Source organism: Simochromis diagramma, unplaced genomic scaffold, assembly GCF_900408965.1.
Source record: "Simochromis diagramma unplaced genomic scaffold, fSimDia1.1 OVJJ01000446.1, whole genome shotgun sequence".
Lineage (NCBI taxonomy): Eukaryota > Metazoa > Chordata > Actinopteri > Cichliformes > Cichlidae > Simochromis > Simochromis diagramma.
The window spans coordinates 517361-587628 of NW_024386822.1; the positions used below are offsets into that span (position 1 = coordinate 517361).

Genomic DNA, 70268 nt, shown 5'->3' on the forward strand with positions numbered 1-70268 from the left:
GAGAAAGGCGACATCTCACTGATCCTGATCCGTCGGCGGGTCGAGCTTTGTGTTTATGTCTTTGTGCACAATCCGTGTTCCTGCTCTCATTTACTGTCTTAGCTGTTTGGTGGTTGTTGAAATTTTGTGAGGTTTAACCAGAGATTCTGGCATTTCGGGCAAAATAAATTTAAATTAAAAAATCGATTCAGGATTTTAATTAATCAATTTCACGTTATCCAAGCCAGAATCGATTTTAATCGATAAATCGATTATAAAAACCCACCCCTAACTAGAAGGTTGCTGAGTAGACATCTGTGTAGTGGTTTGTTTGAAATCTACCACTTTTTCCTTCAGTTTCCTTGTCAAGAATTAACTTCCTGTTCAACTGAAACGCCTTGGTTTTTCAGTAGTGTGTGTGAGAGCGTTTCAGTAGTGTGTGTGAGAGCTAACATTTCAGTAGTGTGTGTGAGAGCGTTTCAGTAGTGTGTGTGAGAGATAAAATTTCAGTAGTGTGTGTGAGAGCGTTTCAGTAGTGTGTGTGAGAGATAAAATTTCAGTAGTGTGTGTGAGAGCGTTTCAGTAGTGTGTGTGAGAGCGTTTCAGTAGTGTGTGTGAGAGCTAACATTTCAGTAGTGTGTGTGAGAGCGTTTCAGTAGTGTGTGTGAGAGCGTTTCAGTAGTGTGTGTGAGAGCGTTTCAGTAGTGTGTGTGAGAGCGTTTCAGTAGTGTGTGTGAGAGCGTTTCGGTAGTGTGTGTGAGAGCGTTTCGGTAGTGTGTGTGAGAGTGTTTCGGTAGTGTGTGTGAGAGCGTTTCAGTAGTGTGTGTGAGAGCGTTTCAGTAGTGTGTGTGAGAGTGTTTCAGTAGTGTGTGTGAGAGCTAACATTTCAGTAGTGTGTGTGAGAGTGTTTCAGTAGTGTGTGTGAGAGTGTTTCAGTAGTGTGTGTGAGAGCTAACATTTCAGTAGTGTGTGTGAGAGTGTTTCAGTAGTGTGTGTGAGAGCGTTTCAGTAGTGTGTGTGAGAGCGTTTCAGTAGTGTGTGTGAGAGCGTTTCAGTAGTGTGTGTGAGAGTGTTTCAGTAGTGTGTGTGAGAGCTAACATTTCAGTAGTGTGTGTGAGAGCGTTTCAGTAGTGTGTGTGAGAGCTAACATTTCAGTAGTGTGTGTGAGAGTGTTTCAGTAGTGTGTGTGAGAGCGTTTCAGTAGTGTGTGTGAGAGCGTTTCAGTAGTGTGTGTGAGAGTGTTTCAGTAGTGTGTGTGAGAGTGTTTCAGTAGTAATGTCCCTTACGGCACCTCATACAAATAACACAACTTGCTGAGTGCTGCAGTCTGTCCACAAAGTTTAAAATCCTTCTGCCTACATGGTTTGTAAAAAAACATACAGGCGCTGTGGAGAGCATCCTCACACAGAACATGACATCGTGGTTTGGGAACAGCTGTGTGAAGGACCAAAAAGCTCTCCAGAGAGTGATCCGTACAGCAGAATGCTGCTGCAGGATTGCTCTCCCCCCGCTTCAGGACACCTACACCAGGAGATGCCGGACTAGAGCAGCGCAGATACTGAAGGACCCGTCCCATCCTGGCAACAAACTGTTCCAACTTCTGCAATCTGGTAGAAGGTTCCGCATCTTCCGGGCAAGGACAGAGAGACTCAAGAGGAGCTTCTATCCCCAAGCCACACCCGCCCTCTCACATCATCTATAATTGACTGAGACAGGACTCTTCCAGACACTCTAAACCCAGGCACAATGTACATTTCAATTCCTTTAATTTTAAATATGTTTATATTGTCTATCCTGTAAAATAGTCAGATGTCTATTCATATTAATGTACAGAATTCACCTGCTTGCTGCTACTACTGCACATTCACCCAATGTATATGCTACATATATATATATGATGTTCTTCCTCTACCCCCCCCCCCCCCCCCCCCCATTTTTGCACATGTCGAGGAGCGTGTCAGGCTACATTTCACTGTGTGTTATACTTGTATAACTATGCATGTGACAAATAAAGAACCTTGAACCTTGAACCTTGAAAACAGAAATGAGTCCAGAAACCAATAAGCAACAGTTGTTACTTCCACCCTTTATATACAGGCTTTGTAAGGAAAATTAAAAAATATTTTGCAGCTGATTGGATGTTGCCTGCATCACACCTCACACCAGATTCAAATCTGTGACCTTTTTAAAAAAAGGTTCCTGTGACGATGCTTCTGTGTAAACTGGCCTTTTCATGGGGTCCAACAACTCAGACTAAATGTCTTCATTTATATCAGTCAGAGACCCTATGCCAGTGATGAAAGCAGCACGCTGTAGTGACGTCATCACAAGCTTCATTCCCTCACAGGCCCCGGAACACCTCAGGTAGCTGCACACCTGACCCCCTGCTGACCCCAGCAGCACAAATCAGCTCATCATCTTCTCGGGTTTCCGAACAAGTCCGATTGTGGTTGTATGAAGTTACAGACTGCGCTCGGTAGATGGCAGTGATGCATGGGACCAACGGAGCACTGTGTGACAAACTTATATTTTACAGACACAAGTTCAACTTAGACAACACGTCACGTGTAAAGGCTAAAAGCAAAAAAGGATGGCGCGCATTTCTAAAGCTGTCCCTCACTCAGTTTTTTATCTTTTAAAAAGTTCTAACTTCTAGCTTTACTTCACGTTATTTTGAAAAAGTCTCCGGAAGTTGTGCGGTCGTCACTCCCATCGCTCTCCATCCATCCATCCGTGCGCCCGTCCTCCCGCCGGTGTCACTCCGCCGCTGCGCTCAGCTCGTAGGTCGGTGGGAATCCTCAGGTGAAGATGGAGATGAAGGCCGTGTCCCGACTCTGCTGGTGGCTCTGCTGGTACTTGGCGGGTCTGGGTGCTGTGACTCGGGCTCTGAAGCTGGAGGAGCTGTTTGAGTTTGGAGAAGCAGCCGGAGACCTGCAGCTGCCACCCGGCTCCGACTCCACGGCCGAGCTGCCTCTGAAAGAGTCACTGGTGTACTTGGAGGAAAAATACGACACAGTTTATGTGAGTGTCATATCTAGAGGATGATGATGATGTGTTAAAGTTTCTTCGTAAAAAGAGGAGTACGCAGAAAAAAAATCCAGAATCAGCTTTTTGTCACCTTTCAAAGCATCAAAAACCAAAGTGAAGTGAAGCTGGTAAAGACAGAGTCTCAGTGGGAGAAATCATTTCTGATTTATTAGAGTTTCTAAGGACAAAGCTGAGGGCTGAAGTAAAGTCGCTGTGAGGTTTTGTGTCCTGTAGGATCTGCTCATGGTCAGGTTCAGTGCGCTGCGTGCGCATGTTGAACGCTGAAGTTTAGCGCAACATTTCTGGGAACTGCTTTCAGAGGTGTGTGGTCAGAGAGGTGAGGATGTCCTCCATCTTTATAACCCTCCGTTTTTTCTTGGCGCTGATCACATGTTTAAGTGACTTTTTCAGTAAAGTCTCACAGCTCCTCATCCTTTCGTTCAGCTCCAGGACACTCAGCTCTGTCTTTCACTCACTCTTCATGATTCAAACTTAGTTCACTTTGTAAATGCAGCTCTGCCTTCGTTTCAGGCTCCTCGCACCTACCTGAGGAGTGAATTTCTTTCTCAGTGCAGTCGTTGTCTGTTTGTCACCTGATGAGCTTTTTTATTGGCGCTATACCTTTGTCCATCCTCCTGCTGCTTTCTGACTTTCGTTGTTTGATTTGTGGGTTTGTGTGACATGTGTGAACAGACAGGTGTGCGATTGGATTGGCTCAGTCTGACACAGGTGCTCGACTCTTTGTGAATATGTGAATTTAAATGTGAGCTGTTACTGACACAGTTAAAGTCCGGAGCAAAGCCAGGCTGCTCCCAGCTCGCTCGTGTCCAAAGCTCCAGTGTTTGATCAAAGATTATTTCACTCTATAACAGGTAAAATTAACTGTGACAGAAACTATAGTATTATAGTAACAAAGTAAGTATTAAATATTTAATACCAATTATTATCATTAGCTCAGTGCAGAGTACATACACGTCATAGACTGTGTCAGCCTCAATATCGTTTGTGGCTTTTTTGGGGGGCGGGGCAAAATAGCTCAGAAAGCAGGATGGTCAGAGTTGCTGACTGTAGCTTACTGTAAACATGTTACTGCAGTCGTCTCCACAGAGAGACGTCCAGTCAGAGTGTGGACGACACACAGAGCTCGGTCACACACTTTTAGACTGATGTGCTCAGATTTGCACACCTGCTGAACGCTCTCCTCACGCATCCATGTCCACTGCTCTTCTGTCCCACAACTGTTTGCTTTCCATCCCCCTGTTAAAACAAAAAGACCACACACATCTCCCTGGCTCAACAGGAAGTTGACGAGACACAGTCAAGGTCCAGCTCCAGCAAACTCCTGTCTTTTCACATTATTGCAGACACAGAGCTGTTACTGGGGGAAGAACGAGTTATTTGCATATAGGACAGGAAATGTATGAATGTTGGTTTCCTGTTGAACCCACAGGTAAAGCTAACAGTCAAAGAGCTTTAAGGAGCTGTGGTTTGAGCCCCGGCCACGCCGGTCTGCACATCAGTGTGTCACTGGGTGAGATAGTGAACCCTGATGTGTTCATCATTACGTCGAGTCCGAGTGGGTAGGTGGGTGGGTGACATGAGGCTCGAGTGGAAAAGCTTCAAGGTGCTGGTGGAGATTGAAAGTCGGGGTGTGCTTTCCAAACTATATTCCTTTTTTAAATGTGCTGTGTTAGGACGTGTTTTCTCACTTCCAGAGAAAAGTCTCTGATTTTGTGGTTGTTCCATTTTCATGCAGATGATAGAATATCAAGCAAAGGTTGTGTGTTAATGTCTCCTCATTTAAACATTATGAATTTGTATTAACAGAGTTTCAGAGTGAAAGCATGAAACTAAAAGCTGCTCTCAGCCTCTGCTGCTGGGTTTCGCTCAGTGTGAAGATCTAATAGTAAGTGTGTAGTCGGCCCCCACCAGCTCTTTTTCAAGCATCTCCATCTATCCATCACCAGTCCCACCCCGTAGCGCGTCAGAGCGAGTAATATCCTGCTGCTTTGTGCTTCACCAGTGTTTATGAGTCCTTTACATTTAATATGATGTCCGGGTTGAAAACCACAAGATGCAGTCTCCTGGCTCAGCTCCAGGGTTTGCTGCTGAGGAGGTTATCTGGGTTGTAGTTTGATCCTTGACAGTAAATGGAGGCTCTTTGGAGAGCCGGCACATCTGGAACATGGAAGAATGACACATTTGTCCTCCCAAACCAGATGTCACGTCTCAGTGTGTTTCCTCCCTGTGTTGTTCTCACACTGATAATGATGATCTCAGGGGTCAGACATGTGTGATGTCAGCAACGTCCTGGCAAGTTTGCCCGGGGTACTGCTACAGCTCCTTAAACAGTACATGCAGTACTGCATGTTGAGCCAGGCTTTTAACAGCTCCACACAGTGTCATCCAACATATCGTGTTTTTCAGACCATAAGGCGCACTGTTGATGAATGGGTCTGTTTTCATACATAAGGCACACCGGATTATAAGGCGCATTAAGCGAAACAAAATCGGATAAAACTTTACTCAACTCATTCTTCCTCCACTTCTGTACCATTGATTCATTAATGCTGAATCCTCTCGCAGCTGCTCTGTTCCCATGTTGTTGCAGTATATTAATGACTAACCTCGTATTGTAAATGGACTGGTTCTTATATAGCGCTTTTTTACACAACTTGTGCATTCACCCATTCGCACATTTTTCTAAGTGCTTTATAGCTAACATTCACACACACATACTCCGATGGATGCATCGGAGAGCAATTTGGGGTTAGTATCTTGCCCAAGGATATTTGGCATGCAGACTAGGGGAAGCCAGGAATCGAACCACCAACCTTCCGATCAGTAGATGACCTGCTCTACCACCTGAGCTGCAGCCACCGTATTGTGGCTGAATAATCTCAGTTGTTCTCCTGACTGAAGTTTGGTCCGTTTACAGCATCCTGCCATGCGATTGTATTTGTCTCTAACCATCGGGAACCTTCACGTTAACTTTTATCGAGTGGAAGAAAGTTAGCGTTCATCCTCCAGCTTCACTGTGTTTATGCTAACATAGCTGTGTCGCTAGCGATCACGTAGCACATCATTATATACCAGCTAGCCCAACTTCAGTAACCCTACAAACGTCACTGCTGTTTAGTTTCCTGTCTTCATTTATGTTGGAAGTGATAGCAGAGCTGTACGTTTGAATTTGTTCAGAAATCTCTCAGTCTGAACATGCTATATCATGCTTAGGTGGAAGCTAGCGAGAAGGAAAAACAATCCCAGCGTTTTATTTTTCCTCTTTGCTGGCACCACGTACGAAACCCCGGGAGACGACCACACATGAACACATCATTACACACAAGCATGGATGCTGACAGCGGCATTGGACAGTTAGCTAGGTTACATCGTAGGCTCTACAAAGGCTGCAGCAGCTGGGTCATGTGTTTTGGCCCAACATTGACCGCTTGTTACGATGATGAGACCCAGGCAGCTGCCGGTTTAATCCCTTGCTCGCCTTGTCTTTATGTAACAAATGGTTTATTAGTGAGATGCAAATTATAAATGCAGCATTTTATCAGTGACAGTTTGAAGAGCCATTTTCACCCTTGATTTTCCATCGCTGGGCTTTGCCTCAGTGTAACACACATCGAAAACAGTCTTGTCCTGTGGTTCGGGTGATGCAGATGTCTTGGTATAGCCTGGAAGAGGCGGTGTGCTCACTACAGGTAGCATTTTGTGTATACTGATACAATATGGCATATGATTTTAGCTAATACACTAATGATTACATACATACATACACTCATCATGTGCGTGATTGTCAGTTTCTTTGAACTGTTCGTTTTCTACGGTGGAGTGATTGTACAGCATCATTAATTACTTTGAAATGCTTGAGTTGGATTAAAATTTGGAGTTTCGCTAATCCAAACCAGGTCAAAAGTGTATATACGGCTCAAATAGATGCATACACCCCCACTAATATTGGGTTAAACATCTCTTAGCACGTTGCACATGTAGCCATCAACAAGCTTCTGCATATTTCAGCCCGGATATGTGATGAGTCTTCTGGGCAGAAGACCCGAGTTTGGGGGCGACCAGAGGGACATTCCAGAACCTTAATGCTAGCTTGCTTTATCCATTGCAAAAACAGTGTTGTGTGCTTGGGATCATTGTTCTGTTGGAACTCCCGACTGTGTCCAAGTTTCAGTTGTCTAACTGTTGATTTGAGGTGAAGTTGGTGAATTTGAAGATAGTGCTCCTTCATTATTCTGTTACTGCACAGTGTACCAGTGGCAGCAAACCAGTCCCAGAGCACAGTGCTACCACCAACATGCTTGACACTGGCAAGTCCATGACATGCTTTTAAATAGCATAGTGTTAAAGTCAGGAGAGGTGTCTTCTCAAAGTTCACTAGTAGATTCAGGACACACATCAGGACGTTACTAGCTGTGAGGCTTTCTATTCTACCCGGGCTGTAGATCATCTGGGCACATGTCAGGCCCCATAAGTACTTTTGCACCAGCATCACCAGTGTCCAGTAAAAACACTACCTCCACCATCATCCTGTACACTACACGTAAGAAAGGGAAACTGCATAAAATATCTCAATTCTCAATGTTTTTGTGAGCAGAATTTTAATATTCTGATAAAGAGGCCTTACAAGTACCTATGAAGCGCCTTGAGGCGACTTTTGTTGTGATTTGGCGCTATATAAATAAAATTGAATTGAACAAATGATAATCTTTAAATAAAAAATTACCAGTATTTTCCTTAATGCTCCACTAGTAGAAATGAAATCAGAATTATTAAGAGAGTTGCTGTCCAGGCGCTGTGCTTTTAAAAACATTAAATCGTGTACTGCTCATATTAAAGTGGGCATGAAAAAACTACATGTATGAAGCCCCCGCGGAAAAACTGATGCAGGTCTAACACCTAAAAAATTGCTTTTAGTTACAGTGTTTACATCAGAATAAAGTCAGGAATATGACATCAGTGGGTTGGTTGGTTGCTGCTAACACTAAGTCCTGTTAGCTAACCAGTGAGCATGAAGCACATTTCATTGAACTGGACACACAGCTGTTGGTAGAGTTTCTCATCAGCCGTGTTCCTTTGCAGTGTGTTGCTGTCTGCTCTGTGATGAAGGTGGAGCTGCTTCAGCTCTGCAGTGTCAGATACCGGCTGGGAGAGCAGCCATTCGAGCCGCTCGTGCATTTCTCTGAAGGAAGCCTGTCTCTGGGAGGAGGGTGTGATGGGGGAGGGTGGGGAAAAGCTCCCCTGAAGACATGACTTTGCTGAGACCCTCTTTACAGAGGCACTCGAGCAATGTGGCTTTCCTCTTTGTCTCATGTTTCCTCTCCTCTTCCTGTCTCATCTCAAGGTTGCAGATATGTTTTCAACATTTTTGATGCTGGCTGCTTGTAAAGATATCAGACGTGCCTGCTCAGTATATGTTTTGTCTCTGCTGTGCTTTGATGATTATGTGACCTTCAAAGCTAAGAATGTCTTTGCTCACAAACACACGTTTAGGTTCGACTCAGCTCCAGTTATCTCAATCCCAGAGGTCACAAAGCAGTAGAGAAATGGATAGTTTTCATTCTTAGTTTTTGGATTGTTTCTGCATAAAGATGCAGAAAAATTACCTGCAGCCCAAAATGTTCCAGTTAAAATAAATCACTCTTTACTGGGAATGTGACAGTACGAGACCATGTCACTGCCATGAGTAAACTCCACACTGACAGGTCAGAAGGGGGAGTCGAACTTGGGACCTTTATCTGTGCAGATGATCAGTTAGCTGTTTGACAGCTACTCTTTTATGATTTATGGAAATATAAGGACGTTGGTGATGGGCCTATGATTAGCTAAGACGGCCGGGTGATGGCTTTTTAAGTAATCATTTAACTATTTAAGGGCCTGTGTTTCGGTAGCAATCATATTTAATATTGAAGCATTAATCAATGGTGTGTTACTTTCAGAGTATAGAGAGCACAGGTAGGATTTATTATAGTTGGGGACATATTTGCTGTACACCTCTGAGATTTCTACAAATTTAGTGTCAGCTTTAGCTCAAACGTTAAAGATGAAAGCAGGACATGAAGATGACATTAGGGGTGTGAGTGAGTGTGTGTGTGTGTGTGTGTGTGTGTGTGGTACACATGGAGGTATGATGAGCGACTCGTACAATTTATTTCTGGTGCAGTGAGTGTGTAAAAACAGACAAGGTCAGTGTGTTTTTGAGGGATTTTTACTGTCAGCTTGTTGATTAAACATTAAAATAATCCATAACATCAGAAACAAGACTAATACCATGAATGAAAATCATCATGATTTAGTTTCATTTAATATAATTACCCAAAGGTTCAGCAGTCTTTTCCCTCTCATGTCTGATAAAGTTCTGGATTGCTTAGTTTTGCTGCTGAGTGTTTCCCATGATGCACTCAGTGCTTCTTCTGTTCAGACAGCTCTCTGCACTAAGTGAGGCTCTTGTCTGGCTCTTCCACAGTCTGCCTTCGTCCTCCACTCATACCCAACCAGTTATAGCCGCCCCTCTCTGAGCCTGGCTCTGCCGGAGGTTTCTTCCTCTCCACTGTCGCCATGTGTTTGCTCATAGGGAGTCATATGATTGTTGGGTTTTCTCTGTATTACTGTAGGGTCTTTACCTCACAGTATAAAGCGCCCTGAGGCGACTGTTGTTGTGATTTGGTGCTGTATAAATTAAACTGAATTGAACTGAATTAGTTTGCTTTTGGGTCACACATCATCAGCTGTGAGCATCTCAGAATCAGAATACTTTATCAGTGCCAAGGAAATGATGTGGTCAAAGTTCCTCCCGGACAGTAAGAACAGTAACTAACACTGAAACAGGCTGCATGCTGGCTGACACATGAAAGATGCATGTTTGTAAAGCCTTTGATAAACAGCTGACAGATCTGGTTTGTCTCATTGTTGTATGCAACGGTGAATGTAAACCTGTGTCGTGGCACAGCTACGGTGAAATTCTGCTTTACTTTGTTAAAAATGCTAAAGGTGACGGTGGTTTAGTGACTGATCATCAGGTTTGGGAAAGAATCTGAATCTGTGACACTGAACAGATGATGAACGGCCTGTGAGACACGAGGTTGGGAAGGTTTAACTGTGAGAATGAGATAAAATCACAGAGCAACAGGACAACTTTATATGAAGCGTGCAGTGTGTACTGGATGTTTGACAAATGAATATTACCAAATAACTTAGAGCACAAACTGCTTTGCATACCTCTCTCTGTCTATGTCTTGTCATATAATATGCAGAAGGCATATGATGCGTATTAAAGCTCAGTCACAGCGGGGCATCTCTAGGTTTATCTCCTGTTGTAGAAATCCTGCGTCAGTCACCACCATTGCTCATATTTTGAAACCTAAACAAATGAATGATTGTCTCATTATCTGAACTGAAGAAGTTGATTATTATGACATATTTTTGCTATTTTGTCTGCATTTACTGCCTTGTCCTTGAAAGGAGACTGCACTCAGTTCATGGTGGTGTGGCTTCACACGGTCACGATTCGAGTCAGGGTAAAGCTGGGCTAAAGCTGGGCTAATGCTGGGCTTACACTCTGCGATTTTTGGCCCATTTTGAGCCGATTTTTCAGTCGTGCGACCGTTTTGTTGATCGGCCCGATTTTGGCCTTCGTTGTGCGTCGTTCATCGTGTAGTATACGTGGGGTAACGAGAAGCGATTAACACCTCACGACAAGCTCCAGATCATCAATCGCTTGGTCGTGAGGACCGTCTTGAGGGTGTCACCGCAGCTTCTCACACTGCGCACGCGCAAACACATAAAGGTCGGTGAAAAAGACGGAGCAGCAGTGCAGCGTGTGATCCGGACACAAGCGATGGAGGCACAACTTGTAGAGAGCTCATCCGAGCCTTTTTGATGTGGCCTCACAAAATCATCACGACCACAACAACCGTGAATAGTTGGATCTACACTGCTGCTCAATCACAGCTGCCTGATCATGTTTTTCATTAATAATTTAGCAAAGCTGATGGTGGTGGTGTGTGTGTGTGAGCGAGCGACAGATTTTCTGTTATAAGCTTCATGTTATGGACGCACAGTGTGACTCAGGTCGCATCAGAGCATCGGGCGTATAGTGTGTGACCTGCATCGTGACCTATGAACTTCTCACCCCTGCGAGTCAATCGTACAGTTTGAGCAGGAGCTGAATAACGCGACTGAAAAAATCGCCCAGTGTCTGCCCAGCTTAAAGAGATCTTTCTTTTCTGAGTGAATTATTTGTGTGGAATTCCTGGAGCTGACAGAGCGCAGAATAGCAGTAAGAGAACTTTGTGCACTCTGCTTACAGTTGGTGCTGAATAAGCAAATCATTTATTTAAATAATAAGTTATCATTCTTAGAATAACTGTAGCGCAGGGTTTGTTTGTCCTAGCTTTGAGAAACTTATGATAATGACGGAGCATCAACAGTCCTCACTTTATCTCACGTCAGTTACTGCCTCATGAAATTTAATCAGACAGTACTGGACCACATTTATAGTTCAGACCTCAGGATTGTGGGAAATGTCCAGATTGGTCATCAGTAAAAACATTTAACCTTGAAATAAAATGATACATTCTCACAATTACTAAAATCTGAGGTGCATAAATGCACTGTGTGATTTCACATGAAATATGAGGTGTCTGTTCATTAACCAAAGAACCTGATCCTCCTGTTTCAGATCAACACCAATGGGTTTGTGGCTGTTGCCGAGCCTCCCGCTGAGGAGAAATACCTGGGGAAGATGCCCAGTGAGTTTAAAATGATTGCAGTCCTTCTGGGAGACCTGGACAACAGTGACGGACAAGGCAAGGTGTACTTCAGGCACGACAGCACCCCCAATATCCTGGGTCGAGCCGCTGACCACATCAGGCAGGGTTTCCCAGATGGTAAGGTAGAGAAGCCCACCAACACCTTCATTGTTACCTGGGAGAACATGGCTGCCCAGGGGACATCTGGACGAGGAGACCAACTGGACACTAAGGTGAGGATTTCAATTTCTCTCAATTAGATAGTATGTATTTATTTTTTATATATATTATATACTTTTATTTACTAATTTATTCTGAGTGTATTTTCCTTAGTGCAGAAAAACGGATTATTTTTTAGTTCTACGGCATAAACACTCATTCTACCCTGTCTCCGTCTAAGTCAGTTTTATTAGCGCCAAATCACAACAACAGTCGCCTCAGGGTGCTTTATATTGTAAGGTAGACCCTACAGTAATACATACAGAGAAAACCCAACAATCATGTGACCCCCTATGAGCAGCACTTTGGTGACAGTGGGAAGGAAAAACTCCCTTTTAACAGGAAGAAACCTCCATGCTCAGGGAGGGGCGGGGCCATGATGGGAGAGACAGGACATGGTGTGGAATATCAGTGATGATTAAATGTAGAGTGGTGTATAAACACACAGTGAGCAAAAACACACACAAACCCACCCAGAATGAAAAATAAGCAGTGGTGTGGATATAAACATGTTATCTTGCACTTTCAGAGAATCACCTTCCAGCTGGTTGTAGCCTACACAGCATCATCTGCCTGGGCCATCCTGTTGTACCCCAGGAACGGCCTGCAGTTTCTCTACACATCAATAGGAGGAGAAAGAAAGCTGCTCGAGTCTTGCTTCAACGAAGGCCTGGTGGGCTGGTTCTGGAAAAAACAGGGGCTGTACTTCAACATTACCTCTGATGACGAGGCCTCCATCAGCCAACTTACCAAGTATGACCGCTGCTGATGTTTTTGCTATAGTGGAACTGAAAATATGAAGTCTGTGTTTGTACGTGGTGCTGTGATAAAGTGTTCGCTCCCTTCCTGGTGTATTTGTCACTTTAATGTTTCAGAACAAACAAGTTTTAATGTTTGACACAGAAAACCTGAGTAAATCCGAAGTCCTGTTAAAGAAGCTGTCCAAACCTACTGTGTGTGAAAAAGGAATCATGGCTGTGGCGCCTTAATCAAATGTCTGAAACATCGTTAGTCCCACTCTTTGCAGGATTGTTTGACTTGAGGCACAATGGAGGGTTTCTCAGCATGGTCTTAAGGTCATAGCACAGGAAGTCCAGACGTTCATCAGGCCTCTTCAAAACCTTCATTTTGAGGTTTTTTGTTTGGAGCCATTCACGGGTGGACTTGCTGCTGTGTTTTGCATCATTGTTGCGAAACCCAAATGTGCTCGAGCTTCGGTAAACGATGATCGGATGTTTTCCGTCAGGACTTTCTGGCAGAGAGCAGAATTCATCAATGACAGCAGGTCCTGAAGCAGCCCCAGACCAACCATATAAACAGGACATCTGCACAATGACTGAAACCAGCACCACTGAAGGAACAATGTGCTGAGAGTGACGTGAACAGAATCCATTTGACTGATGACTGAGCGTGCATCCACACAAGACAGGAAACGCCTTTTCACAGAGCTGTAGACTTTATTTAAGCAAAATCAAAGTTCCAGTAGTCCTTGTAATTAAGTTCTGAAATACACTTACTTTATTTTACTTTACTGATTTGTATAGCACTCTTCACAGGATAAAGTGCTTCACAATAATATAAAACAGTACAGTCAAACATACAGCACAAATCTGATTAAAAGCCAGTCTCAATAAATGAGTCTAAAGATGATGTTTAAAAGAATAAATACAATCCAGGCAACGTCGAGATGGAGGGAGAGCGTTCCACAACCTGGGGCCGCCGCTCTAAAAGATCACCTCTGGTTTTAAAACGTGTTCGGGGAACTACCAGCAGCCTTAGATTAGACGATCTCAGGCTGCGAGAGGGAGCGTGGCGTTCTACGAGCTCAGAAATATGGGCAGGAGCGTCATGATTCAGAGCTTTAAAAGTCAGTACCAAGATTTTAAAATGAATTCTGAGATGTACTGGAAGCCAGTGTAATGAGCTGGTGCTCTCTTTTCATGTCTTTGTTAAAAGCCTTGCCGCAGCATTCTGGACTGACTGGAGATGCTCACGATTCTTTTTGCTACAGCACATCTTAGAAATGCTGTCTGTCATTTCTAGTTTCCACTTCATTAGTTTGATTTTCACTGTCGTCCACTTTGGAAACATTTCATGTTATTCTTTATCCAACCAGAAAGACCAACGCAGCACGCAGTGGAGTTTGGGTGTACAAGATTGGATCCTCCCCGTTCTTCGTTGAGATCCAACCGGGGAAAGTGACTAGCTCTCCTGAGAATGAGGGTGTTACTGAGCCTCCTGTGACCATGTTACCAACACAGACTGCTGATCATGTGGGGGTGGACTTCTTGACCTATACAACCCAGGGGATAAAGACAGCTGGAACAGTACCAGAGGAAAAGCATGAGCAGCCATCTGAGACCCCCAGCAGCTTCCAAACCAGTTATCCAGAAACCGTCACACCAGGAAACGCAACACTGAAAACTCAGGAGCCACACTTTGTGGAATCAGACACTATTGCACCAGCACCCACCAGCACTGGGACAATTCAACAAACACATCCAACCGAGCAACATGAGACTGAAACCAGATACACCACCTCTGAGCCTTTGCAACCAAGACACACCACTCCCACGCCCAGTGAACCCAGATACACTACAGAGAAGCCGGGGCTGCAACAGCGGCACGTACCAGCACCACCGCGTTCAGCTCCACAGCATCCTCAGATCGTTGTGGTCGATGAAGATTTGGATGTGAACGGTAGATTTCAATAACAGGACGTTTGTGTTTTATTTTTCTTTGGGTGAGATTGTCATAGTTTCATTCTGAAGCCACCGGCCTGCCTTCTTTTGTTCCTTTCACAGTGTTTGCATACAACCTGGAGACGTGTGCCCACAACAGGCACAAATGCTCAGCTTTTGCTGACTGCCGAGATCACAGCAGGGGGTACTGCTGCCACTGCAGGCCTGGTTATTATGGGAATGGGAAGGACTGTGTTGCAGAAGGTAAGAAGAACTAAGTTCCTTATCAGTGAAGCTGTGGATTATTTTAATAACAGGAAAGCAGCTTTGGTCATTTCTTATTGTGTAAGACAGTGTAGTCAAAACTATCCAAACTTTTCTTCTATTAAAGCTTCTTTAAAAGCATTAAAACTTGGTAAATGTCATGTAAATATTATTCCCTTTGTCTATATTTATCAGGAGTTTTCGTAGGAAAAAAGATGACTGAAGATAAAAGAAACAATAAAATGATTTAATGGAGAAGTTGTTTTTCAGGCAAACCCCAGAGGATGAACGGAAAAGTGAACGGCCAAGTGTTTGTGGGAAACTTACCTTCACCGATAAGGCTCACTAACAATGATTTGCACTCGTACGTGGTAGCCAATGATGGACGGGCCTATGTGGCCATCAGCAACATCCCCGCCAGCGTGGGGCCCTCCCTGCAGCTTCTGTCCTCACTGGGGGGCGTCATCGGCTGGGCCTTTGCCTTGGAACAGCCCGGCTACGAGAATGGATTCAGTCTCATTGGTAAGGCTGCAGGTTGATGATGATTGTTGTGTAAAGCTGCATCAATTTGTCCCTCGTGTGCTCACAAAACTGCTCAGAACTGCAAAGACTCTGGGCCTCTAGAGCCTGGGAACAGTTAAATACTGTAACTGTAATGTTTATCATGTTTGTATGCAGAAAGTCCAAAACAGATTCAGAAATGATTCCATTCATGCTGAGCTCACTGTGAGCTGGAAGCAGCAAACCTCAGTGATGGTTATGTGGGAAAATGCCTGCAGATCCGCAGCTTCCAAACACTCAGACCAGCCTGTCTGGCACCAACAACCACACATCAGACACTCTTCTTCATTCTGACGCTCAGTTTGCACTTAATGCACTTTGCACTCAGTAGGTTGTCTTTGCCTAAATGCATTGAAAACGTGTGTTTTCACATTCCTGTAGGCGGCGTGTTTTCCCGACAGGCCGAGGTGGTCTTCCAGCCGGGCAACGAGCGTCTGACCATCAAGCAAGAGTTTAAAGGCATCGATGAACACGACCACCTGGTGATGAGCACAGACCTGGATGGACGTCTGCCGGCTGTCCCGTTAGGCTCCACTGTCCAGATCAAGCCATACAAGGAGATTCACCAGTACAGCAGAAACTGTAAGGCCAGCAGCTCTGACACTAAGCTCATCACGCAGTCAGGGCCTAACAGTCCGTTTTTCTGTTTTCAATCTTTCTGTGTAAATATTTCAGCCAAATCAATGTTTTAGGACATTAAAAGATTCACTTCCCACTGAAGGTAGCTCAATGCTAAAGTATTTCTCCTCCTCTTTCTAGTCATCATCTCCTCCTCCAGCTGCAACTACACCATCACCTCCCCTGATGGAGACGTCCAGACTAGAAGCTACCAGTGGCGTCAGTCCATCATCTTTCAGACCTGCCCGTATGATGAGGCTGGGTGGGCGGGGGCAACGCTGACCACCCAGCAGCTCAGTGTAGACCAAATCTTTGTGATGTTTGACGCTAACAACCACCTTATCCGCTACGCCATGAGCAACAAAATTGGTCCCATCCACAGTATGTTACACGTCCACATATGTATCCGTGTGTGTGTCTGTGAGTGTGTGTGTTGGAGCACCACCACTAATTGCATTGATTTTTGAGTCACTAGTGACTCTGCTGGTGACCTGTCCATTGTGTACCCTGCCTCCACCAGAAGTGGGTGGATGGGTGGATTTGGTTAAGAAGTTAGATGTACAGTAAGATGTACAGGTGCCATGAGTTAGTGCTACATAACAGACAAACAAAACTAGAATCTGACTGAGCGAAATGAAACAAACGTCTTCGAAGGCCTGTAGTGAGGTGAGGTGTGGTCCCATTAAAATACTGGAAATGAACCAAAAGCACAAACAGTAGAAAAAAGGTGGCCGTCGCACTGTTGTTGTATTTAACAAACCAGAATAAGTCTTTCATGTTTGAAAGTGTGTAATAGCAATCAGAGACACAGGTGACACGAATCTTTCCTGCTGAAATGGGCTGTTGTAACCTGGAAGGACGAGGCCAGTCTTTGTCAAATGTGTTAAACCTGCCACAGAGTTTGTTTTATTTTACAGCCAACCTGACGTCTCGTTTGTGGATGGACCCTACAGGAGGCTCCAAGTTTAGCCTCTACATATTTAACCGAACAGCATTTGGAGGCTGTGATTATTAGTACTTGAGTTCTTGGCACAAACAGCAGTGATGTAAAAATCTGCCTCTGTGGTTGTGTGGTGTATTTATTTTAGTTCCACATGTGTCACAGATGCAGACGGCACAGGTCAGGGAGCAGACTCATGCTGAAGGTCACAGAAGGTTTCCCACATTGTCAGGGACAGTCACAGTGAAGCGGTGCGTGTTGTTACTCCGAGGAATGTTCGGAAACACATATCCAATAGTTTAAACCCTCAGCGGTGTTGCAGTGGGACATCGGAGGAAGGTAAACAGTAATCTGAGCCTGGCTCTGTTTCCTCAGCTGCAATCAGAGAGGCCGTGAGAGTGCTGCAGGCAGGGGGCGAAGATCAGCGGCTGATGTCAACAAGATACCAACCTGGGCTGGGGGTGGGGGTTGGGGGAGGGGCAGGATTTGAGGTAAATATGCAGGTGAGGTTGGTTGGAGAAGCTCGGGGGGTTTAGAGTTATACAAGCAAACAACACTGAGCTGGGCTTTGTTGGCAAACAGCAGAGCATCTGGGACATGTTTCCTGCCAGGAGCTCCGCCCAGCTGCACGAGCGAATGAAAGCAGTCAGTGAGTGAACCACAGATTCCTTTTATCCATTAATCCTTTTATCATGAAGAAGGAGCGGCAGTCGCCTACAACAGGCATGTCTCGATATTCCACCAAAATATCCCCCAAATATTTAAATTCTCATTTCTGCAAACTCGACAGACAAACGCAGATTTTCCTTAAATACTTGAATAACAGAGCAGCTCTGATGTTACACAGCAGCTGTACTTCGTGTATTCACATCAAATATCAAGAACCATGGTGGCTTTGGAAGAAGCACTCAGGAAGTCACTAATGAGTGGTGACGTCGCGGTGGTTAGGTCCATCTTTTCTATACAGTCTATAGATGTTTGTGTTGCTGACGATGGAAACTAAGCGTGTCTCCAGGCGAACAACAACTGTGACAAAGTGAAACTGTAACAGCTGAAGAGCTGGATGGGAGAGCTTTCTAACACCAACACATGTAACATATGTGTGCATATGTGTGTTTGCACATTTACATGATGCTTGTTGTTCTTCACGGTTAGATTTTATTGGTAAACAACGTGCAGGTGACACAGCTCACTGTTCTCTCTCGCTGCCTCGCTTCTTGCTGTGCTGGTGGTTTAGCGTGAGTGCTACTTTCTGGAGACACTGGATCTATTTTCAGGGTTATCATTATCTGGTTGACCTTCAGGGTTTGTTGCCAAACTGCACAATCTTTTCTGCTCGGTGTGCGCGGTTCTGCGTTTGTGTGCTGTGAAGAGTCACATTGTTTCTGACTGGAGGTGTGTCTAATTTTCTGACAGGCAGTCTTCTGGAGCAGAATCCGTGCTTCAGCGGTCGACACGGCTGCGACATTAACGCTGTCTGTACACCTGGCGAGGGCGTCCGGTTCAGCTGTGAATGCACAGCTGGTTTCGCTGGAGATGGACGATATTGCCACGGTAACAAACCCACACTTGGTCACATGGGCAGTGCTGAAAATGGGAAAGAACAGATGAGAGAATAATTTCAAAAATGTGACAGTCACGTGGAAACGCTCCATAGTAGTAAAATGATGATCTGAACCTGGATTACATTTAATCTGAGCATCTACAAGCAGCACATGGAGCAGAGATTATGTAATGTGCAGTAACATTACATGTATGTTGTTGGCAGATATTGACGAGTGCAGGGAGACTCCTTCAGTGTGTGGACCCAACGCCGTCTGCAGTAATCAGCCTGGAAGTTTGCGCTGCGAGTGCTCCGCCGGCTTTGTGTTCGCCAGTGATGGAAAGACGTGTGTCGGTGGGTTGTGTGTGTGTGTGTGTGTTGACAGCTGGGGGGTATCTGGTTCCTGTGGGTGAGTATGACTTTGTTGCACCTAAAGCTGACAGCGGACATAAACAATAACGATCTGTGCAGCACAGACGAGATGTTTCCTGCCTGGTCTGTAGTGACGAGATGTGACTGCTTCAACCTAAAATGAAGATGCTGTCGGGTTCGTTGGTTGGACCTCGTCCCTCTGATGGGATGTTGTAATGTAGGATGTGTTTAAATATAATAGTTTGGATGGTTAATGAGTGCTGTGGAATTTTAGCTTCATAAGTCAAATACTCTTCAAGATTAATCTTTTTTTCAAAACGACCTGTCCACCCACCTACAGCAGGGCACTTTGAGGTGATCTCAAAAACTAAAGGCCTGAAAGTTTCACCGGGGCAGTACATTCCTGCCCCGAGTGGAGGATTTGAAATATCTCAGGGTCTTGTTCACGAGTGATGGGAGATCGACAGACGGATCTGCTGCGGCTGCAGGGATGCAGACGCTGCGCCGGTCCGTCGCGGTGAAGAGGGAGCTGAGTGTAAAAGCAAAGCTCTCAATTTATCGGTCCATCTACGTCCCTACCCTCACCTACGATCACGAGATGTGGGCAGTGACCGAAAGAACGAGCTTGCGGATACAACCAGCAGAAATGGGCTTCCTCTGAAGGGTGGCTGGCCTCTCCCTTGGAGACTGGGTGAGGAGTTTGGCCATCCGGGAGGGGCTCAGAGTAGAGCCGCTGCTCCTCCACATTGAAAAGAGGTGAGGTGGTTCGGGCATCTGATAAGGATGCCTCCTGTTCGCCTCCTGGGTGAGGACGTCCCACTGGGAGGAGGCCCCGGGGCAGACCCAGGACAGCGTGTCCTGGGAATGCCTTGGAGGAAATGGAGGTGGTGGTGGAGGAGGTGGCCAGAAAGAGGGAGGTCTGGGCTTCTCTGCGTAGGCTGCTGCCCCCACGACCGGCCCAGGATAAGGGGGAAGAAGATGGATGGCTAGATAGACACCACTGGTCTTTATTATCATACTAATGAATGGGGACGTGTAGTTTGGGACAGATTCATCAAAACATGTTTCTCTCTGGTCCTGCAGAGGAGAACCGTCCAGTAGATCACTGCCAGAGAGGCTCTCATGACTGCGATGTTCCACAGAGAGCACTGTGCCGCTACACCGGAGGCTCAGCCTACATCTGCTCCTGTCTGCCGGGGTTTGAGGGTAACGGCCGGGGCTGTCGGGGTGAGTTCACGGTGCTCGCTGATGTCTCATCCTTAATAAACAGATGCACTGTAAATGTAAGAGACACTGCTGCATGAATACAACAAATGTTTGGGATCGTATGCCTGACAGGTATGTTCACCTGTCACAGAATGAAGAGTCACTCCACAGCTTTACAGGCTCGTATCAGTGTGTGCTGCACAGCAGTCAGTCCTTTACCACAGACCTCTGTCTGTCCACAGTCACAGCTACTGAGTGGTAACTGCAGGTAAAGCTTTTACAGGATAAGTGAGGCTCAGCACAGCCTCATGCAATCCACAGTTCTGCACCTCTCTCCAGCTACATGACAGAAACCTTTCAAAGGCTCTGTGTGTGAAATGTTCAACACAGCCAGGACCTGTGTGTCATCAGTTTACTCAGATTACAGGCTTTTGGGGGTGAAAGGTCACCACGGGGCTCAGGCCCATCTCAACGCTCTCTTACAGCCTGTTGGAAGAGCTGGATCTTTATGGGTTTGATGGATTAACACGCTGACACTCGTGGCTCGAGTAATAATGCGTTCTAGTTTGCTGTTAGGTTTCAGAGTCATTTTCAGCACATTGCTCTAAATATCTGTAAGCTGATTGGATGTCTGTCGTCCTCCATGTAAAACTGTGTTTCCTTGAGTCTGGAGATGTTTGTCGTGCTCGCAGACAGCATGTAACGTACACCATGCTCCAGTGCTAATGGTACAGACTGTAAAGTGCTTCAGAATCAGTGTACCATATACTTACAGTTACAAACATCACCTGGCCGATGTTCGGGTCTGACACCTTTAGCTCCTGTTATCTAACCGTTGATCGACGTGCTGAAACATGCAGCCACGCCTCACAGCGCTGTGGGCTGATAGTGCTCAGCCCTGTCTCCGACTGGCTGCTTCGATCAGGGCTCTGTGGGGCAGGACTCTTTGTTCTTGTGGCTGGAGATGGCTCGTGATGACTGGCTGGATGTTTGGGCTACAGAATGCAATGAAGATGCTTTCCTCTCATAGCGTTTATGCTACCTGTCACTAACTCAGCCGTCGAGCCACTAGACTTATGACCACTGGCTGGATCTGAGCCTCTGTGGACAGAGGGCTGCAAGACAGGAGGACAAAACTATTGCTGCTATAAATACATCGTCTGGTTAAAGAGATGGGTCTGTCAGCATGCTTTGTCGATTCAACGTTGGCTGAAGAAGAGTCTACTCAGAGCCCGTAATTAGCAGCTGCAAAAAGGGACTATGTTAAAACCTGTACCTCACCCAGCCACCAGGGGGTCATTTGGGTGTCTTGGTGTCGTTGATTTATCTTTAAATTCAGTCTGTGATGCACATAGTCATCTAAATTCTGCCCACAGACGTACGACTGCTCAGTGTCCATCGGCTGTTTGTGTTCGGGTCCATATTCGCAAGCAGTGATAACACAGCTGCTCTCAAAGACACGACCAAACAGGTTTAGGAGGATTTTGCTGCTGCGGGAGCCTGCCAGGCTGTCGCGCCCGGGAACTCTGGCGTTATGGCTTCATTACAATAGACCCTGTGCACGGGAAAATGCTAACTTCCTGTTTTAAGACCGGATGTAAAGTAGCTTTATTTTGCGGTCAATCGCTACTGCGAAGGTGGACTCCAAAGTCATATCCAAACACGAAAACGGAAAGATCGCATTAAGTTACAAAGAGCAGAAGGTGGGAACACTCACCACTGCTGTGTCATAAAAAGTCAAATGATCAATTTTGACGTTTGAAGTGTGCAGATCGATTGTTTGTTTACATCACTCAACACAAGCAGAACTGCATCACTGCAGCAGAAGCACATCTCTGTATAGTGACAGTTATTATGATTTAAACAGGCAAATGTTCAGCATTCAAGCCACAGGTGAACAGGGATAGCTCAGTAGGTAGAGTGGTGGTGATCGGAAGGTCGGGGGTTCGACTCCACTGAACGGCTACCCTGAGGTACCCCTGAGCAAGGTGCCGTCCCTACACACTGCTCCCCGGGTGCTGCATTGGTGGCTGCCCACTGCTTCACTGGGTGAATGGGTTAAATGCAGAGGAACTATTTCCCTATGGGGACTAACACATTATAAAAAAATATTATTATTATTATATAAAAAACATTAGTCAAAGGTTTCCCCGTTATGCTGATATCAGCTAGTCAAGTACACACCTACACAGCATGTCAACAACGAAAAGCCACAGAAAAACATTAATGAATGATTGCTGGTTAGGGTCTGTATACATGAGTATTTACAACGAGTATGTTGTGACGTACCTTCAAAATTACAGCGGTCCCTCGCTATGACGCGGTTCACTTTCCTGCGTCCTGGTCGCTGCAGACGATCTCCTCCGTGCCGTCTCTCCTGTACAGCACAGAATCGCTGCATCGATCACCGGCAGTGTGACTCTGAAGTGCTGTACTGTATGTTCGTTTCCCCCAACAAACACAACGTCGACGAAACGTTCTGCACCGTCAAAGGCACCTGCGGTAGCACCCAGAAGGCAGAGGAAGATGCTGACCATCACACTAAAACTTGGACTTCTGATTCATTAATGTTGAATTCTCTTGCAGCTGAAAACAGGGTTTGATCTTTGGTTTCATTCTATAATACTTGACTTATTCTTCTACAAAGGTTTGAACTTTGAAAGTTTAAACAAGAGAGAAAACTGTGACAATGTTCATGCCTGCCTGAGAAAAGAGTATAAAGTGTGCAGTGAGGGGTTTTACAGCCTTAAAACATGCAAAAAATAAAGGTGGCTACATTGTGGATTTCACTTATCGCGGGATATTTTTAGAACATAACACCCGCGATAAACGAGGGACCGCTGTATACAGATACTGAGAAATATAAAATTAGAATCCTTCCTCTCTTTTGCTCTGAGGCGTGGAGGAAGAAATATCGACAAGTTGACGAACATCATCTACAGATATATTCGGTAAATGCCCAAGACACCTTGAGAAATGTAAATCGTCCATTTGGTTGACTTGTTTTGGAAAACCCGAGCGTAAACAAGGCGCGAATATCACACCGGAAACGAAGCGCTCTGCAGGAGTGCCGGAAGTAGCACATGCTAAGGCACACATAGTCTATTTGCAGCATTCAACTAAAGATCTACTTTCAAACTTTTCACCATCTGGTGGCCATTACTGGTACTGCAAGATCCAGAATGTGAGGAGCCTCTGTTTTTTCTGCCTGTTCAGATGTGGATGAGTGCCAGCAGCAGGATCGATGCCACGCCGAGGCCTCCTGCTCCAACACACAGGGCTCCTTTACCTGTCAGTGTCGTCCTGGTTTCCACGGAGATGGCTTCCACTGCAGTCCCACGTTCTCAGGTGGGTAACCAGCACATTCACAGGTTTACAGACAGATTTTCAGTGAAATAAAGATGTACTCATTTATTTGACCGTTCTGCCCCCATTCATTGTTTTAATCCTGAAACAGGTCATCCTGGAGGAGTCTGTTTAAACACCCCAGCCATGCATGTATCACTGTAAACGGAGACACTGAGACCCATGAGAGTGTTTTGATTTGTGCGTTCCAGTAAGAGTGTCGTCCTGCAGCTCCAGCTGCATGGTTCTGGGCTGCAGCGGCTGATGCTGCTCTGAGCACAGCAGCACGTTCTCTGTCTGATCTAACTCAACATGTGACGCATTCAAGTACAGTTAGTGTTGAGGAAACAGCAGCGTTTTTTGTTCCTGATTCATGTTTTCTTTCTTTTTCTGAAAGTGTGTGTGTTACTAAAAGAAGACAAACAGAAGCGCAGCCAGCAGTCAGAGTAATACTGATTCCAGCTGTCAGCAGCTGGAGGCGCACAGCTAATTACAGCTTTACTCCTCTGCACCACAGTTTTGTCATATTTCCATCCTTTATTATGACCTGTCTTGCCTCTGAAGGCATCATTTAGTGTCCCGTGTCAAAACATGTCCGTGACTCTTAATGTCAGCAGCATCTTTTAGATGCCTCTAGTGTCGACAGCGGGGCTTTGATCGTCTCCGCCGCCATCAGGGATCCTTTGTCCCGTTGGACTGTTGGGGGCAGATGTGGCGCTGTGAGGACAGCCTGCTGTCTGTGCGATGACACTGTTGTGGCTGGCTTGTGGTTTGTCTTTGAGGACACTCGCTGTGGGACCACAGAGATGAAGAGCCTGCTGCTTTAATCACTCAGTCTTTGTATCTGCAGCTGCCACGTGCTGAAGTCTGCTCAGGAGCACGGACCTTTGAAATAAGCCACGTGTCACATGTGTTTTGTTTTTCCAAATGACCCAGTCATTAAAGTTTGATGCATTTGAAAATGACAAATCCTTTGTTTCTAATAGTGATTCATTCCAGACTCGCAGTCCATAGAAACAAATGCACCCTGATCAGGACACCATACGTCTTCCTCCTGATTCAATGCTAACACTGCAGCATCGTTTCAGTTCCTGATCACCTGCTGATCAGGTTTTTTAGCCTCCAGTTTCCTCAGACGTCCTACAGACACCGTGTCACGTCGTTGGCTTTGGGAATCATGCTGTTGGTGCAAAAATCATTTGTATGGAGTGTTTTTCGACATGCTGCTTTTAACAAAGATACACTTGTATGTGTTCTTTGGTTGTCTGTTATGTGCTGACTGGTTCGTCCCTTTAGTAAACAGCTCCTTTTGTCATGGTCCTGGGTCATTTGACCCGGCGTTCTTCAAATCAAATTCAAATTCAAATCAAATTCAAATTTTATTTGTCACGTACACAGTCATACACAGTACGATATGTAGTGAAATGCTTGGACAACTGCTCGTGACCTAAAGAAAACAAAAAAGGAAAAGGCTATGAATAAGATAGGAAATAAATATGAAAAATTAAAAAGGGTAAATTTAACTAGGAAGGAATAAAATATAAATTAAGGTTAAAAATGAAATAACTGTACAACACAAATTAGAATGAAGGGTAAATTTAACTGGGAAAGAATAAGATAAAATATATAAATTAAAGTTGAAAATAAAATAACTGTACAACAAAATACACAATATAGAACTATATAAGAATGTATGAAGAAATATAAATAAATATATACACAATAACAGCAGCATATACACAATAACAGCAGCGTGATTTAAGTAATGAAGTGAAAACAATGTCCAGAATGTCCAGTGTGTGTAAGAACTGTATGTGTGGGTCAGTACTGTGTGGTGGTGTGATTGAGAGACCGTATCGCCTGCGGGAAGAAGCTCCTCCTCAGTCTCTCTGTGTTGGTCTTCAGGGAGCGGAATCGCTTTCCTGACCTCAGCAGAGAGAACAGTCTGTTGTTGGGATGGCTGAGGTCCTTCACGATCTTCCTGGCCTTGGTCCAGCACCGCCTGCTGTAGATTGAGTGCAGGTCAGGGAGCTCGGAGCGGATGGTGCGCTCAGCTGACCGCACAACCCTCTGTTTCTTTGTTTCCTTGCGTTTCTGTATCATCTTACGTTCATTTGTTGTTCTTGGAGTTATTCTCAGTCCTAAGTTGTTCAGATTAGTTTACTGGGTTTCCCCCTCGTGTTTTATTCCATGTCTCTGCAGCTCGTCATGTCTGTGCTCGCCCTCGTGCATTTCCTGTTTTATAGTGAAGGTCTGTGTCTCATGTCAGTGTATTGAGTTTTGCGTCCCCATGGTCTCGTCATGTCTTACTCCCAGCTGTGTCTCATTCCCTCGTTGTCCCTCTGTGTATTTAAGCCTTGTGTCTGCCTCTGTTAGTTGCTGGTTCGTCTGTGTATCGTCTCCTGTTGGACTTTTCAGGTTTCACAGGTTTTTGTTCCTCTGTGTTATTGTTTTGTAGCTGCTTCCAGTTTAGTCTTTGTTTGGTTTAGTTCCCTGCGATGCTCTGCTTTTGTTTGTGCTTCACCTTTCCCTGAAAAGAAAACTCATTCATTTACTCAGTTGTCAGCGCTTGCACTTGGGTCCACACTTCTCATCTCCTGACGATCTGCCTCGCAGATCTTGACCCTTTTATGCTTTAGTGATTCAGAGGTCAAAGTGATGTGGTTTAAGTAACAAACACATAAAAAATTATCTGAAAGTTATCTGGTACATGGATAAAAGCAGCCAGTGTCCAAAGAAAGGCCTGGGGAGGTATTGCAGAAGTCTGACTGCTTGGATGCTAAATAGAAAGAAAGGGGCGGGGCTAGTGATGTCAATAACAGATCAAGAGCAGGTTTAACTTGACAGGTGTTGGAGCCTCATGTTTTCTTCCTGTTCCCTGTAACCCTGTGGATGCGTTAATGCTAATGTCATCAGATGCTACTACTGTGTGACTGTGAACATGTGACTCTCTAAGGAGCGGGACACTGGTACGTCTCCGTAGGCGCGACCATCACTCTGTGAACGTGTTTCGTTCTCGTGTGTCCTCAGAGCGTGAGAAGACCCGGTGTGAGCAGCAGAGAGCGAGTGCCGTAGCCGACTCTGACGTTCCCTTCTCATTCCGTCCTCGTCCGACTGTCGGTCGGTACGTTCCCCGGTGTGACGAGCGCGGAGCTTACGAGCCCACGCAGTGCCACCAAAGCATTGGGCAGTGCTGGTGTGTGGACGCCAACGGGCAGGAGGTCCCCAACACCCGCACAGGACCTCACAGTAGCCCTCCTCTTTGTGAGTCTCTGTTTCTGCTTATTGATGTTGTGCTATCGGAAAACAAACATTTTATCGTGTCATTCTATCGATATATTAAACTTTTTACTCATATGAGGTTCATTTCAATTTAAATATGATTTATTTTCTGCTTGAAGCTGCACATGATAAATGTACTGTCGAGCATTATATAACTGAAAACCCTCTCCTGTCTGATCATTTCCTGATAACATTTACATTTACAATAATTGATTACACAGCGGTGGAGAGTAGACTTCATCACAGTAGATGTCTTTCTGAAAGCGCTGTAACTAAGTTTAAGAATATAATCCACCCACTGTTATCATCTTCAATGCCCTGTACCAACATAGAGCAGAGCAGCTATCTGAACGCTACCCCAACAGAGGTCGATTATCTTGTTAATAATTTCACCTCCTCACTACGTACGACTCTGGATACTGTAGCTCCTGTGAAAACTAAGGTCTCTAATCAGAAGTACCTGACTCCGTGGTATAATTCTCAAACACGTAGCCTAAAGCAGATGACTCGTAAGCTGGAGAGGAAATGGCGTGTCACAAATTTAGAGGATCATCATTTAGCCTGGAGAAATAGTTTGTTGCTTTATAAGAAAGCCCTCCGCAAAGCCAGAACATCTTCATCACTGATTGAAGAAAATAAGAACAACCCCAGGTTTCTCTTCAGCACTGTAGCCAGGCTGCAATGTTCCCTCTAAGCTGCTGGCACGGTCTCTGCGCACAAAAAAAAATCGAACCTGAATTGAAATTAAAATTAATACTTTAACGATTCTGTTTTGCAGTGTTAGTCAGTGACTGGCTGCTCCTGTATGGGATTAGAACGATGCCACCTTATCCCATAGTCCAGCCAATGATGCGATTCACATTCGTATATACGCAGCTAATCCACGTCGCTGACAGGCTATGACAGCGTCCTTATGTGCCGACACCGGTGTTTTAGCAAAGCGGCTGATGTGGAGTGAAGCCACGTTAATGACAACGTGTACAACCATTGGAGATGTGAGCAGGACAGACAGAACAACTGACGGTAAAGTGTGGACTTTATACCAGTTTTTAAACTGTGTTGATCGGCCACGTAAAACCAGAGTTATGATAAAATATCTGCAATGTTTGGTTTTCTTCCTGAATACTGTCGTTGTTTATATTTACTGCGGGAAGAAACGGTAAAAAGTAAGAAATATACCCATACCACTGCTTGGTAATAATAAATTCATACATTAAACTCATAGCACAGCACTGCAAACAGCTGGGAGTCAGTGCTGTGTGTGACCTGTAATGGGTTTACAGGGGAAGTGGCACAAACAAACAAACAGGTTGGTCCATCTTTAGTAAAAATACTATATACAATAGAGTAAAATAGAATAATATATACAATAGAATACAAATAGATCTAGAAACACCCAATAAACCCACGATGCTGATCAGTTTCCCAGGCGCAGTCCATCTAGATCTGGATCAGTTCATCCACTCAAACTTGTGGCCACATGAAAATCATACCCACTCACACCAGAGTGACCCCACCTGACACACCCACTACCTTAATAGAAAAATAAATGGCAGCGTTCAAATATCTAAATACCCAAAAGAAGAAATCAGTCCGTGATTAGAAACATAATCACAGCATACCGTGGCCATATATATATATATATATATATATATATTAGTTTTAATCTGTGCAGAGCATCGCAGAGTCCAGCTGGTGTATGCGTGTAATGTAATGCTGTACATGTACCTTTATATAAACTTGGATGTGTCAGACATGTCAGGTGATGTCTTAGAGAGGCCAGTATCATCTTGGTGAACTGAAGGTTGTAGGCTAATTGTTACATCTCTACACAAAGCCCACTGCCAGCATGACTCTTCTCCCACACAGGCATCGATCAGGCAGTTACTCCCGCTCCGATCGGTCCCACGCCGCGGCCTGATGTCCAGCCCATCGCTCCTGGAGCATACCTGCTGTTCGCTCAAAGCGGGAAGATCGAACATGTGCCGCTCGATGGATACATCATGAGGAGGGAGGAGGCCAAACCTCTGCTGCACGTCCCTGTAAGAACAATGACACTGCTGCTGACAGCCTCCACAGATACTGCCATGTTTTTGTCTGGACTTTATCAGCCCGTCCTGCTGCCTGACATGCTTTAGTGTTACCTTACAGTGTAAAGCACCCTGAGACAGCTGCTGCTGTGATCTGGTGCTGAATTGAATGTGTTGTGGCCATAATGATATTCTCTTCAGAGAGATGCCACTTGTTTGTTTGACTTGGTGTTTCAGTAATATTTTACTCACCAGTTTAATTATCTGCGATTGGTACCAGAGTGACATCGCTGCAATGCTCTCTGTCTCTAGACTCGGATGAGGGTCTTTTGAAAAGATGTCTGTAAGAGCCTGAATGTGTTCATGGATTATGATTTTTGTGTCCTCACACATTCACGTTGTTCTTTAGCTGTTTTCAGCTGCAGAGCTCTTCGTCTCTGTCATGAAGTCTAGAAATCATCTGGCACATCTGCATTAATGTGTTGCAGCTGAACACACAGCTGTCTGTTAAAATAATGAAAGGTTGATCTTTTTCTTCTTTCACGACCAGGATCGAGTGGTGATCGCTGTGGCCTACGACTGTGTGGAGAAGATGGTTTACTGGACCGACATCACTGGACCAGCTATCAGCAAGGCCAGCCTCACTGGAGGAGACATCGTTCCAGTTGTTACTAAAGGTACAGCACGTGTCGCGACTGAGCAGAAGCACCTTTATATGTGGCTCCACTTTGTGCTGAACTTGTACGAGAGACTGCAGCTTGTGTGGTTTCTTTGTTTGATTACTCGGGTGCAGGAGAAGTTATGCCCAGGACTTCTTTGTTCTAGCAGTGGGATGGTTTCATTTCAGCTGCTGTCACAAGAGCTAAACTATATTCTCAAAACCAAAGATCAAACTGTCCCAGTATTAGGGATTGAACAGCCGAGTCCTGGAACCTGCTGGTAGATGCCGTGGATGCTTCATCAAAAATCTTTTGAAGAGGCTGGTCAGTATTTTTCAGGTGTTGCTGAGCAGCTCGTGTGGCCACAGGAATGTTCTTGGTCTGTACTTCTTAGCTGTATTCTAGTGGCTTGTAGTTTAAGTGGGTTTTTTTCGATGTTCCTGCCAGGCCCCTGATGAAGTTGAGCTCTTCGTCCTTTGGCAGTTAAGTGCAGTGGTGCCATCAGTCCCTGTATTCAGTGTTAAGTAAGTCTGCTCCTCCTCAGAGCTGCAGAGTCCTGAAGGCATCGCCATTGACCACGTGGCCCGCCTTCTATTCTGGACTGACTCCACGCGAGACACCATAGAGGTCTCAAAACTGGACGGCAGTCACCGGAGAGTCCTTTTTGACACTGACCTGGTGAACCCTCGACCCATCGTCACCAACCCAGCATACGGGTAATAGTATTTGTATTGGTATTAGCAGTAATACTATGTAATCGTATAACGAGGAGTAGCACTGACCCTGTGTGTACTACATCTTTTGGTTGCTTCCTTTAGAAGGTTCCTTTATCTCACAATGCCTCTGTCATCCTCCTCATCCTCCCAGCATCTTCCTCTGTCACTCCAACCCTCTGCATGTCCTCCTTCACTATGAATCAGCATCCTTTGTCCAATATATCCATTACTATATGCCATATATTCTAATTACTAGCAATAACTTCAGGACTCTTGGTGAAAGCTAATGTGCTTGAGTCTGCTAGCAGTGAAATTAATATCAGAGCAGAAGTTGTATCATGAACCCAGCAGTAGCAGTTTCTTGTAACTGGTTTTTGTGATGTTGGTCTCAGGCGGCTGTACTGGGCAGACTGGAATAGAGACGGGCCTAAAATTGAGATGTCCAACATGGATGGGACTGAGCGAGTTGTCCTGGTCAAAGACAATCTAGCACTTCCCAACGGTCTCACCTTTGACTATGAAAACCAACAGCTATGCTGGGCAGATGCAGGTAGGAAAAAGCCTTCCTCAGATCCACACACAGCACTCAGAGCTCCTACTGGTAATGTGTTCCTGGATTACTTATCCCAATGACTCTGCAGGGACTCGCAAGGTGGAGTGTATGGATCCTCACCGCCAACTGAGGCGGAATATCGTCGAAGGGATCCAGTATCCGTTTGCCCTGGTTTCCTTTGGAAGAAACCTGTATTACACTGACTGGAGGAGGTACCAACTAAGACATTTACTTTGTATTTTTCTTTATTTAGAGCTCTGCTGATCTAAATCCAGAAAGTCCTGGCTCAAAACTGTCAAATGGTACATGGACTGAGTCTTATATCCGGTCTTTAAGTGATGACATATGAACCCTGCTTCCGGGTCCAAACTGCTCTGAGTTTATTAAGGCTGTTGTGTTTTTAACATGTTTTAATGTTTTGTATCTTGTTCTATTTAATCTGAACAAGCCAGATTACATAGTGTTTAGTGATCACTAAAACAGTCAGTGATCGCTGTCGGCCTCTCTCGGTTTTTATTGCCACTGTTCATTTTAAAGCTCAGTTTTTAAAACCTTAGGATGTAACTACAGCCCAGCACATGCAGCAGTATATGAATGACTAACCTCGTATTGTGGATGGATTATCTCAGTTGTTCTCCTGGCTGAAGTTTGGTCCGTTTACAGCATCCTGCATGTTAACATCCTGGATGTTAAACTTCATAGTTACACCTGGTAAAGCAGCAACGCTGATCATTTTATTAAAGATGAAAGAATTTAGACAGTTTGTAACTCTCAGTGATGTCGCAGTGTTCGTTTGACTTTGGGACCTGAAGCGGAGTTTGGACCTGGAAGTGGCTAATGACGTCAGCTACTCTCACGGAGAAGTCAAAACATTTTATACAACATGCCTCATTCACCTATTTACACAAGCCCATTTCCTATGCTTACATGCTTTGTATCTTACATCCACTACATTGTGACTAATGGCAGTGTTAATGTGACGTATCTGACACATCACTATGTGGCCTCTGAGATATTCAAAAGGTTGTGGGTGTTTTACAGGGAGGCCGTGGTGGCTGTGGATCGTCACTTGGGGAAAGAGACAGAAGAGTTTCTGCCACAGAAACGCTCTCGCCTGTACGGCATCACCACAACAGCAACACAGTGTCCACAGGGTATGACTTCTATCAGCCAGAGCGGTGACTGAAACCAGAGAGACAAATGTAGGGACTAAGGACGATGAGAAATTGTAGAGTGCAGTCTGTGGGAGGAAGGTTTACAAAGGTTTTTTTAAAAAGGGGAAAAGCTCATCTGAGTGTAATTAGCTTAGCTTAGCATGAATACTGAGAGTAGGGGAAAAAGGTTGGTTTCGTTTGGTTGTTACTAGTTTTTAATTGTTTTTTTGTTTTTTTACATTAATAAATACTGCCAGAGGTCATAAAACCGTCAGGAAATAAGGGAACCAGTGGTGATTTTCCCATGTTGTCTTTTTGTAAGCAGAGAAGTTTCCCGTTCGTTGGAACTTTGTGGGCTGAGAGTTTCGAGCTCTGTGGAGTTTGTTTCACAGCAGTTTAATGCAGTGGGAATAGTGGGAATAATTGATTCCAGATTCCATAGCATGTGAAGCATGGGAATTTCAGGCTGACATGACCTCAGAGAAGCCAGCTGTGGATATGGAGACTGGCTCAGAGCCCAGAACTGTACAACAGGCCACGATGAGAAACTGCTTCACCTGCTGGTTTCGGTGCAACACAAACGGATGATGAAGTGTTCAGGCACTTCCTGAGGCTGCAGATCCTCTAATCATATAGTCATGTTTATGCACTCGTCCCGCCAGCTGGCCCTTCTGTTAACACACACATGAGAACTCTGAGGTATTTTCACTATTGGCTGTTTCAGTACACATGAAAACATTATGGGTTCTTCCCAGTATAAAAGATGTGCACGCTAACTCTGATGTCCATCCATCCATCCATCTTCATCCGCTTTATCCAAGGCCGGGTCGCGGGGGCAGCAGCCTAAGCAAAGAGGCCCAGACCTCCCTCTCCCCAGCCACCTCCTCCAGCTTATCCGGGGGAACACCAAGGCGTTCCCAGGCCAGCCGAGAGATATAATCTCTCCAGCGTGTCCTGGATCTGCCCCGAGGCCTCCTCCCGGTGGGACATGCCCGGAACACCTCACCCAGGAGGCGCCCAGGGGGCATCCTTGTCAGATGCCCGAACCACCTCAGCTGGCTCCTTTCGATGTGGAGCAGCAGCTGCTCTACTCTGAGCCCCTCCCGGATGGCCGAACTTCTCACCCTATCTCTAAGGGAGAGGCCAGCCACCCTTCGGAGGAAGCTCATTTCTGCCGCTTGTATCCGCGATCTCGTTCTTTCGGTCACTATCCACAGTTCGTGGCCATAGGTGAGGATAGGGACGTAGATCGATCGGTAAATTGAGAGCTTCGCTTTTACACTCAGCTCCCTCTTCACTACGACGGACCGGTGCAGCGTCTGCATTACTGCAGCTGCAGCCCCAATCCGTCTGTCGATCTCCGGCTCCCTTCTCCCATCACTCGCGAACAAGACCCCGAGATACTTGAAATCCTCCACTTGGGGCAGGAACTCATCCCCGACCCGGAGTGGGCACTCCACCCTTTTCCGGCTGAGAACCATGGCCTCAGATTTGGAGGTGCTGATCCTCATTCCCGCTGCTTCACACTCGGCTGCGAACCGTTCCAGTGCGAGCTGGAGGCCCTCACCCGATGAAGCCAACAGAACCACATCATCCGCAAAAATCAGAGACGAGATTCTGAGGCCACCAAAGTGAAAGCCCTCAGAAGGCTTTCGCTAACTCTGATGTGAAATCTTTATTTCAAACACGTACGTAACACAGATCTCTTTTTGCTACTGCTGGCCTTCACACACAAACTCGATGAAAGAGCAGCCAATCAGAACTCTACCCCTGCTCTGTTGCCCATTACTGTTTTTGTTTTTACACTGTTGTGCTGCTCTAAGCTCTCTTTGCATTTAGTTTGAGAACACATGTGAATACAATGTAACTAAAATGACATTTGACAGTAACAGTGGTGCACATGGGTGACATCATCAGTCCTCTGCCACCATGGCCTTTCAGACATCCTGTCCCGTCAAAGTAAGAGCCTTTCTGTAAAGACCTTTGTGACATTGTTGCATTGTCTTCCCTTCGATGCTTTAGTGTATAACTACTGCGCTGACAACGGCGGATGTTCTCACCTGTGCCTGCCACGGCTTGGAGGGCTCTCCTGTCGCTGCCCGGACGCGACCGACGGTCAGTGCGAGGAGAAGGTCCTGTGAGCTGAAGACGATGGGACGATTTCAACTTTTCTTACTTGAACTTTAACATTTCTGTAGTCATTTTAGAGTCTTATGAGCTTTTGAAAGCTGCTCAAACCTCACTGTGTCTGTCCTCACTGGTTCTCACATCTGCTGATTGTTGCAGTCCAAAGTGAAAAACACAGATTTACCTGATTGGGTGATGAATATGTGACAAGGTACCGTTGTTTATAGTTTATATTGTGTACTTTCAGCCTGCTTGTTGCTTTCTGATAGATGTGCTCTAAAAGGTTTTTGTGTCAAATGTTCTTCTGGAGTTAGTGATGACCACAGTGCCTCTGAGTTTTGTGGACAGTGTTTCCCTGCTTTGACGGGGTTTTTTAGACATTGACATGTCTCAGGTTTGACTCCTGGATTTTCACACTAGTGAGTTAGTGCTTCTGCTTCATTTACAGGAAACAAATGTAATAACTGTTAGTTTCATACAGCATTTCTTCAGTTCAACCGTACCAATGTGACATGATTATATAGCTCAGCAACCTTACATGATGAAATGTGACTTTTCGGCAGGACTAACATACTCAGTGATTCTGCAGGTGGACCTCTAACAGGGAGCCTGTGACGAACATTCATTCTGTTTGTTCTAAACCCCGCAGTGTATTTTTATATGAATGTAAATATTTACCCAATATGCCAACAGTATTCTGTCTTGTTTAAATGGTGCTGATGTAAGCCTGAGATCTACCTGATGATGGTGATTGCTGTGACGGTGTGTGAAACAGTGCTCCTGTTGAACTCTACCTCCAGTCTGTGCTCCATTTTTCAGTGATGATTAAAGATAAACAACTGGTGTAACTGAAGTTCTCGCTTATTTGAATCCATTTTCCTCAGGTACGGAAGACCTAACAGCCAACATGTTCATCAAACCATTTAATCAAATCACAATCAGGATTTTTTTCTCTCCGAAACTGGATAAATTCAGGACATTCAGCTGAATTTCCATGTTTAGGATGTGGTCCATGTAATGTCTAAATACAGTGTAAAACTTTATTGGCATAGATCATTATTTCATTTGAATATTACCATCCACAGACCTGGTGTGACATGCTATCGTTCTCCAGTATGAAAACAAAAAAAACCCAAACCCCAAACTGTACTGTGTGTACAATAAAGTGTTTTATTGCTATCTTTGTATTGAACAGTAGACTGGTGACCTGGTCCACTCCTCTCCAGGATGTACCCCTCTGTAAATAAATGTGTGGGACAGCCTCCTTTCATTTGATCAGTGTTGCATAAATAAGAGCCACTGTAAGTACAGTGGTCCCTCGCTATAACGCAGTTCACCTTTCGCAGACTCGCTGTTTTGCGGATTTTTTTGCATGCTTTTTTTATGTTTTATTTTTATTTTTTAACAGCGCATTGTGTTCTGCCTCCTGATTGGCTGTAGACGATTGTCAATCAATCTCATGCCGTGTCTCCTGTACAGTACAGAGTGTGTTCAGATTGTCAAATTTACATTAATCTTCGATCGCTAGCAGTGTGACTCTGAAGTGCTGTACTGTATGTTTGTAAGTTTCCTCCCCAACAAACAACAATGTTGACGAAACGTCATCACCTGCGGATGCCTTTGGTACCGTGTACATTTTAGGACATCGTCAGGTCTCAAGAAAAAATTTGTCAGGTATCAGACAAAAAAATGTCAGGTCTCAGTTCTCAAGAAAAAACATTGGACATTGGAAAGCCCAGTGCAGTCGCAAATCGCTCGTGCTTCACAAGCTGGACCCACAGAGTCTGCTAAGGTTTGTCACTGCCATAGTAGATATGAGATTTATATAAACCCATTTAGAGTGAGGTTCATGTAAATTTACCATTCTCTATTTGTTTATCTTCTGACAGCGTAAGATTACAAGTGTGCTCCAAAGCTTCCTTTGCCTGTTAGACGTGGGAATGCTGCAGACCATCAGGGAGTGTATGGTCCATCAAGCCCACAGAACAGAGCCGGGCTGGAATTTGTCAGTTCATGAACTGATGGCATTCATTTCAATCCTGTTTGTAAAAGAGCAATCATGTGTCCTGTTGGTGCCATTGTGGATTGCTGGTCAGAAAGATTTCTGGTGCCAGTAATCAAAGAGACAATGCCCCGAGATAGATTCATTTCAATTATGCAACACCTTCGATTTGATGACTGGGACACGCGGGCAGAACGGGTGAAAACAGATAGATTTGCGGTGATCTCCGACATCTGGACACGCTTCAACAAGAACTGTGCTGAGAGTTTCACTCCAGGAGAACACATGACCATAGATGAACAGCTGTTCCCTACCAAGGTTCGTTGTCCATTCACACAGTATATCACAACCAAGCCAGACAAATTTGGGATCAAGTTCTGGATGGCCACGGACTTTGACACCAAATATGTCTACAGTGCATCTCCTTACTTGGGAAAAGACCCCAGTCGTCAGAAGGGAGAGAGGCTGGCAGAGAACGTGGTCATGAAACTGATGGAGCCGTTTTTGGATGACGGGAGAAACGTCACAACAGACAATTTCTTTACTTCACTGTCACTGTCGCACAGACTGCTGCAGCGCAAAACGCTGTTATGGGGCACGGTGAATAAAGTCTGGCGTGAACTTACTCAACTTGTGCGGATGTATTCCATAAGAGCAGCAACACGCAGATGGTCAGTAGCGGTTTTCTACAATATGCTGGACCTGGCGGTGGTGAATGCCTACATTTTGTACAAGGGATGTACAGGGTGGACAGGCAAAAGAAGATTGTTTCTGAGTCTTCTAGCTCAGGAACTTCGTTGCCGATTCATGTAGCACAAGGAAATATTAGCACAGACGCAGGCTGCTGAAGCTGCTGCAGCTGCTGTGCCAGGGACTGTAAAGACAACGCAGTGCCAGTGGAATATACGCAAATTTGCGCAGGGCTAGTAAATCTAGTAGTAGGGACTCGCACCAGGGAAAAAAAGGCTCAGTAATTCTAGTGTTAAGGTGTGAAACAGCTGTGTGCTGCCTTTTGTTCCTGGAGAAGGTATTTAACTGAGAGTCATGCTGGGCTCAGGGAGCTTAACTTCCACGTGTTTGTCACCCTGAGAACACAAGCTCCAAAATCTCTCCCTGAAGACAAGAAATGCAGTTCCAGAACAACGAGATGGATCTCAAGAGCTCACAGCAGCATCCTGAGCAGTGAAGAAAAGGTCCAGCAGCAGCAGCTGTGCAAGACAGCGACAGCAAGGAGGAAAATGGCACCATCATGACTGGATGGATGGATGTGCATTTCCAACGAGCTGCAACTTCACTGTGTGTGAATGGACCTTTGAAAAGACTGCCTGAGTTGGACATTTACCACTTTTAGAGAAAATGGCAAGAAGAGACAGTGGAAAACAGGACAAAGCTGAAAGACAACGGACTCTCACTGGACTGCTGCAAGGAGATGAGACCACAGTGGAAGGAGCAGGGAGGACATGGAGGAAGCTGTTTTAGTGTGGGAATAAAATTTGGGTTTAGGAACCTGGGAAGAAAAAACGACTGCCTTACGTGGAGAATGGAAAAGTGTCTGGAGCACCGCAAAGAGGAGAGGTACACAAAATTACACAAACAGAAAAATGCATTAATCCTACTAACACACACACACATGCAATGAAGCTCATGAAGATCAAACAGCATTTTAAGCATTTCTGTTACCATCATCTTGTCCGGTTCACTTAGTGGGTTAAGAAGTGATACACAGACCAGTGAACTAGTATTATTTTTGGGGAAGGATGATTGAATCATTGCAGGGCTGAACAGAATGCTGCAGGGGGTCAGATGAGTGGAGACTAATAGATTATTGAGTTTCTTGTTCCTGATGTGTGGGGGAGGTCTTATCATGATGCACATCTGGGTACATGGAAAAAAAACTCATTATCTAATAGAATATTGCTGTTGTGTGAGGTGTGACTGGTGGATGAAAGTTTTGGGGATTTACTGATGCATTTTCTTTTGGTACCACTTTGAACCTGCCAGTTTTGATCTATCATTCTAAGAGAGTACACTTAGACAAGTCCTAAAAGAGGCCTTCATATTTTTTGATTTTAACAGTGCACTGAGATTTTTTGTTTGGCAATTTTCTCTTCTAAAAGCAGGCCTGCAAGATCGGGATCGAAAGCGCTACACAACATGTTGATCAATCGCAAGTGAGCTTCTCCAAAATTAAAATGGGCTCGGGAGAAAGCCACTTATTTGGGACAATCACAAAACAAGTCCCTGCCAAAAAGGATTCAGCGAGGTGATCCAGTCTAATTTTTTTTTTCTTTTTTGAAATGACGTCATTGCTGGCAGTAGAAACTTATTGCATCACGAGAGGTTCTACTGGCAGCAAATAAAAATGGGGACTGACTGGACTGGTCCGGGGAAGCTTTCATTTTTAAATTGCAGAGACGGTGACATGAGGGATATGGAAGAAGAGACTGAGGTGCAGATGCAGACCATGACCAGGAGAGAAGGCTTCAAGAGGACCAGTGAGAAGCAGGGACCATCTCCAGGACAACTGAAGAAAGACAGTGGGCTGCACCACTGGGCTTCCAGGAGATTGTGAACAGCAAAACCTTAAAATAAAGTGAAAGAGATTCGGCGTTGAGGAAGACAACTAAGGTGTACGACGTGCTCTGCCTTAAATCTACAGCCGCGGTGGAACAGAAATCGAGGGATGAAGAGAGCGTGCCAAGCTCCAAAGGTGACAGCGCAGAGGGAGACCAGCGCTGGAATTATGACTCTGTAGATGGCACAGACACCAGGAGCCATGGCCGTGACTGGGAGTGTCCACCTAATGCTGTTTGACTCTGCCATGCAAAGTACTTTGACACTCTGGAGAAGGCCTTTCCTCTGTGTCATTGTTGTTTCCATTTGCATGTGAGAGCTTAGATTGTGGGGAAGATTAAAGATGAACAAAGGGTGGTGGGAGAACAGTGAAGTGAGGATACACAGTGTGAAACTCCTTTAAGTGAACAATAATGTTGATGTGATAAACAGACATGCCACTTCACGAGCGCATGGCACAACACAGAAGAGCCACCTCCACAGGACAAGACTCAGCAGTCCATCTGCATCTAAAGGTCAAAGGTCACTCTTTCGAGGATGCCAATGTTCACATTTTGGACAGAGAGGACAGATGGTTTGAAAGAGGAGTGAAAGAAGCCATCTATGTCCACTGTGAGCGACCATCTTTGAACAGAGGCGGGGCTTACAACACCAACTCTCTGCCATCTATAATCCAGTTTTGAGATCCCATTCCCAGACGCCTTAACGCCCACTCACATCCTGGGCCATCTGACCTCAGGAAATCACATGATAAGGTGGGGCCAGGTTTCACAATGAACTCACCCGAAACTCTGGCTGATTGGGACCCACACCCAGTTTCACACCTTGGCTCAGGCGATTAGAGGATCATCAGGGGGCCCTTTGTCCCTCTGTGGGGGGATACTCCCACTAGGTTTATATCTGGGACTCTCCACCATTTGACCTTAGAACTGAAGAAGCTTCTCGGATGAGAGGTGAAACGTCTTCAAGCAACTTAAAGAAGTCCAGACGCTTTTCTTTGCAAGCTCCTTTGACTACGATGACCTGGATGACTGAGAACCTTCACAGACAACCTTAAGGTGTGAAACAGCTGTGTACTGCCTTTTGTTCCTGGAGAAGGTATTTAACTGAGAGCCATGCTGGGCTCAGGGAGACTCTGCTGACCGTCTGTCCCGCGGTCATGCAGGGACTTCATCAAGCTTGCTTGTCTGTTCTTTGTGTGTTTGATTAAAGAATGTTAGCTACCGCTCACCGCTCGTCTGCAGGCTTTATTTGAATGGAAAACTTCCACAACAGGCAAAAAAAAGCTTTTTGCTAAAAAAAAGATTTAGAGCAGAAGTTTTTTGCACTGCATTTTAAAATGAAAACATATTGCATTTATTTACAATTAAAGACACAGAGCAGGAGGTGTGTTACTGTTTTACATCCACAGACACACAAGAAAAGAAGCAGGCAACATGAGGTCAAGTTATGGCAATTTTATTTGTGTGTTTCAGTGCATGTATTTAGATTAGAGTTTTTAAAAAAACAAACAAACGTCCCAAGAAGAAGGATGGGGTGAAAGAAAGGTGGAGAGAGGAGGAAGAAACTATTGACGTCCTCAAACTTGATGCTGCTGGGTCAGTTCTTTCTCAGCAGGCTGCTCCAGAATCCCCTCCTGTCCTCGGCTTGCTTTTCTATTGCCTTCAGTTCTTTTAAGGTTTTGTTGAGCTGCTCCTCTGCATCTTTAAATGTTTCTTTCAGCTGCTGTTTGGCCAGTTTCACTTTGTGTTTGAGGAGCTCTTTAGCTTCCTTTTTGTGCTTTTGTATTTCTTTAAGTGCGTCTTAATAGGTAGATAGGCTTGTTAGAGCCTGCCAGGACCCTATCACTCCAGATAAAACCCTGATAACTCATAACCTACATGGTAATTTCAAGTGTGGGGCATGCATTAATTGCCAATATACCAAAATGTTAAATCATTCAAAGACCCTATAGGTGACAAAACCATTGCCATAAAGGGCTTTATCACATGCAGAACTAAAAATGTAATCTACATGATACAGTACCCATGCAATAAAATATATATAGGAGAAACATCTCGCCCTCTTAAAGATCGAATTAATGAACACAGAAGTTCAATCAAGAGGATTGATTTAACCAGCCCTGTTGCAAGACACTTCAATGATAAACATCCAAATTCACCATTATTTTTCTGAGGCATAGAAGCTATTAAACTAAACCAAAGAGGTGGCAATATAAATTTTATCTGGAAAAAAAGAGAAGCATTTTGGATATTCCGTTTTAAGAGTCTGCACCCCAGAGGTATGAATGAGGATTTTTCTATCAATGAGTTTTTATGAGCTACACCTCTCTTTTTTTTTAACCAGTTAAATTACTCTCACGTGAGTAATATTTATTTAATTAATCTTATTATTTTAGCCAAAGAAGAAGTAGCGCTTCAGACATCTCATCTTAAGTCTACAATTCAAGTCTAAATTTTAGATATTTTACATTTTAGAGACATAAATAAGGATCTTTTAACAAATGTGTTCCCATGTGATGATGTAATCTTGTTTTCTAATTCAAACGTGCTTTTACCATTCAAGACCCCCCCCCCCTTTTTTTTTTTAAACCTGTGTGTATATTTATAGCATCCTCCTTATGCATATCATGCATGTGTTATTTTCAGACGTATGGGGGCTATGTCACCCCCCCTCCTCCTCATCAGTAATGATCTAGTCCGGTATTTACTTGGGCGTGACTTAGCCAATTAACCAATACCTACCTATTATATGTCAGCTGACCTATCTATGAAGTTTTGACTGTTTAATTTGGAATTTTTTTCTGTTTCCTGTCTTGTATTTAAGCAATTTTAAAATGTTTTACTATGACCCTGATGAAGGCCACAAGCCGAAACGCGTTGGTCTATTATTAAAGTTGTTCTTCTTCCCTCAAGTGTTGCTGGAGTTCCTGCTTTGTGATTTCTTTTCTTTTGCCTTCAGTTCTTTTAAGGTTTTGTTGAGCTGCTCCTCGGCATCTTTAAATTTTTAACTGCAAAATGAACTGATGAAAACAGTACAAAGGTTAAAGTACCACATGTGCTGTAGTGAAAGCTGCAGCTGTTTATTGATAAAGTTAAAGACAAAAAACAAAAGGATTAATCACCCCTGTAACTGTGTCACTATATATCAGCATTAACAGGACCTCAGTTTGTATCTCAGACCTGCACAGCTTCCGTTTTAAACACTTGATGTACTCAGCTGCATGAAGAGCACGTTTGAGTTTCTCTAACACAATTAAATAAAACCTGATGAAGGTCAAAGGTCACAGTTTTCACAGTTTTTTGCAGATAGTGTGTTATTTACCATAAAGTGATTCAGAGTTATTCATACCAGAGTAACCAGAGAGGATCATATATTTTTAAATATATAACTTTCTACAGGACTGAATATAATATCTTTATGTAAAAGTCCGGAGCCTCTGGGGAGTATCCGAGTATTCATAACATTACACAAAGCAAAGGTCTCCATCACAGTGTTCATGAAATGCTGGGTTTATCCATCTTCTGGGGCGGGCCTACAGAGGAGTGCTGAAGATTTCCCTGTGAGGGAGCTGCTGGTGAAGATCATGAGTCCTGCTTGATCAATGCGATGAGCTTCAGTGTTCCTGTTGTTTCTTAAATGAAGCCTCTTTCAGCGGGTCAACAGAACATCTGGCACAGGACAGCTGTGATGAAAGAAAGGGAAGAAGTTTCTCCAAACCTCTGGACCCAGGAAACCCAGCTTGGTCCTGATGGTCTCCCTCACTAGTTTCTCTCCAGGGTGAATGTAGCTGTTATACATAATATGGATTATTATTAAATGAAAAGAACAAATTAGACTACACTACTGAAACCTTCTGCTGCTGTTTTTAAAGTTTCCATGTTACCAGGCTGTAGAGATTTAAACAGTTTTAGATCCATTACACTCACAGTCTTAAATGTTAAAATCTCAAAGGACAGCATTATATTTTTGATATTAACAGTAACTCTGGGCTTCTGTGGAGTGAGCAGATGATCTCATCGCTGTCTAAAAATGGATTAAAAAACCAAAAGAAGTGCTGAATCCTTCAACAACACAGACTATTAGAGTAGCAGCTGTCTGTGTGAAGCACTTGCTGCAGGGTTGCGCCATGAATGTATTCAGCTGCCAACAAAAAGCAGGACTCAGTGCGGGCAACTGCCATGAGTCTGACGATGTTGGGGTGAGACAGTCTCCTAATAAAACAGAAACATCTCCGAATAAAAAACAAAAAAATCACATTTCACCACTGTCGCTAGCTAGAATGAATTAGCCAGACAAAAATAGTACTGATTTGGTTTCATACAAAACTAGCTTTCCTTCTCTGATATGTAACTTTCACAACATAACCGCAACTTAATATAACACAACTGTGGCAGCCCATGAATTTGGACACGTCATAGTTAAACTTACCTTGGCTGTATCCCAATTCAGCGTCTGCAGCCTTAAAGGCCGCATTTTAAGGCCAATTACGTCACAGCGACACGATGAAGGCTGTCCCAATTCAAAGGCTGCTCAAAATGCGGTCCTCAAATGCGTCCTTCATTTCATTGAATTTTAAGCCTGTGGCGGTGTAGACTTCGTGACCCAACATATCCCAGAATGCATAGCGCGGCGGTGGGTGTGGATAATTTTGCCGGAAAAAAAAAACGGCGGAAGAGGAGCGCCAAAGAGTAAACTTTTAAAAGTAAGTACTGAATATTATGTCACTTATTTATGTGCAAATGTTTAATAACGAAGAACATTAAAACATTGCTGTTGGCCAAATGTCGGCAAAGTCATGTGACATTAGTGACGTTTGTACTAACTTGGTTTTAAAGCCTTTACTTTAAATATACACCGTTCAATAGTTGGCCTTAATCTTACAGAGAATGTGATGATTTTATGGATATTTAAATTAAGCACTGAGACAAATTTAGTAATGCCAACATAATAAAAGAACAATATTTGTCTCTCATATATATAACACAGTTATATATACTGTGTCAAAGAAACCTGTCTTTGAGTGAAGATTTAAGGTGACAGGAAATATAAATAATATAAATAAATGCAGCTTGAATCTTTACTGAAGCTTAGTATTTGAAACAGAGTCATTCACTGCTGTAATAACTAATAATGATTGAAATTATAACTTTAATATTGGCCATATTATATTTACATTACCAAAGTGAGATGACTTTAGTCTCATGAACAACATTAGCTAATTGTTATTTACTAGGTAATCTTAAATGACTGTTCAGTACAGAAGTGAAGCCCAATAATCATGATTTCACAGTCATTCTCAGATACTTATCAAATCAAAGCTCATGTACAAACAAACAAACAAATGAACAAAAGATGTCTCCTTCAATGTTCTGTCAAACAAAAGCTGTATGACACGTTTCCAGCTGTGTAGTTTCATGGGTGCTGGCAGCCTGGGCAGCGCGGCGGGAGGATAGACCGTCCCATTTCACAAGCCTCTCACGTCCGGCCTTTACCAGTACCGGCGGCCCTTGTGGTGTTAGGCTGCGCACTTTAAGGCTGCAGACCCTGAACGGTGAGGTGCCCGGACGCGCAGCCCGCCGCTGCTTATTGAACAGTAAGAGCGATACGTGCTTTCACGTCAAAAAGGTCGTCATAAATCAAGGTCTCTAATAAATAAAAAAGTCGCCAGATTGTCGCTAGTCGCGTTCAGAAAAAAGTCGCTAAGGTGGTCTGAAACTCGCCTAAATATAGCGACAAAGTCGCTAAGTTGGCAACACTGGGTGGGACATGACAACACCGCCACCTGCAGGAAGATTTTCTCTCTGGTACCTTGTGTTCTGATACCTGACAACTTTTTTCCTGACAACTGACGATGTCCTAAAATGTACACCGTACTTTGGTTTCATTCTATAATGCTGGACTTATTGTTCTACAAAGGTTTGAACTTTGAGAGTGTTTAAACAAGAGAGAAAAGTGTGACAATGTTCATGCCTGTCTGAGAAAATGTGTGTAGTGAGGGGTTTTACAGCCTTAAACACCTATGATAATTGTAAGAAATCAAGTTGGCTTTGTCACGGATTTCACTTATCGCAGGATTTTTCTAGAACATAACTCCCGCGATAAATGAGGGACCGCTGTATTTCATGTATTTGTTACTTCTCAGCTGGACTATTGTAATTGTTTTATATTAGGGTGTTCTATAATTGTCCTGAAAAGTCTTCAGTTTGTTAAACTGTCATAACGAGAGCACTAACAGGGACTAGAATCTCTGCAATCTCCTCTGCTTCACCGAGACATGGCTGAACCCAGCGGTGCCGGACCACGCCATCCAGCCGGCCGAGTTCTTCTCGGTTCACTGCATGGACAGGACACGGGACTCGGGGAAGTCAAGGGGAGGCGGCGTGTGTTTAATGGTGAACAACAACTGGTGCAACAGTGCGAACGTTGTTCCTCTCACACGCTCCTGCACACCAAATCTGGAACTACTGTCCATCATGTGTCGTCCTTTTTATCTACCTCGGGAATTTACATCGGTCATTATAAGTGCCGTTTATATTCCACCACAAGCGGACACGGTCACTGCCTTATGCGAGCTGCATGAGGCACTCACACAGCACCAGACACAACACCGGGACGCTGCGCTTATTGTGACGGGGGACTTTAATAGCGCCAACCTCAAACGCGCAGCGCCGAACTTTTATCAACACATCTCCTGCCCCACCAGAGGTGAAAGGACACTGGACCACTGCTACACTACGGTCAAGGATGGCTACAAGGCACAATCCCGCCCTCCTTTTGGCAAATCTGATCACGCCGCCATCTTCCTCATCCCAAAATACAAACAAAGGCTGAAACAGGAAGTTTCGGTTCAGAGGAAGGTCGCGCGCTGGACGGATCAATCGGTGGCCGCGTTACAGGACGCACTCGATGACGCAGACTGGGGCATGTTCAGAAACAGCTCCGACGATGATGTCAACGTGTTTACGGAAGCGGTTGTGGGATTCATCGGGAAACTAGCGGATGATACCGTGGAGACAAAGACTATCACAACGTTTCCCAACCAGAAGCCGTGGGTGGATAAAACCATCCGCGACGCTCTGAGATCCCGCACCGCTGCCTACAACACGGGACTCACGACGGGGGACATGGACCCGTACAAAGCCGCGTCATATAACGTGCGGAGGGCGGTGAAAGAGGCGAAGCAGCGCTACGGGAGGAAACTAGAGTCACAACTCCAACAGAGTGACTCTAGGAGCCTGTGGCGGGGACTAAGGACAATAACGGACTATAAAGCACCAACAACCGGTATGACGAACGCGGCCGTGACTCTGGCAGACGAGCTGAACACTTTCTATGCTCGCTTCGAGGCTGCAGCTAAGGACTCCAACAATGCTAGTGTTAGCGGCGCTAACGGCTGCAGACAGGAAGATGCTGCCAGCACCGGAAACGTGTTCGTCATCTCCGAGCATGAAGTAAGGAGAGCCTTCAAAAGAGTGAACACCAGGAAAGCAGCAGGACCAGACGGCATCCCAGGTCGTATCCTAAGAGACTGCGTATACCAGCTAGCTCCTGTGTTCACTGAGATATTCAACATCTCTTTATCTCAGTCAGTGATCCCCACATGCTTCAAAGAGTCCATCATTGTTCCTGTCCCGAAGAAACCCCACCCTGCTTCTCTCAATGACTATCGCCCTGTAGCCCTCACCTCAGTAGTGATGAAGTGTTTTGAACGCCTGGTCAGAGACTTCATCGTTTCTTCACTACCAGACACACTGGACCCACTACAGTTCGCTTACCGTCCAAATCGTTCCACAGACGATGCCATCTCTCATCTCCTCCACACATCACTCACTCACTTGGACACTAGAAGGGGGAATTATGTTAAAATGCTCTTCATAGACTACAGCTCTGCATTTAACACCATAATTCCCTCCACACTCACCACCAAGCTGGAGCATCTGGGACTCAGCTCATCTATGTGTCTGTGGATCTCCAACTTCCTAACTGGCAGACCACAGGCAGTAAGGATGGGCGGACATGTCTCAGCCTCCACCACTCTCAGCACTGGAGCCCCCCAGGGGTGTGTTCTGAGCCCCCTGCTGTACTCTCTGTACACATATGACTGTGTGGCCACTACCAGCTCCACCACCATCATCAAGTTTGCTGACGACACCGTCGTGGTGGGCCTGATCTCTGATAACAACGAGACGGCCTACCTGAAGGAGATTAGGAATCTGGAGAACTGGTGCCAGAGGAACAACCTCCTTCTAAACGTCAGTAAGACAAAGGAGCTGATAGTGGACTTCAGCACTAAGCAGGAGAGGAACTACCAGACCCCTGTCATCAACGAGTGCCCAGTGGAGAGAGTGGACAGCTTCAAATACCTCGGAGTTCACATCACGCAGGACCTGTCATGGTCCTGTCACATCAACACCGTGGTGAAAAAGGCCCGTCAGCGTTTCTACCACCTCAGACGCTTGAGAGACTTCCAACTGCCCTCCAAGGTGCTCAGGAACTTTTACTCCTGCACCATAGAGAGCATCCTGACGGGAAACATCTTAACCTGGTTCGGGAACAGCACCATGCAGGACAGACGAGCTCTACAGAGGGTTGTGCGGTCAGCTGAGCGCACCATCCGCTCCGAGCTCCCTGACCTGCACTCAATCTACAGCAGGCGGTGCTGAATAAGTTAAATTTGAATTGCTCAGATTGAATCTGAATTGTAACTTGAATAAATGCTTTTGAAAACTGAATTTGAATTAGTCTAATTTGAAATTCAATTTATGGTTCGGAAACTCCAGGTCCAGCTCAAGATTGCCACTTTCGGTCCGCTGGTAAAACGAAGTTCGATTACTCTCCGCTCGATTAGTCTTGAACCGGAACCGGATGTAAGTTCCAAATAACTGAATTTTGGAACTGAAATTGAATTGTAGAACTGAAACTGAATGGTGAGAAGTGAAACTGAAATTATTCGAGAGCTACATTTTTAAAGGATATAATACAGTTTCAAAGCAATTGAATTCATTTTCAAAATATAAAATTCAATTTCAATTTAGTGACGATCATTCAGAAACCATAAATTGAATTTCAAATTAGACTAATTCAAATTCAGTTTTCAAAAGCATTTATTCAAGTTACAATTCAGTTTCAATCTGAGCAATTCAAATGTAACTTATTCAAATTCAGTTTCTGATGGCACAGATTTCTGCCCATACTGTAGTTCTAATCATAAAGGTGTAAAATCCTATTGTTCAGGGGCAGATCTACAAGCAGTGTTGGAAAGGTTACTTTTAAAATGTATTCCACTACAGATTACAGAATAGATTTTGTTACGTTACTCAATGAGAGTAACGTATTCAATTCAATTCAATTTTATTTATATAGCGCCAAATCACAACAACAGTCGCCTCAAGGCGCTTTATATTGTACAGTAGATCGTACAATAATAGGTACAGAGAAAAACCCAACAATCATATGACCCCCTATGAGCAAGCACTTTGGCAACAGTGGGAAGGAAAAACTCCCTTTTAACAGGAAGAAACCTCCAGCAGAACCAGGCTCAGGGAGGGGCGGGGCCATCTGCTGTGATTGGTTGGGGTGAGAGAAGGAAGACAGGATAAAGACATGCTGTGGAAGAGAGACAGAGGTTAATAACAGATATGATTCAATGCAGAGAGGTCTGTTAATACATAGTGAGTGAGAAAGGTGACTGGAAAGGAAAAACTCAATGCATCATGGGAATCCCCCGGCAGCCTACGTCTATTGCAGCATAACTAAGGGAGGATTCAGGGTCACCTGGTCCAGCCCTAACTATATGCTTTAGCAAAAAGGAAAGTTTGAAGCCTAATCTTGAAAGTAGAGATAGTGTCTGTCTCCTGAATCCAAACTGGAAGCTGGTTCCACAGAAGAGGGGACCTGAAAACTGAAGGCTCTGCCTCCCATTCTACTTTTAAATACTCTAGGAACAACAAGTAGGCCTGCAGAGCGAGAGCGAAGTGCTCTAATAGGGTGATATGGTACTACAAGGTCATTAAGATAAGATGGGGCCTGATTATTTAAGACCTTGTATGTGAGGAGCAGGATTTTGAATTCAATTCTGGATTTAACAGGAAGCCAATGAAGGGAAGCCAAAACAGGAGAAATATGCTCTCTCTTTCTAGTCCCTGTCAGGACTCTTGCTGCAGCATTTTGGATCAGCTGAAGGCTTTTCAGCTAGTTTTTAGGACTTCCTGATAATAATGAATTACAGTCGTCCAGCCTGGAAGTAATAAATGCATGAACTAGTTTTTCAGCATCACTCTGAGACAGGATATTTCTAACTTTAGAGATGTTGCTCAAATGGAAGAAAGCAGTCTTACATATTTGTTTAATATGTGCGTTGAAGGAGAGGTCCTGGTCAAAAATGACTCCAAGGTTCCTCACAGCATTACTGGAGGCCAAGGTAATGCCATCCAGAGTAAGAATCTGGTTAGATACCATAATTCTAAGATTTTCAGGGCCGAGTACAATAACCTCAGTTTGATCTGAATTAAGAAGCAGAAAGTTAGCAGCCATCCAGGTCTTTATGTCTTTAAGACATTCCTGCAGTTTAACTCATTGGTGTGTGTTATCTGGCTTCATGGACAGATAGAGCTGGGTGTCATCAGCATAGCAGTGAAAATGTATGCTATGTCTTCTAATGATGCTGCCTAAGGGAAGCATGTATAATGTAAACAGAATTGGTCCTAGCACTGAACCCTGTGGAACTCCATAATTAACCTCAGTGTGTGAAGAGGACTCTCCATTTACATGCACAAACTGGAGTCTATTAGATAGATATGATACAAACCACTGCAGTGCAGTACCTGTAATACCTACAGCATGTTCTAATCGCTCTAATAGGATATTATGGTCGACAGTATCGAACGCTGCACTGAGGTCTAGCAGGACAAGCACAGAGATGAGTCCACTGTCAGAGGCCATAAGAAGATCATTTGTAACCTTCACTAAAGCTGTTTCTGTGCTGTGATGAGCTCTGAAACCTGACTGAAACTCTTCAAATAAGCCATTCCTCTGCAGATGATCTGTTAGCTGTTTGACAACTACTCTTTCAAGGATTTTTGATATAAAGGAAGGTTGGAGATTGGCCTATAATTAGCTAAGACTGCTGGGTCTAGAGATGCTTTTTGAGTAAAGGTTTAACTACAGCCAGCTTGAAGGCCTGTGCTACATAGCTGATTATTAAAGATAGGTTGATCATATTTAAGATCGAAGCATTAATTAATGGCAGGACTTCTCTGAGCAGTTTTGTAGGAATGGGGTCTAAAAGACACGTTGATGGTTTGGAGGAAGTAATTATTGAAGTTAACTCAGAAAGATCAATTGGAGAAAAAGAGTCTAACTTAACATCAATGGTACTAAGAGTAGCTGTAGATAAGATTACATCTGTGGGATGATTATTGGTAATTTTTTCTCTAATGATAAAAATTTTGTTTGTGAAGAAGTTCATGAAGTCATTACTAGTTAATGTTAAAGGGATGGTTGGCTCAACAGAGCTCTGACTGTTTGTCAGCCTGGCTACAGAGCTGAAGAGAAACCTGGGGTTGTTCTTATTTTCTTCAATCAGTGATGAATAGTAAGATGTTCTGGCTTTGCGGAGGGCTTTCTTATAAAGCAGCAAACTATTTCTCCAGGCTAAATGATGATCCTCTAAATTTGTGACACGCCATTTCCTCTCCAGCTTACGAGTCATCTGCTTTAGGGTACGAATAGGTAGTTATTTATATATTTTCATTATGTTCTGTATTTCAAACTGTAAATTAAGCTTGTTTGGTCATATTTTTTTTATTGCATTCTTGTAATTTTTCATGCTTGTACTTTTAATACATTTTTGATAACATAAAAATAAATTCTGAAAGAAACCTGCATTTTTCAATACAAAATTCAGATATTTTCAAAATTGATTTGGCATGCAGTGTTACATTGGTAAAGTATAATATATTGCATTAGAAACTTTCACAGGATCAGTACTGGACTATATCAAGTTCTGTATTGCAAATGTGACTGTGGACAAAAGCATTCAGGTTTTCCCAAACCAAAAACCCTGGATGACCAGCGAGGTCTGCACACTCCTCAAAGCCCACAATGCCGACTTTAGGTCAGGTGAGCTGCTCGAGCTGACCTGAAAAGGGGTCCCACCTGTCCAGCAACAACACACGAGAGGTGTGGCAGGGAATAATAGACAACATAAACCACAGAGGCAGAACTGTGAAAACAGAAAACCTGAGTGTGCAGCTAGCAGAGGAAATAAACAGCTTCTTCGCCCGCTTTGAAACACCACAACAGCAGCATTCATCTGCCTCAGCCCTGCTCCCATCCTCATCCTCACCTGGTTCCTGCACCGCTCCATTCACAGTAACGGAGCACGATGTCAGATGTGTGTTCCTAGCAGTGAACCCCAGGAAGGCGGCCAGTCCAGATGGAATACGTGGTAAAGTGCTAAGACCATGTGCCCACCAGCTCACCCTCATCTTCAACCTCTCACTGGATCAAGCAGCCATCCCATCCTGTCTAAAGGATGGGATGGCTGCTTTGAGAGACTAGTCCTTCAGCACACCGAGGATTACCTCCCCCCAGAATTCGCCCCCCCCCCCCCACCAGTTTGCATACCGCACAAACAGATCCACAGAAGACGCCACGACCCTCCACTCGGTGCTGAGTCACCTAGAACAGCGGCAGAATGCTCTTCGTGGACTACAGCTCAGCCTTTAATACAATCATCCCAGACATCCACTGCTGACCTTCCACCACTCGCCCATTGAGAGCCTGCTAACTTACTGCATTACAGTATGGTACGGCAGCTGCACTAAGGCGGATAGAGCCCCTACAGCCCCTATAAACAGAGGAACCCAAACTGCTGAAAAATGGCGAATTTTTTTTTCAAATGACTATTTTTAGTGGATGTTTGATATAGAAGCAGAATGACAGAATGTTAAAAGAAGTTACTTTTAGGCACTCTAAGCTGGGCATTGCGTTCTCTGGCTGTTCAAAGCCATGGAACTTTAGACTTTCCAAGCAAATAATGATGGCCATACTGATGCTCTTTTCAGTACATTTTACTTTATGTTCATTTTCAGTTTTATGATGTTTCTATTTTTACATAATTCATCCCACATAGCAAAATTGGTATGGCCTGGATCTGTCCCACACAATGTGCTTACACATGGCCTGCGTACCGCAAAGAATGACGGCCCTATGGTGGCCCAGATCTGGTTTACCAGAGGTGGCCCACACATGGGCCAGCACAAGGCCAGTTGCAGACACACTGCTGGCCCTGTGCTGGCCCAGAACAGTTCCAGCTCTGGCCCCAGATGTCAGCCTAATGTGTACCTTAATCAAGCCATGTAATAACAACATGTGCCGGAACATAATAGTGCAAAAGTAACATGATGAAACTCTGTTCAGACAGTGAATGGGCTGATTCTTACATAGCGCTTTCCTACTCTCCCAGATTACTCAAACTGCTCTATACAACATGGCACATTCACCCAATCACACACTTTCTCTAAACTGACTGCTTCCTAACTACATTCACACTCTTGACACGCAGACTGGAGGAGCCAGGGATAAAACCACTAGCCTTCCGACCAGTAGGTGACCTGCTCTACCTCCTGAGCTACAGCCACCCAGTGATAAACATGAGTCACTAGGTTTTGGATAAAGTGTACACTCACAAACCTGTCAAAGCTGCATGTGAAACGTTGGCTACCATAGCAGTATAGTATTGCAACATGGCATTTGGGTCTTCTAACTAAAGTAGGAAAATAGGAACATAAATAGTGCCATCATTGCCGGACCTGGCCCAGATCTGGTTGACATACACCCTGCCATGACACCAGTCAGTCAGAAAAAGTGCCAGCTTGATGCTGGATCCGGCCCAGACCTGTTTTCTATGAGCCTGGGACACATAAACCAAACCACAATCGAGCCAGATATGGCATGCCATCGCATAGACAGTGCCATCTATACCAGGCCTGGCCCATATCTGGATGATATACCACTTACCACGCCAGAAGTCAGCCAGCAGTGCTGGCTTGATACCAGATCCGGGCCAGACCCGTCTGCTATGTGGGATGACTTGTTCTTTTGGCGTTTTAGTTGTGGATTATGTTTGGGCTGTGTCTCTTGCCCTTTCAGTATAATATTGTTTTCTTGTGCTTCTAAGTGTCCCTTTGCTTCCACTATGTTTCTTTTTAGGTTATGTAGTATGGGTTAGGGATATTTTGTATGTTGCTTTTGTTTAATAAAACCGCCTTTTGGATTATTCCCTGGGTTCTGTTATTTAGTGTCACAGAGCCAGCCTTGACATATAATTGTTCTTTCAATTTTTGTTAAAGATTACAACGAATTGAGATGTAATGCGTCCCAGAGGTACAGTAGGTGGCCCAGAGTAAGACGGTGTTGAAAGTTAGACATCAACTAGATAGAAACTGAACATTTAACAGTGTTTCCTGAAAACCCTCTCCTGTCTGATCATTTCCTGATAACATTTACATTTACAATAATTGATTACACAGCGGTGGAGAGTAGACTTTATCAAAGTAGATGTCAAAGTAGAAGCGCTGTAACTAAGTTTAAGAATATAATCCACCCACTGTTATCATCTCCAATGCCCTGTACCAACACAGAGCAGAGCAGCTATCTGAACGCTACCCCAACAGAGGTCGATTATCTTGTTAATAATTTCACCTCCTCACTACTCTGGATACTGTAGCTCCTGTGAAAACTAAGGTCTCAAATCAGAAGTACCTGACTCCGTGGTATAATTCTCAAACACGTAGCCTAAAGCAGATGACTCGTAATCTGGAGAGGAAATGGCGTGTCACAAATTTAGAGGATCATCATTTAGCCTGGAGAAATAGTTTGCTGCTTTATAAGAAAGCCCTCCGCAAAGCCAGAACATCTTACTATTCATCACTGATTGAAGAAAATAAGAACAACCCCAGGTTTCTCTTCAGCTCTGTAGCCAGGCTGACAAACAGTCAGAGCTCTGTTGAGCCAACCATCCCTTTAACGTTAACTAGTAATGACTTCATGAACTTCTTCACAAACAAAATTTTTATCATTAGAGAAAAAATTACCAATAATCATCCCACAGATGTAATCTTATCTACAGCTACTCTTAGTACCATTGATGTTAAGTTAGACTCTTTTTCTCCAACTGATCTTTCTGAGTTAACTTCAATAATTACTTCCTCCAAACCATCAACGTGTCTTTTAGACCCCATTCTTACAAAACTGCTCAGAGAAGTCCTGCCATTAATTAATGCTTCGATCTTAAATATGATCAACCTATCTTTAATAATCAGCTATGTAGCACAGGCCTTCAAGCTGGCTGTAGTTAAACCTTTACTAAAAAAGCATCTCTAGACCCAGCAGTCTTAGCTAATTATAGGCCAATCTCCAACCTTCCTTTCATATCAAAAATCCTTGAAAGAGTAGTTGTCAAACAGCTAACTGATCATCTGCAGAGGAATGGTTTATTTGAAGAGTTTCAGTCAGGTTTCAGAGCTCATCACAGCACAGCAACAGCTTTAGTGAAGGTTACAAATGATCTTCTTATGGCCTCTGACAGTGGACTCATCTCTGTGCTTGTCCTGCTAGACCTCAGTGCAGCGTTCGATACTGTCGACCATAATATCCTATTAGAGCGATTAGAACATGCTGTAGGTATTACAGGTACTGTGCTGCAGTGGTTTGTATCATATCTATCTAATAGACTCCAGTTTGTGCATGTAAATGGAGAGTCCTCTTCACACACTGAGGTTAATTATGGAGTTCCACAGGGTTCAGTGCTAGGACCAATTCTGTTTACATTATACATGCTTCCCTTAGGCAGCATCATTAGAAGACATAGCATACATTTTCACTGCTATGCAGATGAAACCCAGCTCTATCTGTCCATGAAGCCAGATAACACACACCAATTAGTTAAACTGCAGGAATGTCTTAAAGACATAAAGACCTGGATGGCCGCTAACTTTCTGCTTCTTCATTCAGATCAAACTGAGGTTATTGTACTCGGCCCTGAAAATCTTAGAAATATGGTATCTAAGCAGATTCTTACTCTGGATGGCATTACCTTGGCCTCCAGTAACACTGTGAGGAACCTTGGAGTCATTTTTGACCAGGACATGTCCTTCAACGCACATATTAAACAAATATGTAAGACTGCTTTCTTCCATTTGCGCAACATCTCTAAAGTTAGAAATATCCTGTCTCAGAGTGACGCTGAAAAACTAGTTCATGCATTTATTACTTCCAGGCTGGACGACTGTAATTCATTATTATCAGGATGTACAAAAAACTAGCTGAAAAGCCTTCAGCTGATCCAAAATGCTGCAGCAAGAGTCCTGACAGGGACTAGAAAGAGAGAGCAGATTTCTCCTGTTTTGGCTTCCCTTCATTGGCTTCCTGTTAAATCCAGAATTGAATTCAAAATCCTGCTCCTCACATACAAGGTCTTAAATAATCAGGCCCCATCTTATCTTAATGACCTTGTAGTACCATATCACCCTATTAGAGCGCTTCACTCTCGCTCTGCAGGCCTACTTGTTGTTCCTAGAGTATTTAAAAGTAGAATGGGAGGCAGAGCCTTCAGTTTTCAGGCCCCTCTTCTGTGGAACCAGCTTCCAGTTTGGATTCAGGAGACAGACACTATCTCTACTTTCAAGATTAGGCTTCAAACTTTCCTTTTTGCTAAAGCATATAGTTAGGGCTGGACCAGGTGACCCTGAATCCTCCCTTAGTTATGCTGCAATAGACGTAGGCTGCTGGGGGATTCCCATGATGCATTGAGTTTTTCCTTTCCAGTCACCTTTCTCACTCACTATGTATTAACAGACCTCTCTGCATTGAATCATATCTGTTATTAACCTCTGTCTCTCTTCCACAGCATGTCTTTATCCTGTCTTCCTTCTCTCACCCCAACTGGTCGCAGCAGATGGCCCCGCCCCTCCCTGAGCCTGGTTCTGCCGGAGGTTTCTTCCTGTTAAAAGGGAGTTTTTCCTTCCCACTGTTGCCAAGGTGCTGCTCATAGGGGGTCATATGATTGTTGGGTTTTTCTCTGTATCTATGAAGCGCCTTGAGGCGACTTATGTTGTGATTTGGCGCTATATAAATAAAATTGAATTGAATTGAATTGAATTGAATTGAATTGAATTGAAATTGAATTGAACTATTAATGATGAATTTTAATGAATTTTTGAATACGATGCAATATTTAAGTAATCGTATAGAATTGAATATAAATGTCCTTTAATTTCTGCGGAATATTACAGTAAATCTGGATGAAACTTGGCACAGAGGTATGTGGTGAAAGCTGGACATCAACTATCAAGAATGATTTTTAATGAATTTTTGAATATGCAACCAGACTGTCTCAGGCTGTATTGGGCTGTCCCATTGCAATTTGTGTGTCACGTGTACGTGTGACTGTTCGGGTCTAAGCTAATTATACAACTGTAGCTGTATAATTATGTATTAACACAGCAAACTGTCCATCGTAAACACATTTAAAGGATGTGACCATATGACACACCTGCACAGAGCCGCACATCAGTGCAATCAAACACATCTGCCTCCAGTTAATCCAAACCAGCAACTGTGACACACAAACAAACCAGTCCACAGCAAATATGGGGATGAGTCAGTATATTAGTCCACCATGTTACATCTGTCCACAAGGAATAATGTCAGTTATGTGGTTTTTCTAAGTTTCACAGCCGTGAAGGACGTACCCAAACAGAATTCAGTGAATTTAAAAAAGTTCCCAACAGTGTTTTTGAGTTAAGAATATTAATAAAAGGAGCATCCTGCTGATCTGTGTATAATTAAGAGGAAGTTTATGTTTGCCAAATCCTCACAGGTCCATTTAGGAGCAGAGGTTTACTGACTGAACATAAAAACTATCATCATGAATGCATGAAGAAAAATCCCTGTTTAGATCAAAATGTCTGTATAACTTTAGTTTCATTCATTAATGGTTGCTCATACTAATGCGTGTGTGAAGTCACAATATCACTGAGTTTATTTATTGTTTCATCCTAAGATACAAACTCTGTGCACATCAGCAATCTAACCTTTCATCATCAATGTCTTTAAATGAGAAAAGGGAAGCTGACTTGGGTTGGTTAGTGGGGTTAGCTAACTGCCCACAGCTGTGACTGTGGGTGTGGATGGGTGTCTGTGTGTTAGCCCTGTGACAGACTGGGACCTGTCCAGGCTGTAGCCTCCTCTCACACTGAGACAGCTGGGAGAGGCTGGTTTCATCGCTATTTCTGCTTGAGTTCATCTACGATTAAAGAATATTTATCCCTCAGATGTGTCTGTGCTGGGGTTCTCAAAAAGTCGTTAACATATTAGTGTTATTATTTTTAAGAGAATGTGAACTTATTCTGTTAACATGTCAACAACCAAACCTTTGGTGTGAACTGAAACACAGTGAGTGTGTGCAGGACTGTTGAATGCTGAAGTTCACCGGTGGAAAGGAGCTGAATATGTCTCTGTGTGTGTGAGACAGAGAAAGGGCAGAACTGGCATCATACGAACAATAAAATAGTTTTTAATCTTTTCAGACTGTGGGTTAGTGTGCAGATAACCACACAGACATCAAATGAGCTTTGATGACATGTGGGAGGATCCACTACAGACAGGTGTCAGCTCTGATCATCCAATCAGAGAAGATGAATCTAAAAGTCATCAGCTGACTCCAGCAGCACCCACCCGTCTGCTGAAGATGAATCCAGGGTTTTAGAGGCTGAGTGCTGTCTGTAGGTGAATGTATGTGGAACCAGTAGAAGTGAAGAGTCTCCCCACTTAGATACATTATACATTTATGCTGAATAAAGTAGAATAATTAAAAAACCTCTAAGTTAGAAATGCCAAAAACACAAGCACATTTTTAGAAAATATAACATTTGTTCATTCATATGCTGATGGCATTCAGATCTATCTTCAGCTGAAGGGAAACAGTGCGGCCTCACTAGAACCCTTACTTCAGTGTCTTGGTGAAGTTACATCCCAGATGGCCTCTAACTTCCTTAACTTCAGTGAGAACAAAACTGAAGTGATCCTTTTGGACCGAGCGGCAATCCCAGCACCTCCCATTTTAACCTGCACAGTCTTGAGCCTTTTATCAAAAATTTGGGGGTTATATTTGACAGCAATTTCACCTTTGAAAAACCGATTAGCTCAGTCGTACAGCGGTCTTTCTTCAAACTGAGGCTTTTATCCAAGGTGACATCATTTTTATCTTTTAAAAACTTTGAACGGGCGATTGATGCTTTCATTACATCCCAGCTGGACTATTGTAACTCCTTATATGCTGGAGTTACCCAGACCCAAGACTGCAGTTGGTCCAGAATGCTGCAGCTCGTCTTCTGACACGCACTAAAAGATGTGAACATATTTCCTCGGTGCTCGCCTCTCTTCATTGGCTTTATGTCCACTTCAGAATTTACTTTAAAATGTTATTGTTGACTTACAAAGCCCTGAATGGACAGGCTCCCGGCTGTTTGTCTGACCCCCCTTAGATCTCTTAGATCAAGTGATCTTTTGCTTTTAGCCGTACCAAGGTCGAGGCTGGTTCACAGAGGCAATCGAGCATTTGCAGTCGTAGCGCCTAAGCTGTGGAATAATTTGCCCCTACACATCAGACAGGCTCATACTGTCAGTCGTTTTAAATCTTATCTTAAAACACATTTGTATTTACTGGCTTTTAATACAGCATGAGAGTTATTTGCTAATTCATATTTGGTGTTTGCTATCAATAGCATAAGTTACCTTGGTATGTTGTATTCTTGCACAGCGCTTTGGTCGAAGTTCCTGTTGTAATTAAATGTGCTATATAAATAAATAAACTATAAACATGTCCCACAGAGGAGGATGAACGGTGCTGAGAGAGAGCAGAATAAAAACAGAGTCTCAGTGCTGTCAATGTTTAATCAGCATTCACACTAATAATGATCTGGACCATGGTGGTTTATTACCAGCTGACACTGAGCCTGACTGAAACACTCCACTCAGTGTTTGTCCTCTGATTTCTCAGCATCGCTTTGCTGTTTCCATTTACAGACCAGACACTAACATTTCATGGTTCAGTCTGCATCTCTGCCTGTAATGCTCACCTCCTCTGAGCACGATGCAGCGTCAGAGGAACCACAACAAAAATAAAACGTGTCTGCCATGTTTGAAATGAGGCATCAACAAATCCAGTGGCGTGCAGCTGTGCACAGAAGCAGCTCATGTGAGTCTCCATCTCATTTCAACAGGTCTCTCCTCTGTTCCTCCTGTGGGTCTTCAAGACCTGGACTGGGTCAGGACCAGCGCACCAGCACCTGGTCTCCATCCTCTATGGAGTAAAACTGCAGTGTTTTCAGGTCACTGTCGATCTCGAACTCTGTCCCCACCATCTATAAGAGCAAGAACATTTTACTGTCCCACAGTGGCATGTTCAGACTGAACATGGAGGCACAAACAAGAAAACCAGTGAACGTGTGTGCTGCTCTCTGTGAAGGCCACGGGGCTCCTGCCTTTACTGAGTGTGCTACCTTGGGGCTGGAGTAGGTGAGCCTCAGATCTGCTGCAGGGACCTTGAGCAGCCTGTACAGCAGGCCCTTCACCTTCTGCACAACCATGGAGGCTACAGTACAGAAACACATGCCACTGTTTATGTGCAGAGCTCCACAGACAGATGAGAGCGCTGATAATCTAATGAGAGTCGAGGCTTTGAGCTCGTACCTGGAAGTTTCTTCTCCAGTGGTTTGCGGTTAGCATCGTCCGGAAACACAAAGGTAATCTCTGATGAAGGAAGGACAATGAAACTGTCTTTGATTCACGTTCATTCGTGGAGCCACTCAGACAGCAGAAAGGGGCGGGACTTACTTAACAGCTGATTTTTCAGGGCAAAAGGCTCCGGCTTCCTCAGCTCGCCTTCCTCAGGAGCACCATACTCTGAGGAACAGGAACATGGAGTTAGTGACTGAGACCATGTCAGTAATAATAAAGCTGGCACTGTCTCAGGTCATCTGACCCCACAGCCTGACTTACTGCTGATGAGGGCCTGATAACGAGGGTGTTCACAGATGAACTGAGGGCTGGGCTGACTCCGCCCACCCGCCTTTAGCCACTCCTCTCCAAACATCTTGATATAGTCGAGCTCCGCTCCCCTCCTGTCGTCAGCGTGAATCTGAAGGAAAGCCCAGCAGCTTGAGCACAGGACAGCACCGACATGATGCCCAGAACTCATACACAAGAGGCAGGGCTCCGCGGCGCTCTAATCTGTCACACAGCAATCTGAAGACGTGTCAGGACACAGCGTCCGCACGTTTCCAAAGCATCGGCAGAGTCCTCACAAACATCGAGCTCACCTCGCAGCTGTTCAGCACAACCAGCTGTCCCAGTTTAGCGATCAGCATCTGATTGGCTGTTTTCGGGTTTCCATCCCTGCTCACCAGCTTGTTGCCACGGCAAGAAAGCCGGACCAAACTGGGAAGTTTGGCCAGCTCGTTCACCACAAACCACTAAGTGAGAAAGAGAGAAACACTTCCTTTAAACTGGCGTAGAGTTTATTTTAAATAACGTCCAATCACGAAGCTGAACAGAAGAACAAAAATGACACGACCGAGCCGGCGCAACGTGGAGACAGCCTCAGCACCCACGCTGGATGTAACAGTGTGACTGCATGAAACACGCAGTCTGGAGCTGCTGCTGTGTGTCACAGTGCAGCCTTCGCCCACAGCACTGCAGTGTTAGACAGCTTCCAGACTGGCTTCACTCCAGTCTACAGAAGTACACTTACACCGGTGTAACAACAGTTACAACAACACAAACAGACACAGTCGCAGCTGTTGACCGTTTCTATGGCAACACGTTTCACTAAACTGAAGCTAAAGTTATTTCTGGCATGTTTGATGTTTGTTAGTTTTGTAACCACAGAACAATGTTTCAGGTGTTTGTGTTCCAGTGAAACGTCGGTCACAGTTCTGGTTAACCACCCGCAGCCGTGTGCTGGTGCAGGAACACACTGACCTCAGTGATGCTGTTGTGGTCCAGGTTGAGGTTCTTCAGCGCTGCATACGCGGCTGTGTGAGACCCTGCAGAGCAGAGACTGTCACTGACACGTTTGCAGTCGCACAGAAAGCTGTTCTACACACACAAAAGGACAACAGATGCTGTTAGGCTGGAAACTGTGTCGTTACCGGGGGCAGCATCTTCAAATCGAATGACAGACAGTCCGGTCTTGGATAAATTCAGCTGCTCCAGCCTGCCACGAGAAACACACCAGACTCACTCCAGCTGCTTTTATTAAACAACAAACAGAAAACTGTGACTATGGTGCAAACGCCGTAAAAATCCCTCCTAAAATCAGATCAAGTACTGGTTTTTGGGGTGTGTGGGATCACCACTTCCACCTAGAGCTGCAGGGGGCGGGGTAAAATCCCTGCTGTGGCCGCTGGGTTGCCTAGCAACACAGCTGTTTCCATATATTTTGACAAGATGCTGCTCTAACATGAGCTAGAGCTAGCTAGCTAAATATACAGAGGACTGCAGTTCAACAGAAGGGCTGAGGATGGCAGTCTAGAAACAGAGCAGCCAGACAGGGTTCACAGCTGAGCGCAGCACACATGTATTGATTGTCATTTTAACTGACTTTTTTATTTTTATTTGAATTTTATTTTTTATTTTATTTGTATTCTTTCACTTATTGTTGCATGTGTGTTGTTGCTGCCTGTGTTTGAGTAATTTCTGTAACTGTGAGACATCTGCTGCTGCCTATCTTGGCCAGGTCTCCCTTGAAAAAGAGGTTTTTAATCTCAATGGGATCTTCCTGGTTAAATAAAGGTTAATAAATAAATAAATAAATAAATAAATAATGTACAGACATGAGTCTCAGTGATAGAACCTGAAACATTCTATGATATTTAAATGTTACATAAAATAAATGGCATGTTTCCCACTCGTGCTGCTGCAGGACGGAGCAGTCCTCACTGCGTGTGTTCATGCACGCAGTCTGAAACCAAAGCAGTCAGAGAAACGCACGCATGCTGCTCAGCATCAGGTTAACTGACAGTGAAGCTGCAAACGTGTCTCATGGATGAACTCACACTGGACACAAACACGTGCAGCACGTTACATCGACGCGTGGCTGACACTTTGTACTGTACCTGGGCAGAGCAGATAAACTGAGCACGCTGTCCTGCACCAAAGGATTACTGGACAAGCTCAGACTCTTCAGCGACTGCAGCAGTCCCTCAGGCCTGTAAACAGACACAGCACAGCTGGTTTCAGGCAGCTTTGAGTGAAAACACACACATCTAAAGGCAAGGCAGGGCACACAGAAGATGATGATGATAAAGTGTTACCTCTGCAGCTCTGTAATGCTGTTTTCTTCCACACACAGGTCCTCCAGCTGTGGCCACATGGGAGCGCATTCCAGAATCTGAGAGGAAAGCAAGATCAGAGGCGGAAAAGAGATTTCATTTAAACAGAAGCAGTTCATCATCTCAAGACCCAACACTGTCCATGATGAGAACGGACGACCCACGAGAATCTGGCCTCAGCGGGGAGGAAGAACTCCCTTTGAAGAGGAAGAGACTCGAGCCAGAAGCAGGTTCAGCGGGAAGAGGAGAAGAAACATGACAGAAAGAAAATGACTGAACGCAGCAATGTGAGTGGTAGAGAACAGAAAAAGAGGGAACGCTTTAAATTCTCCTTTCTTTAAACTTTAAGTTAGTGTACTGTTTGATGTGAATGTTACCCCGGAGCTGAAACACAAAAGTAAATATAAGTGCCACAGTGCTGCGTACCTGTGGCCAGGTGAGCTGGCAGCCGTTGAGCACGACGACTTTGAGGGCTGAGAAAGCGTGGCGTAGAGCCGAGGGGTCAGGGGGCAAACGGAGTCTGTTGTAACTGAAGACAGAAACACAACACAATGTTGAGTGGAAGGAAAGCGAGGCCAAACAAAGCGTCCCACACACCCACACCTGAGCTGCAGTCCTTCCAGTCTGTCCAGCTGCTGGCTGATGGTGGCCACATCCTCCCAGCACGACATCAGAGTCCCAGTCAGGTCCAGCCACTCCACATCTGATCAGCATGGTTAAGGTGTCGCATCCACACTGCTCGCAATCACAACCTGACAGACTCTGAGAAACGGGAACGCTTTGTGAAGCTCACACATCCTGAGTGCCAGTAAAGCATCCAGCACCGTCTGTAGAAGGATACTGGGAGTTGTGGTCCTGATTTCCCCATCAGCACCAGACCAGCTCACGTCAGAGCGGCTCAGCAGCACTGAGGGAAGGCTCTCAAAACTGCACACACACAGACACACAATACAAAGTGTGCAGGTTTATAACAGGAGTGAAAACTGTGAACACAAAGGCTGTGACTGTTTCTGAGTGGACACACATGTAACTGATGTCTTGGATCTGACTGTGGGAACAGCTCACAGACTGTGACGAAACACATCCTGAGACACAGACCAAACGAACCCCAGAGGCTGGATTCACACAGTAATGACTCGGTGCTGCTGTTCATCTCAGGCTGTGTTTACTTAGTTATGAGACCTGATGATTTTATGATGTCTGACTATATAAAACCTTAGACGTGTGAGCTGTGTCTCAGGTGACTTTCATCTTCCTCCTCGCTTCATCAGCACTGACTCTGCAGCTCAGCTGATCGCCATAACACATGCATTACTGCAGGTGGATGCTACCAACAACTACCAGGCGACAGAACTGAAGCTGATAACATCCTTATGATATTTTGCTCTAATAGCACAGCTGTGTGACGCTCTTCTCCTGACCACACAGCATCGTACCCACGCTCCTTGATGTTCCCCCACTTGAGCTTCTTCTTGGAGATGGAGATCTCCTCACTCAGCACCTCCTCTGAGTCGATCTTGTACTCCTGTCGCACGGCGGTCAGATAGTCCACTCCAAAGCTCACCTTTGCCGGACGGACGAAGGAGCCTCCTGTGGGGTGTCTGAGAACAAAGGGAACGTATCAGGACATTTTCACAGAAGACTTTATAAAGTAATTATCTCACAGGAGGAGTGCAGGCAAAGCACGCTTGAGCACTTTACCTGCACGTGAAATACTGCACTCCCTCGTGGCTGCCGTCATGTTTGCCTCTGTCGGGGTTGTCCCACTCCACACCCAGCCACAGACCTACAAACCACAAAACAAACACACAGCTATACTAATGGCAACGCAGTGATGCAAGCATGTGGTTAAATCTGCTTCATCGGTGTGATTTCATCCGTGTACTCGGACCGGACATGTATCGAGAGAGGGGGACAGGAAAAAGCCCCGCCCCCTCCCAGCTTTCCTCCCTCTCTGCGTCCAGTCTGTTGGGTTTGACAGGACACAGGCTTTGTCTCGGTACACTGTTGCTAAAAGTCAATCATATTTATTCTTAATCAAAATATAAGTTTGACCAATATGTTAAATGACAAATGTGAGGCAGCTGGGCCCTATGACCCCCTATGAGCAGCACTTGGCGACATTTGGAAGAAAAACTCCCTTTTAACAGGAAGAAACCTCCGACACAACCAGGCTGTAATCTGCTGCAACTGGTGGTGGTGAAGAAAAGACTATTGGAGACAGACCTACAGTGATATAATCGTGTAATAATTACTAATGATTAACTGGAGGAGTGACCTGATAACATGGGAATCCCCCAGCAGCCTACGTCTATTGCAGCATAACTAAGGGAGGATTCAGGGTCACCTGGTCCAGCCCTAACTATATGCTTTAGCAAAAAGGAAAGTTTGAAGCCTAATCTTGAAAGTAGAGATAGTGTCTGTCTCCTGAATCCAAACTGGAAGCTGGTTCCACAGAAGAGGGGCCTGAAAACTGAAGGCTCTGCCTCCCATTCTACTTTTAAATACTCTAGGAACAACAATAGGCCTGCAGTCAGTATGATGCTCGTAGCAAACATTTCATGATCAAAGTCTTTCTGTCATACTGACTGGCTCTGTGTGTTCGCGGTTTATGATGTTCATCCATGCGTGATGAGGTAAGAGGTACAACCCGGGTCCTACCTGCTGTGGGGGGTACAGGTCCAAAGTAGCGCACTGTGGCCCGCTCCCCGCCGCAGGACACCCGCTTACCCACCGCATCCACCGGCACCTCCGCCTCGTCTACTCCCATGGAAGCTACGAAGAAAAAAACTAGAGCCACTCTGTAGTTCTTCTCCAACAGGAAGCAGCGTACGCTACATTTAAGTGTAATAAGTAAATACTGCACATTTCCGGTATGTCACTGTTTGGATAGCTTATTGTGTCTTTCTGAAAAATGAGAAACATGTAATGTTTGAAAAATGCAAACTTAATGTAAAATCATACACACCTTTGATAAATGTCGCGTTTGCTGCGGAACAGTCACTCAGCCTGCTCCCACCAAAACATCCTGCAGCTGCGTCACCGGATGGGACCTATTTCAACGTCGTACCGGTTTCCCACAAACCTTTTTCTAAAAGGAAGTTATACCACGAAGGAAATATACTCACTGACACTTTACGTGTGTCTGGTCCTTTCCTACAAATCACCCCAGTTTAGTTATACGGTACCAAATCAGCCTAAAGCTAGAAAAAGCATAGGAACCTTTGTGGGGCTTTGCCGTGTTCCTATGGGGAATATTTCGAAGTAGGACAGCGGTCCACTCGGATAGAAAACGTGTGGATGTGTTGTAAGGTTTACTGGAGTTTAGGCCATTCAGTAAACATTTATTCCAGATAAAAAAGAAGAGCGGAAGCCATGAAGAAGAAAGCCCACAACAGGTTTGTTTACACACACACACACACTTTAATAACACGAGTGAAAATATCACGACGATTAGTGAGATAACGTTCAGAACTCAGACTTGAGCCTTCGATCAGGGGGGACCGGTGCTCCCAAAGAAACAAAGCCAGCATCAGCAGTAGACCCCCGCAGGGTCCAGGTTTTTCACTCGGTTGTTTGTCTGCTGGAGGAGCCATGAGCTCCAACTGAGCAGGAACCCAGATCCACTCCAGAAGTTCGGCGATGGACTTCTGGAGTGGATCCTTTGGATTTCTCCGAATCCAACAGTTACAAAGGGCAGCGTAGGAGGGTCTCTGTAGCTGAAGGAGTGACCCAAGACTTCCCTGCTTCTTTGTGTACAGATATGAACGAGCACACAGCTGTGCCAGCTCAACTAAATATGGCACAAAAAGTGTTATCGCCTGTTAACTTCAGTGTTTCTGTCCTCTGCAGAGAGGTGTCGCCAGGACAACAGTCAGCTGACTACACAGTGGGTCAGGTGTCAGGAAGCTTATTCCAGAAGAACTCTGCGGCCTCTGGATCCCTGTCGGCTTTATTCAGCACAGCAGCAGCATCCACAGCGCTGCTGTTCAAGCCTGCGCCTCTGGTGAGCGCAGCACACAACCAGCCCGTCTGTGACTGCGTGTTTGACCACCAGTCGAAACGAAATCTGTAAAAACCAAGAAAATCTGTCTTCTTCTGTTGTGTGTCATGACTTATTGTAAGGTGTCTTTAAGACACGCAGAGGTGCATTAACCTTCGCTGAGCTTGATGAAGTGTTTTTCTTTATTAGAGTTTGTGCGTTTTATGTTCAAACTTTTAGTGAGCGCCTCTAATGCTAATGGATTATTTAAGAGGGAGGAAATGACTGAAGTGTCTTTTTGTGTTATGATGGCAGCCGGTTCAAAAAAGCACAGAAACCAAAGAGCAGAAGCAGAAAAGCCCACAGGTCAAAGGTCAGCCACGCCAGGAGAAGAAGAAGCAGCCAGCTAAGGAGAAATCAGCAGCCAATCAGGAGCTGGAAAAAAGGTGTGTTAATTTCTTTTTCCCCAGTTTTTTCTTGATTCAAGTCTCTTCTCAAACCCGTTTGTTTGAAGTGTTCATTTGAATTTGCTGGTTTCAGAGAGAGTGGTTTACAAAAGGCAGACGAGGATGAGGACGGGCCAGAAAAACCCAACAGGAAGAGGAAGAGACAAACCTCCGAGTCGGGCAGAGAGAACGACACAGAGTACTGGGTGATGAAGAGACAGAGGCTGAAGGCCAGCAAGGCGCAGGAGACCTTGAAGAAGAAAAGGACTGTGTTTGTCGGCAACCTTCCCATCAGCTGCACCAAGAAGGTTTATTTAGTTTCTTTGTTTTACCCACCTGTATCCATAGTGACCGTCTGACTGTATCTGACACTAGCAGTCTGCATCCATAAACTACATGGACGTAACATGCAGTGTAGTTTAGTGCTGAGGTGCAGACTAACACAGTACTGGAGTTTCTGCCTCCTCAGACGCTTTAGCTTCAGTTTCTCTTTAGTGTCAGTTTTCCTGCGTGTTAGCTTCAGCAGCCAGGCGCCACTCCTTCCTCTGTGAGCCACCTCGCTGTTTCTCCTTATGTGGAGAATGGAGAAGACGAGACACAGCCGTGTTTGTTTTAAATGACCCTCGTTCAGTCACGTAGGCGCAGTAACAGGAGCAAATATGGTCATGAGTCAGATGGCACTTTAGATGCACTGAGACGCTGTACACACTCAGTATTGAGCCTCAACGGTCGGACCTCAGACTGAGGCTTGTGGATGAAGCTGTGGGACGATAACAAGGAGAAACTGGCTAAGCTGAGGCAGCCGGTCTGATCTGCAACCTCTGGAAACGCTTGTTGGACGTTTTAGCTTCTAGCAGGTGTTTATGTGACAGAGTGAAAACACAACTGTACTGTGGCTCTTTCCAAGATCTTTCAGGAGACGTGCAAATTGCTTGTTGTGCAATAATTGCAGTATTTATAGGACAATAATAATGTGGAAGTTCAAAGACTGGCAACCTTTTTTGTTCCTTCTCAGACCCTGCGGAGCCTCTTCAGGGATAAAGGATCCATTGAATCTATTCGCTTTCGCTCTGTGGTAAAAACACCTCTGAAAGAAAGAGAGAGTCGCCAGGTTGCTGCAACTTCTCATCTTCAGTAACATTGTGTTTCATTCCAACAGGTCAGAGAGGACCCCTCCATGTCTCGTAAAGTAGCTGCTATCAAGTGAGTTTCTGAAAGTTGTTTATTTTTTAATCCTGAGCTTTCACTAGGTTCCACCAACAAACTAATAGTATGGTTTCAGTTGACTCCTTTCCATTTGTACCAAAGAGCTTCTTTTCACTTCGCAGGCGCAAAGTCCACCCAAAGAAGCAGAGCATCAATGCCTACGTAGTGTTTAAAGATGAAGATGGCATCACCAAAGCTTTGGAGAGGTCAGACGCTCCTCCTGAAACCTGCTAATGCTGTAAGACCCAAACATACACGTGCTGATAGAGCTGTCTTTCTGTCTGCCCTCACAGGAATGGCATGGAGATAGAGAAAGACTTTCACATCCGAGTGGACAGAGTGGCCGACAGCTCATCTGTGAGTCAGCAGACGTCCCAGAATGCTCTGCTGTATCTGTCTCCTGGCAGTTAAACTGAAATCCTGTTGTTCTCTTTCAGCACGACCACAAGCGTTCTGTTTTCGTGGGGAATCTCTCATTTGGTGAGTTCCTCTGTAGAGTTCCAGACAATGGTAAAGGTGTAGTTGTCCAGGAGTGAGTAGTTTGAAGCTCAAGCCAACCTGCTGTGTCTGCAGACATCAACGAGCTGACTTTTCGAAGGCATTTCGAAGAGTGCGGCACAGTGGAGGCGGTGCGACTGGTGCGAGACAAGAACTCGGGCTTGGGGAAAGGATTTGGTTACGTCCTGTTTGAGGTACAAGAGCTCGGAGACTATCGTGGTTCTGGAGTAACAAATAATAATATTGGATTGCATTTATATTTTGCTTTTTGAGACGCCTGTGGCGAGGCTTGGGATTTCTAACTGAATACGCATCACTGCAGGGTTGTCCTCTGATGGCTGGTGACAAAAGTCAGTCCATGTTTAAACAGTACAGCTTTGGCTATGAACCCCCCCCACCCCCACACAGTCATGACAGATGGCCGCCCTTCCCTGAGCCTGGATGTGCAGGAACTGTCTTCCTGTTAAAAGGGAGTTTTTCCTTCCCACTGTCACATTGTTGGGGTTTCTCTTACATTGCTCTACTAATTGGTGCCTTATGCTGTGTTTAGTTTGGGGGGTGTCACTGCATGAGCTTATTAGCAGCTGCCGTACACTTCCACACCAGCAGTCAGGAAATATTAAATCAAATGTAATAATTTGGCGCTCTTTGATTTATGCTCCTGAACGGTGTATATGACAGATGGTGGCCGTATCACCTATACCAGCGGTCCCCAACCTTTTTTGCGCCACGGACCGGTTTATGCCCGACAATATTTTCATGGACCGGCCTTTAAGGTGTCGCGGATAAATACAACAAAATAAAACTAGTACCGGTACCGAAACAAAGAAGATTTATTCATAACACACGTGAAAAGACCCAGGAAAACCGAGTTAACGATAAAAACGATAACAAAATAACGCTGAAAACTGATAAAAACCCTGAAAACCAGACATTTCACACCTGAGCCTCAACTCTCGCGGCCCGGTACCAAACGACTCACGGACTGGTACCGGTCCGAGGCCCGGGGGTTGGGGACCACTGACCTATACTGTGTACTCATACTTTGGGAACTTTAAGGTCTAAAAGCACAGAATTAGAATAAATTAGAATCCACAATAGACTGTGTGCCATTGATGGGCGTAGCCAGTGTGACATCAGCCAGTGGTTTTTCCATTCTACAGTTTTTAAGCGTCAGTATTGGTGCTTTGGTCAAAGTAGGCCATGTGTTTCTACACTTCATTTTGTCTTCCTTGTGCAGAGTACCGATTCTGTGCAGCTGGCGTTGAAACTGGACGGCTCAAAGCTGGAGGGCAGATCCATCCGGGTGAAGAGGTCACTGAAGAAGGAGAAGCAGAAGAGTAACGGTGATGGCAAAGCAACAACAAGGAAGACCGGCAAGACTCTGAAGACGGGTTCTGGACGGGAGAGGGCGGCTGGTCGAGGAGCTTTCAAGTCCCCAAGGAAGGTGATGGGAAACCAGCGCAAGTTGAGCAGAAGCTCCGCTTCTTTCAAAGGAGAGATGGCAGATCCAGACAAAAAGACTAAAAAGAAAGCACTGAAGAAAAAGAGAGTGAAGCCAGAAAAGTCTGTTCATATTTAAACTGAGGACAGAAAAAGCATGTGGTCGCTGTGATCAGAGTCGTTTGGAAGAGCAGCAGGTTCAGAGCCCGACTCCAACACAGCTGACATCCAGGCAGCTAAACGAGAACTTCCTCTGCCCAGCATAAAGTCACAGGTCCTTCCCACAGGGCTGTGTTGGACTTGATCTGTAACCGTTTCACTTATTTGGTTAAAATACGTCATTTCTTTTATTCTGTGTCTGAATTTATTGTCACCGTTTTCTTTCTTCCTTGCAAATCACCAGCAAAACCTCTAAATCTGGTTATTATTGAAAGCAAATGATCCACACTAATAACTTTTGAAGGCAGATGGAGTCAGTGAAGTTTAGATGCTGTCGTGACCTCTGACCTCTGTCACAGAGCCCGGTGGCGTCCTCTCTCCAAAAGAAAGCAGAAACCTTTCTCACCACCAGTGTGTTGGTTGCTGTGCAGCATCGTTCTCTCGTGTCACTGTTGCTAACGTGTCACAGTTCATAGCAGCCTCCTGCTCTCCTCCCTGTACCTCCACCAGCG

The 70268-nt window shown here is 44.7% G+C and overlaps 3 protein-coding genes and 1 long non-coding RNA gene across 7 annotated transcripts; 2 read left to right on the forward strand and 2 right to left on the reverse strand.

Annotated features, from left to right (window-relative positions):
* Positions 1–2557: 2557 nt before the first annotated feature.
* Positions 2558–35223, forward strand: LOC120730773 (nidogen-1-like). Of its 4 annotated transcripts, none has more exons than XM_040027253.1 (20): positions 2559–3000; positions 11705–12007; positions 12523–12746; positions 14110–14693; positions 14798–14938; positions 15209–15460; positions 15881–16081; positions 16259–16498; positions 18474–18611; positions 18826–18954; positions 20056–20199; positions 23395–23526; positions 26554–26787; positions 28675–28847; positions 29386–29512; positions 30039–30210; positions 30603–30760; positions 30852–30975; positions 31805–31917; positions 33940–35223. In XM_040027253.1, the coding sequence occupies exons 1-20, from the start codon at positions 2788–2790 to the stop codon at positions 34056–34058; spliced, it is 3921 nt and encodes a 1306-aa protein (XP_039883187.1). In that variant the 5' UTR covers positions 2559–2787; the 3' UTR covers positions 34059–35223. The 4 variants fall into 4 exon arrangements, with proteins under 4 accessions (XP_039883188.1, XP_039883187.1, XP_039883189.1 ...); XM_040027256.1 differs by lacking the exon at positions 2559–3000 and adding an exon at positions 11166–11302; XM_040027254.1 differs by lacking the exon at positions 26554–26787 and having other exon boundaries at positions 2558–3000.
* On the reverse strand, positions 18350–23230 carry LOC120730774. Its single transcript, XR_005695196.1, has 2 exons — positions 22468–23230; positions 18350–18644 (listed from the first exon to the last, which is right to left on the reverse strand). It is a non-coding gene; the product is annotated as an uncharacterized LOC120730774 (long non-coding RNA).
* A 23339-nt stretch (positions 35224–58562) lies between the features above and the next one.
* tbce (tubulin folding cofactor E) lies at positions 58563–65105 on the reverse strand. The gene is made up of 17 exons (XM_040027257.1): positions 64991–65105; positions 64684–64797; positions 63724–63808; positions 63459–63623; positions 62864–62949; positions 62626–62725; positions 62449–62551; positions 62005–62081; positions 61807–61899; positions 60841–60905; positions 60671–60735; positions 60010–60162; positions 59690–59828; positions 59525–59593; positions 59381–59440; positions 59191–59282; positions 58563–59052 (listed from the first exon to the last, which is right to left on the reverse strand). The coding sequence occupies exons 2-17, from the start codon at positions 64790–64792 to the stop codon at positions 58957–58959; spliced, it is 1557 nt and encodes a 518-aa protein (XP_039883191.1). The 5' UTR covers positions 64793–64797; positions 64991–65105; the 3' UTR covers positions 58563–58956.
* A 122-nt stretch (positions 65106–65227) lies between these two features.
* Positions 65228–69947, forward strand: rbm34 (RNA binding motif protein 34). Its single transcript, XM_040027268.1, has 12 exons — positions 65228–65420; positions 65875–66028; positions 66320–66361; positions 66392–66450; positions 66545–66758; positions 67466–67525; positions 67610–67653; positions 67779–67862; positions 67950–68013; positions 68094–68136; positions 68230–68348; positions 69395–69947. Exons 1-12 carry the CDS (start codon positions 65398–65400, stop codon positions 69734–69736), a joined length of 1248 nt encoding a protein of 415 aa, XP_039883202.1. The 5' UTR covers positions 65228–65397; the 3' UTR covers positions 69737–69947.
* The last annotated feature ends 321 nt before the right edge of the window (positions 69948–70268 follow it).

Excerpts from the sequence above, each read along its gene's own strand:
- LOC120730773 (XM_040027253.1), top strand. The coding sequence starts at position 2,788 with ATGGAGATGAAGGCCGTGTCCCGACTCTGCTGGTGGCTCTGCTGGTAC. Across the intron at positions 12,008-12,522 it reads GAGACCAACTGGACACTAAG|AGAATCACCTTCCAGCTGGT; the intron begins GTGAGGATTTCA and ends TTGCACTTTCAG. Across the intron at positions 30,976-31,804 it reads TATTACACTGACTGGAGGAG|GGAGGCCGTGGTGGCTGTGG; the intron begins GTACCAACTAAG and ends GGTGTTTTACAG.
- tbce (XM_040027257.1), bottom strand. The coding sequence starts at position 64,792 with ATGGGAGTAGACGAGGCGGAGGTGCCGGTGGATGCGGTGGGTAAGCGG. Across the intron at positions 63,809-64,683 it reads ACCTGTACCCCCCACAGCAG|GTCTGTGGCTGGGTGTGGAG; the intron begins GTAGGACCCGGG and ends TGTGGTTTGTAG. Across the intron at positions 59,441-59,524 it reads CCTGAAAAATCAGCTGTTAA|AGATTACCTTTGTGTTTCCG; the intron begins GTAAGTCCCGCC and ends TTCCTTCATCAG.
- rbm34 (XM_040027268.1), top strand. The coding sequence starts at position 65,398 with ATGAAGAAGAAAGCCCACAACAG. Across the intron at positions 66,029-66,319 it reads TGTTCAAGCCTGCGCCTCTG|CCGGTTCAAAAAAGCACAGA; the intron begins GTGAGCGCAGCA and ends TTATGATGGCAG. Across the intron at positions 68,137-68,229 it reads CGTGGGGAATCTCTCATTTG|ACATCAACGAGCTGACTTTT; the intron begins GTGAGTTCCTCT and ends CTGTGTCTGCAG.